The 70,412-nt window shown below is 38.7% G+C and overlaps 5 protein-coding genes across 22 annotated transcripts; 2 read left to right on the forward strand and 3 right to left on the reverse strand.

Annotated features, from left to right (window-relative positions):
• Positions 1–13,436: 13,436 nt before the first annotated feature.
• LOC107795208 (protein transport protein SEC23 A) lies at positions 13,437–27,860 on the forward strand. 14 transcript variants are annotated; one of them, XM_075243090.1, is made up of 7 exons: positions 13,437–13,601; positions 13,709–13,767; positions 13,952–14,536; positions 14,699–16,519; positions 17,578–17,694; positions 17,773–17,844; positions 27,299–27,860. In XM_075243090.1, exons 3-7 carry the CDS (start codon positions 14,066–14,068, stop codon positions 27,434–27,436), a joined length of 2,619 nt encoding a protein of 872 aa, XP_075099191.1. In that variant the 5' UTR covers positions 13,437–13,601; positions 13,709–13,767; positions 13,952–14,065; the 3' UTR covers positions 27,437–27,860. The 14 variants fall into 14 exon arrangements, with proteins under 14 accessions (XP_075099191.1, XP_075099193.1, XP_075099194.1 ...); XM_075243092.1 differs by having other exon boundaries at positions 13,440–13,601; positions 13,709–13,807; positions 13,913–14,536; XM_075243093.1 differs by having other exon boundaries at positions 13,440–13,601; positions 13,709–13,807.
• Positions 27,861–31,155: 3,295 nt separating this feature from the next.
• LOC107780874 (protein translocase subunit SECA1, chloroplastic) lies at positions 31,156–43,436 on the forward strand. The gene is made up of 20 exons (XM_075243105.1): positions 31,156–31,745; positions 32,120–32,192; positions 32,692–32,898; positions 34,816–34,918; positions 35,043–35,223; positions 35,442–35,660; positions 36,461–36,574; positions 36,697–36,810; positions 37,641–37,808; positions 38,158–38,333; positions 38,642–38,708; positions 38,798–38,944; positions 39,285–39,380; positions 39,930–39,998; positions 40,088–40,189; positions 40,255–40,506; positions 40,601–40,668; positions 40,885–41,002; positions 42,523–42,762; positions 42,876–43,436. The coding sequence occupies exons 1-20, from the start codon at positions 31,314–31,316 to the stop codon at positions 43,008–43,010; spliced, it is 3,081 nt and encodes a 1,026-aa protein (XP_075099206.1). The 5' UTR covers positions 31,156–31,313; the 3' UTR covers positions 43,011–43,436.
• Positions 43,091–44,997, reverse strand: LOC107780875 (uncharacterized). Of its 3 annotated transcripts, none has more exons than XM_075243106.1 (6): positions 44,831–44,997; positions 44,666–44,716; positions 44,532–44,589; positions 43,966–44,058; positions 43,544–43,711; positions 43,091–43,451 (listed from the first exon to the last, which is right to left on the reverse strand). In XM_075243106.1, the coding sequence occupies exons 1-6, from the start codon at positions 44,914–44,916 to the stop codon at positions 43,392–43,394; spliced, it is 516 nt and encodes a 171-aa protein (XP_075099207.1). In that variant the 5' UTR covers positions 44,917–44,997; the 3' UTR covers positions 43,091–43,391. The 3 variants fall into 3 exon arrangements, with proteins under 3 accessions (XP_075099207.1, XP_016456968.1, XP_016456967.1); XM_016601482.2 differs by having other exon boundaries at positions 43,945–44,058; positions 44,666–44,713; positions 44,831–44,994; XM_016601481.2 differs by having other exon boundaries at positions 43,945–44,058; positions 44,831–44,982.
• Positions 44,998–45,582: 585 nt separating this feature from the next.
• Positions 45,583–49,360, reverse strand: LOC107780877 (protein S-acyltransferase 18). Of its 2 annotated transcripts, none has more exons than XM_016601484.2 (9): positions 49,194–49,360; positions 48,992–49,105; positions 48,560–48,886; positions 48,036–48,104; positions 47,872–47,943; positions 47,649–47,777; positions 47,494–47,574; positions 46,541–46,714; positions 45,583–46,434 (listed from the first exon to the last, which is right to left on the reverse strand). In XM_016601484.2, the coding sequence occupies exons 1-9, from the start codon at positions 49,242–49,244 to the stop codon at positions 45,871–45,873; spliced, it is 1,581 nt and encodes a 526-aa protein (XP_016456970.1). In that variant the 5' UTR covers positions 49,245–49,360; the 3' UTR covers positions 45,583–45,870. The 2 variants fall into 2 exon arrangements, with proteins under 2 accessions (XP_016456970.1, XP_075101123.1); XM_075245022.1 differs by having other exon boundaries at positions 48,992–49,034; positions 49,194–49,347.
• Positions 49,361–51,171: 1,811 nt separating this feature from the next.
• Positions 51,172–56,041, reverse strand: LOC107780878 (protoporphyrinogen oxidase, chloroplastic-like). 2 transcript variants are annotated; one of them, XR_012705064.1, is made up of 8 exons: positions 55,179–56,040; positions 54,789–54,873; positions 54,480–54,627; positions 54,286–54,366; positions 53,354–53,525; positions 52,660–52,819; positions 52,283–52,531; positions 51,172–51,737 (listed from the first exon to the last, which is right to left on the reverse strand). XR_012705064.1 is itself a non-coding variant. In XM_075244206.1 (8 exons), the coding sequence occupies exons 1-8, from the start codon at positions 55,806–55,808 to the stop codon at positions 51,438–51,440; spliced, it is 1,680 nt and encodes a 559-aa protein (XP_075100307.1). In that variant the 5' UTR covers positions 55,809–56,041; the 3' UTR covers positions 51,172–51,437. The 2 variants fall into 2 exon arrangements, 1 of the variants encoding a protein (XP_075100307.1); XM_075244206.1 differs by having other exon boundaries at positions 52,283–52,386; positions 55,179–56,041.
• Positions 56,042–70,412: the final 14,371 nt, after the last annotated feature.

A 70,412-nucleotide genomic window follows, 5' to 3' on the forward strand; every position in this document is an offset into this window, starting at 1 on the left:
GATAAATATGCAAAACATCAAACACTGCCCGATCCCGAAATCACTAGTCATGAGCAACTAAAATACAAGTCTAATATTGTCTTCTCAATACAAGATAAGTCTGATAAAATAAACAAATGCTAATAGATAGGAAGGAGAAAGGTAGGGCTTCGGATGCCATGCATCTACCTTGCTAGCTCCAGAAATGCTCTAAAGGATAAGATCAGCTCTCACTCAGATGCCTTGGTGCTTGGATCTACACACAAGGGCATGGAGTAACGTGAGTACGCCAACTCAGTAAGTAACAATTATAAATAAAGGCTGAGTGCAGTGACGAGCATTTAAAATCATATACATCTCATAACATAAAAATCTCAGTGGAAATAACAAAGTCAAATCAGTAACTCAATTCCGAACATCTCGTAAAAACTCCAGTTTCAATGAAAGTTGCTTAAAACATTTGTTCAACATTTTCAATAGAGGCTCAGTATAAAAGAAGAGTGAAATAGTAATTTCATAAAACAAGCCCCTCGGGCAAAGTATCACTCATATATATAGCCCCCCGGGCAAGCCTCTCAGTCACTCGTGACTCAACTCTCGTCATTTATACTCACACTCAGCACTCACGCTCAATAGGTACCTTATAATAACCACTGCAGTGTGCAGCCCGATCTATAATTATATAGTCGACTGCGCTCATTGGGGTGTGCAGACTCCGGAGGGGCTCCTACAGCCCAAGCGCTATATCGTTGCGGCGTGCAGCCCGACCTAACATATCGTTGTGATGTGCAGCCCGATCCACACACATACACATACATACATACACACACACACACACACACACACACATATATATATATATATATATATATATATATATATATATATATATATATATATATATATTGTGGCGTGCAGCCCGATCCCTAACTATCCTCACAATCCGGCCCTCGGCCTCACTCACTCATCAACCTCACAAGCCACTTGGGCATTTTAGTACAAACTCAGGGAACTCAGCCCAAAACACTTTCATATTTTAAAAATAAAGTGATGAACAAGCTTAAACAATAAACAGGTATAAACCATGACTGAGGATAATGCTTTCTATCAAATCAATGTGAGGATAATAGTAAAAATACCCCTAGGGGTCTAAATAGTACGACAAGGCCCCAAACATGGCGTTCAACCCAAGTTAACAAAATCATTTCTAAAGCACATAGATATCATATAGAGTTTATCAAAATATGCAACTCTAGAGTTGTCACGGAACGGACCAAGTCACAATCCCTGCGGATGCACGCTCACATGCCCGTTTCCTAGTATGTGTGTCACCTAATTTATCAAAATAGTGCGAAATTCCTGGATTTCATACCCTCAGGTCTAGATTTACAATCGTTACTTACCTCACCGAACGAAAATCTACTCTGCGATGCCCTTGCCGCTCGACTTGGCCTCAAATCGCCTCGAATCTATCCAAAATCAGAATCATATAATCATACATGCTAACGGAAAAAAGCCCACACAAGAATTATCAAATTAAATCAAAATTCCCGAAATTGGCTAAACCCGGCCCTCCGACCCACGTCTTGGAATCCAATAAAAGTCACAACACTAGAATCTTTATCCCCTCACGAGTCCATACATACCAAATTTACCAAAATCCAACTTCGTTTAACCCCTCAATCACCAAATTTTAACTCTCAAGTTTCAAGCCCTAATTTCCCAATTTTCACCCTTAAATCCCACAAATTCCAAGCTTAATCTACTAAAAATTATCATATAATCGAGTATTACGTTCAAAAATCTTACCTCAACAAGTTTCCCCTTGATTACCTCTTCAAAACCCTCCAAAAGCTCCAGTCTCGACTTCAAAAATGGTGGAATGGGCCAAATTCGCGAAGGGGAAATTATATACTTTCTGCCCCGGGAATTCCGCACCTGCAAACAATACCTCGCACCTGTGGACTCGCACCTGTGGTCCCAGGTGCGCACCTGAAAAATCACTTAAAGGATTGGGACCACATCTGCGCCCAGTCACTACACCTACGGTGCCGCAGATGCGTCTAAATAACCGCATCTGCGATTCTTCTCCTGATGGCCGTAACACACACCTGTGATATCCTTACCACATCTACGTCCTCGCACCTGCGGTCCCCAATCCGCAGGTGCGAAAATGACAGAAGCAACAAAATCTGCAGCAATAACTCAAAGCCAAACTTCCCGTCAACCACTCAAATCCATCCCGAGGCCCTCGGGACCTCAACCAAACGTACCAACAAGTCACATATCATCATTAAAACCTATACCAACCTTTGGAACACTCAAAACAACATCGAAACACCCTCGGATTTAAGCCTAAGGATTTCCAAACTTCCGAATTTCGCAAACAATGCCAAAACCTATCAAACTTCGTCCGAATGACCCGAAATTTTGCACACACATCACAAATGATAAAATGGACCTACTACAATTTTCGTAATTCCATTCCGACCCCGATATCGAGTTTTCCACTATCGACCGGAAAATGCCAAATTTCCAATTTCGCCAATTCAAGCCTAAATCTACCACGGACCTCCAAATTACATTCCAAACACGCTCCTAAATCCAAAATCACCTAATGAAGCTATCCGAACCATCAGAATTCACACTACACATAAGTTAACATCCGGTTGACTTTTCCAACTTAAGCTTCCAAATAAGAGACTAAGCATCTCATTCCACTTTAATACCACTCCAAACACCACACAACCAACACGATATGATGAAATACGTATGAACAATACATAAAGAAGCAGAAATGGGGGAAACGGTACTGTAACTCATGAAACAACCGGCCAGGTCGTTACATATGATGCAAGATATTAAGATAAGTAAGGTAAAGGTGAACAACGTACGAGATACTCAAATGCAGAAGGTTGTGAATTGTCCATACTTCGGACAAGAGGCTAAAAGCACTGGAATTCAGTATATAGGAATGATAGCAGCGTCGTCAGTGGCATATCTTCTAGCCTATGGTTTCTAGGTACCGAGAGATCTAGCCAATAGAGTAAAGAAGAGTTAGAGATGATGTGACGTCTTGCTTGATGTTCCAGAATAACATAAGGAAATCTATGGTAAAAGAAAGTTGAAGGAAGGTTGCGAGTAGTATAAATAGATATGTATAGGTCGCAAGTTAAAGTATAGTAAAGCGACAAGGTGTTATGACAGGAGTAAGGATAAGAAAGGGCGAGCGACAAGGTGATGAGAATGGATAAGTCCGCAGGATTAAGCCCATGAAAACAAGAGAGCTGATGGTTTCTCTAAGTTATAGAAAGCTCAATATAGCCTGAACGAACTCAAAAGAGTCTAAGACTAGTAGCATTTAGAAGAGATAGAATGCTACCTTAGTAGTAGAATGAGGGTATAATTATGATAAATAAAGAATGACATTTGGGCCTTCGATTGAGTAATGATTTGATGAATTGTACATGACTAAAATACCATTGATGCTATGAAATTTGGTTATTGAAGTACATTATCTCCCCTAGGTGGATTAGGCAAGCCACTTCAAATATCCCCTGATGAGACATAAGCCCTACTAATAATGTATTATGTAAGAAGTTTCAAGTTATCAGTGGTAGATTTTAAATCAACAATGGATGGATAAAAGTTACAAAGTATGAGATGAGATTAGGCCATCTGTCTTAAGATGAACAGTAATGAAGAAGCATTAAAGGACTTAGCTTTATGCATATAGGATAAGCAACGAGAGTAACCTGGAGTTCGGCAGCAGAACCTCAGTAACGAAAATTCAAAGTAAGAGTTATAGTATAGTATGGCCTACTTAGATGTAGTAAAGCTAATGAGGCCTAGAGATTGGCTAAAAGCTGGAGGAAAGAGGAGAGAAGAGTCACATAGGCACACATACAAGGTTAGAGTCGTACAAGACACATGATAGAAGGTAGCAATTGTTATGAGATTGAAAGAACTTTGACCATAAGTCATGGTATGAAAAAGAGTCATAAAGGGGGGAATGCCCTGACCTTTGGATTTATTCACAGAACAAATGCCCTGATCTTTGGATTTATTCACAGAACAGTTGCCTAAATGGCAATGAGAGTACTAAAGTATTCGAAAGACATAGGTTACGAAAATAATAAGTGCATCAGTCAACATTCGAGGACGAATGTTCCAAAGGGGGGAATGATGTTACACCCCATATTTTTGTACGTTAAAGTATGCCATAAGTGAATTGATAAAAGCTCGGGGATGAGATGTTACATCCCGCATTTTCGGGCGTTAAAGTTTCGTCGTAAGTTAATCGATGCAAGCTCGGGATGAGATTATTTTGAGGTTACAAATATTATGATATTTCAAACAAGTGATGAGTAAATTCGTGAAGGTGAGAAGGTAAGCGAATCGATGAAAATGAGTTTCGTTGAAGGTTGTCATTTTGAGATAAAATATGGTCCGAGCTATAATACCCGATATTTATGGACTAGTGCCATACAAAGTGCCACATGATCATGATAGCAAGATATATAAAGTGTATTAAAAGTGAGTAGTATTTTAAGTTAATGAGATAATTCTTAATTATGTGAATAATTGGGTCATTATAAATTTTTAGTGGGAGATGAACTAAGTAATTAAGCTAATTAAATAATTAGGATTATGGATAAGTTTAAACAACCTAAACATGGCAGAAAATGCCTTAGGAAATAATGATTCTTAGTTCATTGGGTTAGGTGGCATAATTAGGAAGCCTTTAGGCAAAACTTAGCGACATAGTGGGGCCCACAAGCTTACAAATTTAAGAGATCTCCTTACCTTATCAAAGTTGGATTCTAAGATTGCTAAGTAATAGATTGAAGACCTTAAAAACTCCAACAGTTCCATACGGGTTGAAGACCTTAAAGACTCCAACAATTCTATACATATTGAAGGCAACAGATAAAGCTTCAATACGGATTTTTTCCAACTTTGATCCATCGTTATTCGATTTGTCGCAATTAATGCATGTTAGAGGGATTGTCAAGAGAATCGGCTCAGGTATGTTAAGGCTATCCCTTCTTTCCTTTTGGCATGATCTATACTATACAACAAAACGAGCAAATGCACAACTTCCATAAATGACTCTATTCATAGAAATACTAGAGATGCCTATGTTCTTGATTCCCTATATGTCTTACTATTCGATCGTCTGTTCATGGGTCTCAAAAAATACGTAAGTTGATAAAGTTTACTTCATGACATTAATCAAAGGTATAATGGTCTTATGACGTTCTGAGAGATTTTATTAACGTACTTCTCATGCATTACATTCATATACATTGACCCATGACTAGATGGAATTATATACGCATATATATGTATATGGGATATGGGAAAAGGTTACGGCGTTATATACGTACCACCACCTGATCAGCTGGTATACGTTGATGATTTTGCCCACAATGGCTGAGATGATGTGATGAGATGCCCTCAGAGGCTTGATGATGTTATGAATACATGTACCTATGCATGACATGACATTCATACGCATATGCATGACACTATAAGTATTTCATGATTTGCAGAGTTATCCACACTTACATATCTAGTCTTTTACTCCATGTTTCTCTCATGTCTATTATTTACTAATTTTTATTCCTTACATACACGATATATTATTTTTACTAACATCCTTTTTGCCTGGGGACACTGCGTTTCATACCCGCAAGTCCCGATAGAAAGGTCGAGAGTCCTCCAAGTAGGCTATCAGTTCAACGGAAGATGTTGGTGCGCTCCATTTGCTCCAGAGTTGCTTTTTTGGTCAGTATGATTTGGACGTGTATTGTTTAGTATGGCGGGGCCCTATCCTCATAGCCAACTCTCATCTTCAACTTCCCTTCCCTAACATCAATAAGCTCTTCACCAATAGCCAAGAATGGTCACCCCAAAACAATGGCAACTTCCTCATCTACCACGTAATCAAGGACAATAAAATCCGTAGGAAGAATAAACTTTCCTAATTGAACTAACACATCCTCAATAATTCCATCTGGCATAACTAGTGATCTATCAACCAACTACAAAGTGATTGTAGTAGGTCTAAGCACCCCCAATTCGAGTTGCTTGAACAACAAGGATGGCATTAAATTTATACTAGTCCTTAAATCACACAGGCCTCTACCAATTTCTTGTTTTCCAAGAGATAGAGGAATTATGAAACACACAGGGTCCTTCAACTTAGGAGGAAGTTTACTCTGAACACTAGTGTTGCACTCTTCGGTAAGTCTTTGCTTGTTTTCCATAATATCTCTGAGAAACTTTGCATACTGAGGCACTTCCTGCAAAATTTCCACCAAAGGCAAATTCACACGCACTTGGCTCAAAATATCTAAGAATTTCTTGTACACAACATCATCTTTTTGCTTTTGTAGTCTTTGTGGAAACGGAGATGGTGGCCTTGTCAAAATTTCTGGCTTTTCTTTCTTATTCTCCTCAAAGGGCTTAGGAACTAATTCTCCTTCAGGTCTAGCTATATACTTCTTTTTCTCTGGAACTTCTTCTAATTCTCTTCCATTTCTCAAGGTAACCACATTGACTTGAGACTTAGTATTAGGCTTAGTATCACTCGGGAGAGCTCCAGTGTCACGACCCAAACCGATAGGCCGCAACGGGCACCCGATACCTTACTCAACCGAGTACCAACATAATATATCTTTTCAAGTCATACTATCATAGATAACTGAGCCAGAAGGCTGTCGTGAGATAAGTAGAATACAACATGTGATACCAATTTATGCATAAGACATACGGGCCTATAAGGCCAAAATAACCACTCGTACACTGAATATAGGCCAACAAGGCCATACAATCTTTCACGTACATGACATCTGTCTACAAGCCTCTAAGACTACATAATTTTCATAAAGGTCGGGACCGAGTCCCGCCATACCAAACAATACACATCTAAATCATACTAACCAAACAAGCAACTTCGAAGAAAATGAAGCGCACCAACATCTTCCACTGAGCTGATAGCCTACTTGGAAGGTTCTCGACCTGTCTATCGGGACCTATAGGCATGAAACGCAACGTACCCAGGCAAAAGGGACGTCAGTACAAAAATTTACCGAGTATGTAAGGCACATAAATAAGTACATAAAAGACATGGAAGAAATATAGAGTAAATGACTCAACCTGTAAGTCTGAATAACTCTGTAAATCATGAAATACTTATAGTGTCATACATATGTGTATGAATATCATATCATGCATAGGTACATGTATTCATAACATCATCAAGCCTCTGAGGGCATCCCATCATATCATCTCGGCCACTGTGGGTAAAATCATAAACGTATACCAGTTGATCAGGTGGTGGTGCGTATATAACACCATAACTTTTCCCATATACATATATATACATATATATACGCGTATATAACGCCATCTGGTCATGGGTCAATGTGCATGTATAAATGCATGAAATGCATATGAAATACGTTAATAAAATCTCTCGGTACATCATAAGACCATTATGCATTTGATTAATATCATGAAATAAACTTTACCAACTTACGTATTTTTGAGACCCATGAACAGATGATAAAATAATATGACAAGTGGGAAATCAAGAACATAAGCATCTCTAATATTTCTATGAATAGAGACATGTATGGAAATTGTGCATTTGCTCGTTTCATTTGTGTCGTATAGATCATGCCAAAAGAAATAAGAGATAGCCTTAACATACCTGAGCCGATTCTATTGACAAATCGTCTAAAACACGTTAATTGCGACAAAACACGTAACGGTGTACCATTGTAGGAAAATAATCCATATGATATTCTTGAGAAAAATTATACCGGGCTCCCTTAAAAGTGCAAATGCCGTTACTATAATGTCGTATAACTTCGCATGAATTCCTTGTTGGAATAGTAACGTTTCCATTCTTATCTTCATGAATTGGTGAAGATGTTGAAGATGCTTAATGAATTGTTGAAGACGTTTCCTTCAAATTGTTGAATTGTTGATGTTGAAGATGTTTCCATTCCATTGTTATATTCTTTGCAGAATGTCTTTTAAGAGATTAGGAAAATGATTCTTGAACTAGGAAGGTGATATTTGATTTTTAGGTGGGCCCCACTTTTGGGGTTTAATTAATCCAAAATTGCTCTACATTGCCACCTAACTTTCAAGACCAAATAGTCAACATTTCTTCAAGGCATTGCTGCCATGTTGGTTGATTAAGTTCTTATCCAAATACTTTAATTAATCAATCATAATTATTAATTAACTAGGTAATGTTTCATTACCCAATAATTAACCACATAATTAAGAATTATCTTCACTCACTTAAAATACTACTTACTTTTAACATACCTTATACATCTTACTATTATGGTTATGTGGTACCTTGTATGGCACTAGTCCATAAATACCGAATATTTTAGCCCGGGCCGTATTTTATCCCAACATATCAAACTTGGACGAAAATTCATTTCCTTTGACTTGCTTCCCATCTCACCTTCACGAATTTACTTATCACTTGTTTGAAATAGCATAATCCTTATAATCTCCAAATAATCTTTTCCGTGGACTGATGTCAATTACCTTATGACAAATTCAACGTACAATACTACAGGGTGCAACATCGTCGTAATTTAATACTGCGAAGCGTAACATCATCGTAATGTAATACTGCAAGGCGTAACATCATCGTAATATAATACTATAGGACATAACATCATCGTAATATAATACTGCGAGACGTAATATTGCATGGCGTAACATCCATCAGGTCTAATATACTAATTGTTAGCTATTTGCCCAAACTGCGTCTCTAGATTTCTGAACTCTGTGCGCAATTGTTGATTCTCAGCCCTGACTTGTTGATTCTCAGCCATAACTTTCTGATTGTTTATCAAGAGCTTTTTCATCATGTCAGTCAAACTCTCTTCTACTTGCTGTGGGGGGTTGAGGTGGATGATTGTAATTCGCTTGAGGCTTGATATTCTGATTTCCACCTCAAGAGAAGTTAGGATGATTCCTCCAGTTCCGATTGTACGTGTTACCATATTGAGCATGTTGATTCATCGGCTCCCTATATTGTTGCCCTATATAGTAGATGGATTCAAGATTCACGAGACATATGTCAGTTGTGTGACCTTCACCACATAACTCGCAGTAAGTAGATATTTGTTGCATCTGTTGTGCGTGTGCATTGTCATTTTATTCATCTGATTCTCTAATCTCTTTATATTTGCCCTCATTGCTGAGAAATCATCAAGCTCGATCACACATGCTGCCTTTTGTTTAAGTGCTCTTCGTAGTTCCCCATCTCCTTGCCAATTATTATCATTAGCAGTGAAATTGTTTAGCAGGATTTGGATCTCACTATACGGTCTTGCCATGCAACTACCCCCACATGCTGAGTCAAGATTCATCTTTGATGCCTCGTCCAACCCATCAATGAAAGTGTGACCCAACACCTCATCAGTTTGACAATGGTGTGGGCAGTCTCTGAGTAGCTTTTGTATCTTTCCCAAGCTTGTCTAAGAGTCTCGCCACCTCGTTGTTGAAACCCAAGAATCTGGCTCCTCAGTATTTGTCTTCTTTGTGGGGAAAAACTTGATTAAGAATTTCCTTGCTAGATCATCCCAATTGTGGATTGAGTACGCGGACTCCATTTGTAACCATTTCTTAGCTTCCCCCATCAGTGAAAAGGGAAACAGTGTCAGCCTGACATAGTCCTTGGAAACGTTTGGATAATTGTAAGCGCCTGTAATTTCCAAGAAGTTTTGAATGTGCTTCTGCGGGTCTTCATGAGATAGACCCACATATTGCCCAGTGGATTGAATTGGTTGTACCATGTACTGTTTGAGTTCAAAGTGACCCATGATATCAGGCTTCACGATCGCATGAGTCATATTTGCTAGATTGGGCCTTGCAGCTTCTATCACCGGACGTTCTTCATTACCTACCATCTCTATTGGTTATGGTTGAACTACGATGTCCAACTCTCTTTCAATTCTAGTTCTAGCTTCGCCTTCCCTCCTCACTCTACTAAGTGTTCATTCGATTTCAGGATCAAGAGGAAGGAGATTGTTTGCACTTCTACTCCTCTGCATTCAAGAGAAGAGCATGTGTTATCACAATAAAGCAAACTAAAAATTAAAACTTGAACAAATAGCGAATTAAAGCTTAACTTAACTAAACAATCAATAACTAAGCCCCCTACAACGGCACCAAACACTTGTTGGGACTAAACACACATGCGAGTATACGTGGCCGTCAAGTAATAAAGTGACTCGAAAGTCAGATGTCGAACCCATAGAGACTTGGATTGATCGTTAACTAAGCAAACTAAAATCAATTAATTGTCCAAGAAAATCAAGAGTGATATTTTTCTATTAACCTATTATTTCAAAAATTAAACAAGTAACAACTAATTTATCAATAATGCAAATGTGTATGATGAGATTTTACTTCAGAGGAGATGAAAATTCCAGGGTTGTGGTTGCTATTAAGTTCAATAGTCACACTTGTTAATCCAGATTATCTATGGTTGCTAATTAACCAGATCGTTTATATGAATAGCATGTTGCCACAATACTACTCGCATGCGCACAATATATCAATCCTATATTCCTATGGTATTGAGTCTATCATGAACGAATATAATACATATTTAACTAAGCAAGACTGTTAGGCATATTTCTATCCTAACCGCAAAATTGTTCCCCGAGTCACGGGTTCAGAAACACAAGCTCTCTCTAATTCTACTCTAATCTAAACACGGCTTTCCCAAGCATAGCATAGATAGTAGGGTGAATTGGTAGCTACAACAATTCACAAATTAAAACTAGAATTAAAGAAACAACCACAAGATGATAATCTGAATTAACGAAGATGTAATTAATAATCGTTAATAATTATGTCAACTACAACCCTAGAACGTAGAGTGCTTAACCACTCATGTTCATAGTAACAATATTCCAAGTATTTTACATAAACAAATTACAAAGAAAAGATAAAGGAATGAAGAACTCTATGATTTTCTCCTCCAAAAGTTGTTCCACGTGATGTTCTTGCCTCCGGTCGCAAAACTCCTCTAAAAATGGTGTTTAATGACTATTTATATGTGTAACGAAGAGACCCAAACGAAATAACCAAGTCTTAAACCAAATAGAAGACGAAATAAGCTTTTAAAATCTGGAATCCCCTCGCTATAGACCGTGTCTCGCGACCTCTATAGCGCGCTCCACCTCGCTACAAACCGTGCCTGGCGAGCTCCTCCTCGCTTTAGGCTTCGCGTCGCCAGCTCCATAGCAAGCAAGATTGCTCGCGTCGCATGCACTATGGCGAGCAAATATTCTTGCGTCGCCCAACTGCTTAGCTTCAATTCAATTTTTGCTGCCTACTTTTCCTTTTCCTTTCGCGTTTCTTGCTTTTAGTTCCAACTCCTGATTTCTTTCCAAATTCACGTTTCAATTGTCTTGCCAAATTCTGATTTTTCTTGTTAGTGCTAGCTGCCTAACTCCTCCATTTCTTTTCTCTTCTTTGTTTTGCTTTCCTTTATAACTCCTTTGCTTTGTTTCTTTTCCACATTTGAATAATTTTGATCCTCCATCATAAAGACATGCACTATTTAAGATTTATTCACCATGTACTCTGTATACAACTAAAATTGAGGAGTTCGATTTTGGGGCTACTATGTCGCTCCACGCCCAACCTCGAAAAGCCCGAAGCAGAGCGTGAGATACGACCCCGAGGTGTGTCCCTCGAGGGAGCACATCGAAGGCTCACTATGGTCGATCTCGGACCAATACAATCAATGATCGTCATGGAAAGACGAAAAAACTCTCAAATATACGTGCTTAGAGCTGACCAAGTCTGCAAGAATAGTACAAATCCGTACTAAGCCATTATACAGCTGTACCAATAGCATTTCCTCGTTATCATTAGACATGTACTATGTTGGTATTCCTCCCTCCTATATAAAGGGACCCTTGTCATTTTGTAACACACATAATATTGAATACAATAGAACATTCTCTACTTTTTTACTTGAACATACTCAACAATTACTCTACGATTTTATTGCTTCTCATTTATTGTTCTTCATTTATTGCTCATCATCAACCTTTAAAGGCTGCCCTCGAGGTCCCATATCGTTGAGCTCGAGGCCCTCAGTCTTGTGATCATACTGGTTTGCTTATCATTTCTTGCTCATTTACACTTAGTATTATTCACATAACAACTAGTATTAAGATAAATCACGTACTTTTAGAACCACAAATCAAATATAATTGTTAATACCATTTTCAAGGTAACAGTTTGGCGTCCACCGTGGGCCCAAAAATAATAGTGATTGTTTTGGTGCTAGTCTTGTGATAACACACGTTATTCTTCACTCTTTTTCTTGTCAAAGATTTTTTTTATTTCAGGCCAAAATATGTCTAGCACACAAAATGCACCTGCTCATGACAGTGAAGGACTTGGAGAAAACAGCGACATAGGGCTTGGTGTACCACCTGTAAACCCTGAGGGAGTGCCAAACGTGGAGCCAGTTGATATCAGCTTCCACAACGTTCTAAACACGGAAGCAGACGCATACCCCATAAGGAATGGACGCAGGGAAGCCCAGGCTGAAGGACAAGAAGCACGAGGAATGGAAGAAGGAGGAGTCAGCCTACAAGTAATATTCGAGATGTTGCAAGCTCAGTAAGTCGCCATCGCTCAACTTCAAAGTCAGAACAGAACCCCTAACACCGCCGAACCAGTAAACATGCAGCACGAACCAGTGCTAGAATGACCCGATGAAACCGGCTCGGGGACTGACCCCTTAATCACCCAGTAAATTTTCCTTTTATAATTCTATTCAGGGAGACAATATCCCCAAATCAAACCCTTCTTGAATGAGAATAAAACTCCTATTGATAGCAGCACAATAATTGGTCATTAATAGAGAGATTCCTTGTAACGACTACTCATTGAATGTTGTCTTTCCTAACGGATGTCTTTTTTTCAAATCTTCGTTGTCGGTTCTCATGCCTTCGAAATTTATACTATACATGTTTGTATCCGATATCAACTATTTTCTGACTCATATATTATGTGTCTTCGGTTTCACGTGTCACTTCATCATTCATCTACTTGTCGCTAACCAAATTTATCCCATACAATATCGATATACGGTACATGCGTATCACCCTTATCCTAGAACTAGTATATACTATAAATAGATAACAGCTTTTAATGGGCAATCTAACTTGATATGAGGAATGTTACATTGAGACTTTCCAAAAGAAAGAAAAAGAAAAGATTACTCTTTCTGCGGTGCGCCATGGCGGAGAAGCAGCGAGCCACGTGTGAAAAGGCCAATTTAAGAATACACGCTCGATGCCTTCGTATCACCAGCCAATCGTAACAAGCCTTACTGCCACCGTGGACATATACATTAAATTGCTTAAATCCCTACTCAATATCCCACGCGCACCCTTGACGCGCCATGTTTAATTCTCCCTAGGGGAACTAGTGCTCACAGAGAAGAGAGAGAACAGCTGCCGGTTACTTTCCCCGTCTCTGGGGAACTCTCCAAAAATCAATCTTCAGTTTGTTGATACCAAATCCCAGCATCAATTGGAAATCAGGTATGTCAATTTCTCTACTAAAAATGTAATTACCCACGAAATTTTCAAGACTGTCCCCTTTTACCAATCTGGTCCGACTCCATAATTCTGTTCTTTTTCTTGATTAGATAGATTTATCATCCCGGAGAAAAGACCTCATCTGGGTAAATTCCAACTTGGGTGTGCGGTAAATTCTGATAAAATTGACATCTTTACTGTTTCTTTAGGTGCATGTTATGATCAACTGAATTCTTGGATATATTGCATTATACATATTCCTTCTCTGGTTTTAAGGTGTCATCCTCATTTTTTAAACTGTGGTGCTCTTGTAGATTTTGCTGACATTTGTTTCCAATTTTTCTTGGACCTAGAGTCTCCGAAGAGATCTTGGATGTGATTGAGGAGGGTTTTGGTTTTTTTAAATCCTCTAGATTCTTACCTTGTTTAAAATCCGTGCAAAAAGATTTTCTTTTGATGCCATTTTGATGGCGAAACGACCCGAATCATCGGTTGGATACTCTGTCACTATACCACCTCCTCAGCAAGGCACTGCCCAGTCACCAATTTTTAGTCCTCCCCCATTCCCAGCAACAACAGGTCCTATATTTCCTCCACCACCAATTGTACAACCAAACCAGATTCCTTCTCCATCTATGAAGACTCCTAATTTACCATCACCTGCTAATGGAGTTAGAACTGGAAGCCCTGCTCCTCATTTGAGTACCCCACCTGGACCTCCTGTGTTTTCGTCACCGCTCCAACCTGCTGCTGTTCCGTTCAGAACTTCTCCGGCCACCCCGCAGCCTGTTGCCTATTCCTCTGCTTCGTCTCTCCCCACATCATCACCTCCGCAGTTCTCGAATGGCTCTGTTGATCTGCATCACCAGAGTTCTGATGCTACTGAAGATTGGACACCTGCTACGGAATCTCCAAACGTTCTCTTCTCGGCTCACAAGGTATTGAAACTTATTTCTGTCGTAGTGTTTTATCCTTATAAATCTGATAGTAATTCATTTCACTATGAGCCGTGCGGTTACTGGTCATTTTTTGAAGTCACTGTCTGTTGCTGTTTACATTTAGCCATTTATTCTTACTGATGATTGGCTTGTCTTCTGAAGGTGTTGAAGCAGAAAAAACTTGCAAATATTCCAAGTCTAGGCTTTGGGGCATTAGTTTCTTCCGGAAGGGAGATGTCACCTGGTCCTCAAATGATACAACGTGATCCCCATCGTTGCCATAATTGTGGAGCATATGCAAATCATTATAGCAACATTTTACCTGGCTCAGGGCAGTGGCAGTGTGTAATATGTCGTGATCTCAACGGAAGTGAAGGGGACTATGTAGCTTCCAGCAAGGAAGAACTTCGCAATGTGCCGGAACTATCATTACCTTCAGTTGATTATGTCCAGACAGGGAATAAGAGGCCTGGTTTTTTCCCAGTGTCTGATTCCAGAGTTTCAGCACCAGTTGTTCTTGTAATAGATGAGTGTTTAGATGAACCTCATCTCCAACATCTTCAGAGCTCTTTGCACGCATTTGTGGATTCATTGCCTCCAACTACAAGACTCGGGATTGTCACGTATGGAAGCACCGTTTCAGTTTATGATTTTTCAGAAGAATCTGTGGCATCAGCTGATGTATTTCCTGGTAACAAATCACCAGATCAGGAGTCCTTGAAAGCATTGATTTATGGGACCGGGATATACTTGTCTCCTATGCACGCATCTCTTCCTGTGGCACACTCAATATTCTCATCATTTAGGCCATACAAACTTGATATTGCAGAAGCTTCTAGAGACCGTTGCCTGGGTACAGCAGTTGAAGTTGCTTCGGCAATTATTCAAGGTCCATCAGCAGAAATGTCACAGGGTGTTGTTAAAAGGTCCGGCGGAAACAGCAGAATTATTGTCTGTGCTGGTGGACCAAATACATGTGGCCCTGGTTCGGTTCCGTATTCTTTTTCTCATCCTAACTATGCTCATATGGAGAAAATTTCATTGAAGTGGATGGAAACCCTAGGTCGTGAGGTGTTTAGGAAGAACACAGTTGTCGATATTTTATGTGCAGGCACATGTCCAGTAAGAGTGCCTGTCCTGCAGCCTCTTGCAAAAGCCTCTGGGGGTGTACTTATTCTCCACGATGACTTTGGAGAGGCTTTTGGTGTGAACTTGCAGAGAGCATCTGGGAGGGCTGCAGGTTCACATGGTTTACTGGAGGTCCGCTGTTCTGAGGATATTTTTGTTAGTCAAGTTGTAGGCCCCGGTGAAGAGGCGCATGTGGACAGCAATGAAACTTTTAAAAACGATGATGCTCTTGTCATACAAATGCTAAGCGTCGAAGAAACACAGAGTTTTGCGTTATCCATGGAAACCAAGAGAGACATTAAGCGCGATTTTGTGTATTTCCAGTTTGCCTTTAAGTTTTCTGATGTCTACCAGTCAGATATCACCAGAGTCATCACTGTTCGATTGCCTACTGTGGACAGTGTTTCATCATATCTTGAGAGTGTTCAAGATGAAGTGGCTGCTGTTCTTATTGCCAAGAGGACACTTTTGAGAGCCAAGTATGCCAATGATGCACTTGATATGCGAGTCACGGTTGATGAAAGAATCAAAGAAATCACAAGCAAGTTTGGTTCTCAAATGCCCAAATCAAAACTCTATCGGTTTCCTAGGGAGCTCTCTGTGTTACCAGAACTCTTATTCCATCTTAGAAGGGGGCCACTTCTGGGAAGCATTCTTGGTCATGAAGATGAGAGATCTGTGTTGCGAAACTTGTTTCTGAATGCAGGATTTGATTTGTCCCTCCGAATGGTGGCTCCTCGCTGTCTGATGCATAGACAAGGTGGCACTTTTGAGGAACTACCTGCTTATGACCTTGCTATGCAATCTGATGCAGCAGTTGTTCTTGATCATGGCACTGATGTCTTCATTTGGTTGGTATGCAACTTACCTCTTTCTTTTAAGTGCCATTTAAGTACTTGCATTTAGCATTTCTAGTAGATCCTTTAGTTTTTCTTTAACAAAAATTAGATCCTTTAGTTTTTCTCCTTTGCTTGTTTTCTTTCCTTCTTCAGCTCATGAACCTTCATGCTTGATTACGTCCTAATATTATTTTATATTTTATTGTTATCTGGCCCCTTTTTTGTTTAAGTAACGGATAGCTTTTATTGATATCTTAGAACTCATTAGAAACACTAAGTAGGTGCTGGAGTAAATATTACAGAGGGTTCGCACCAGTGATTTGATCTAGAATATGACGGGCTCACATTTTGGGAAGTAAAAATGAAAATAAGGATAAGCTATGGACTGGAATGTGCCGCACTATATGCAATAATCTGAAGAACCGTCAAGATTGCTGGCCTGAGAGTTGTAATACATAATTTAGAAAAACGAAAAAGGGTGGATGATATAATAATTCTCATAGGTGATGGTATAATAAGTTATTCTCTGTTTTTCCCTGAATTAACCATTACAAATGCTTGGTAGAATCTAGACATCTCTTAGTGCATCCAAATAATATTCATGCCCCCCTCTCGATCTCAAATTTACAAACCTGATCTGTGAAATTTTTGGTTGGGATCAGCTTTCAAGTAGAAGTCGAATGCACCTGGTATTGACTTTCAGATATATCTTCATGTCTGTGCTTCCTTTTCATTTTTTTTACGTATTTGCTGTCATTGTGCGAGGATGATGGCTTGCAAGCTACTCTGTTTGTTTTTCTTTAGCTGCTTTAGATTCATTGTGGATGATACTTAGAATGAAGTACAGTATAGAGATTTTCTTTTTTTTTTCCAGCTTTTTCCAATTACTAATTTTGGTGGTCATACGTCACTTGTCAGATTTCCTTAATTAAAAAGAGTCATTTGGAAGCTTTGAACATAGGAATTTTATGATTTTCTCTTTTCTCTGTTGAATTTTTTAAATTGAGTTTATCTTATTTATTTGTTTGTTTATTTTTGGATGTTATTCCATGTCATTTCATCGGATGTATTCAGGGTGCAGAACTTGACGCGCAGGAGGGTAAAGGTGCAGCAGCATTAGCAGCTTGCAGAACTTTAGCTGAAGAGCTCACAGAAGTGCGGTTTCCAGCTCCTCGGATTCTTGCATTCAAGGTATTCTTGTTCCTGATTTTAAAACTATGCATTCTCATATTTTGAAACAATGGATATTTAAATTTTGGTATGCCACAGGAAGGGAGTTCTCAGGCTCGATATTTTGTTTCCCGACTGATACCGGCACACAAGGACCCTCCTTATGAACAGGTAAATGGATTTCAATTATGCCTGTCATTAGCCACTTTCATATACTATCTGTTTTTATTATTTCTGTTTGAGTAAGATTGTTGAGCGGCAATGAGTTATTAACTATGTATTGAAAGGACTGATCTTTCCAAAGCAGTATAATCTGATATTCTCTCTCTCTCTCTTCCAGCGATATTTTTGTGTTTAAGCATTTGATTTACAGAGTAAATTAAACTCACAGCATAGTAGCATACTCAGTATAATCTAGGGATGACAATTGGGGTAGGGCAGGGCAGCACAAGCTTTGGCCTACTAAGTTTTTAACCCGCCCCGCCCTGCCCTATTTAGCATTTTCCCAGAATTTGCCCTGCCCTGCCCTGTCCCGCCCCGTTTAGACTCTTCTTCATTTTTTTTTTTTGTAATATTCTATTTAATTTTTTTTAAACATATGATTTTACAGAAAATGTGGGATTATTAGAGCAAAAGGAAATCAAAAGAAGATTTTCTCATATCTTTATTATGATATATTTGAAATAAGGTGAGAGCTGAAAAATTAAAACATTCGTGAGTAAAACGATGCACATTTTGATGAAATATATATTGGAGATTACAAATCAAATTAATGAAATAATTTGTATTCGAAGACAATCAAATAATGACAAATTTCCTTTCAGTTTGGAGGACATCAACGATTTTGGCATTTCAAGAGTTCATCCTAGTCATTTTATCTGGAACAAATTTTAATTATAAACATCAGTCATTTAACTTCTTTCTGGGAGATAATTAGAAAGGAAATATGTTAGCGGAAACGTAAAAGAAAGAACACAAGATTTAACGTGGTTCGGATCAAAATAATCCTACGTCCACCAGAGAACAGTTGTCTTTTTAATATTAACAAAGGAAGGGGAAGAGTTCCCAATTACACTTAAGAGAATTTCTCTCTTAACTCTCTACTCACTACAATGTGTTGTATTATTTTTGGGATGGTTTCTACAAATGAAGGAGTGCATCTATTTATAGAGGTAAAGACCTCCTCTTGATGTCATTGGTGACATCAAACTACCTCCTCTTGATGTCATGGGTGACATCAAAGGAGGAAGTTTCCTCCTAGCATCCACACCAACTCTTTCCACCAACTCTTCCAATTGGCAGTGCCATTGTTGACTAAACATAAACCAACACCTTCAATCTCCACCTTGGTTTGCATTTCGAGCGTGTGTGTGAACAACTCTGGCCAAAACTTCTAAGCTTACTGGGCAACCCCGTTGTAAGAAATAAGAAGAATCAAACCATTGTTGAACATACCACCTCCACCTAACAACTGTTCTCTTCGGAGTTGCATCAGTTGATGCACACCCCCGCCAAGTCCTTGCAGTGTGCAAACTTAGCGAGTGGGACTATCTTGGTCAACATATCTGCAACATTATCGTCTGTGATAACCTTCACGACCTTGATAGTTCCCTCTTCAACAACATCTCGAATAAAATGAAATCTGACATCAATGTGTTTAGTGCGCTCATGAAATCTCTGATTTTTCATTAGATGAATAGCACTCTGACTATCACATCTAAGAGTTGATTCCAGCTGAACCAAACTCAATTCTGCTACTAAACCTTTCAACCAGATAGCTTCCTTCACCGCCTCCGCTGCTGCCATGTATTCTGCTTCTGTCGTAGACAAAGCGGCAATCGACTGCAAAGTCGACTTCCAACTAACGGCACTGCCAACGAGGGTAAAAATGTATCCAGTTGTGGACCTTCTTCTGTCAAGATCTCCTGCATAGTCAGAATCTACATAACCGAGAATTGAAATACCTCCACCACTTTTTCGAAAGGTCAGACCAACACCAGAAGCTCCTTTGAGATATCCCAATATCCACTTGACAGCTTCCCAATGCCTCTTTCCTAGGCTGGACATGTATCTACTTACCACACTTACAGATTGAGCAATATCTGGACGTGTGCATACCATAGCATACATAATGCTATCAACTGCACTGGCATAAGGAATCTTTGACATATGCTCCACCTCATCCTCGGACTGAGGCATTTGTAACTCTGAAAGTTTAAAATGAGGAGCTAATGGTGTACTTACAGGCTTGCACGTATGCATATTGAATCTCTTGAGAACCCTTTCAATATACCTCTTCTTAGAAAGATGTACAACACCGTCTTCTCATGAAATCTCCATACCAAGGATTTTCTTTGCAGCTCCTAAATCCTTCATGTCAAATTCCTTACTCAACAGTTTCTTCAAAGCATTTATCTCTGTAATGTTGTTAGCAGCAATAAGCATATCATCAACATACAACAGTAAATAAATCATTGAGTTACCAGACATCTTCTTGTGATACACACAGCTATCAAATGCACTCCTTGAGAATTCATGTGTAGTCATGAATGCATCAAACCTCTTGTACCACTGTCTAGGGGATTGCTTCAAACCATACAAAGACTTCTTTAGTTGGCATACGTGATCTTCTTTTCCCTCAGCTAGGAAACCTTCAGGCTGATCCATATAGATTGTCTCTTCTAGATCACCGTGTAAGAAAGCAGTTTTGACATCAAGCTGTTGAAGTTCCAAGTCAAATTGGGCAACCAATGCTAGTAGCACGCGAATTGAGCTATGCTTCACGACTGGAGAGAAATCTCATTGTAGTCAATTCCCTCCGTCTGACTGAATCCTTTTGCAACCAATCTCGCCTTGAACCTAGCATCTTCCACTTCAGGAATTCCCTCTTTCTTTCGGTAGACCCTCTTGCATCCAACTGTCCTCTTCCCCTTTTGTCTTTTCACTAAGACCTATGTCTGATTCTTGTGAAGGGACTCCATCTCTTCAGTCATGGCTAACCGCCATTGTACAGCATCCTTACAAGAAGTTGCTTCAATATACGAGGAGGGCTCCAGATCCTTAATCTCTTCTTGTGCAGCTACGAACGCATATGCAATCAAGTTTGCTTGATCTATAAGGCGTTCCGGTTCTCGTGTCTGCCTCTTCTCCCTCCCCTTTGCAATTGTGTATGGTTCATTGACAGCAAGTTCTTCAAGGTCTACATCTTCTGACTCATCTTTAACCTGAGTCTCTTGATCATTTTCCTTGGGAAGCTCCACCCGAAGCTCCACCTGCTCGTCGTTCTTGTTGCCTGAAAACTCCACGGAAACTTTACGGGAATCAAGTATAGAGGATTCATCAAAGGTGACATCTCTACTAACTATAAATTTGAGTAAAGACAAACACCAAAGTTTGTACCCTTTTACTCCATCCACATACCCTACGAATATGGCCTTCTTAGCCCTTGGTTCAAGTTTTCCTTCATTAACGTGATAATAAGCTGGACACCCAAATACTCGTAAGTATGAATAGTTAGAGGGTTCACCTGACCATACCTCATTCGGAGTCTTAAAGTCAATTGCCGATGCTGGAGATCGATTGACAATATGAGCAGCAGTGTGAACTGCTTCAGCCCAAAATACTTTGGACATTTTGGCTTGTAGGAGCATACAACGAGCCTTTTCAAGAAGAGTTCTGTTCATTCTCTCGGCAACTCCATTCTGTTGTGGGGTATGCCTGACAGTCCTATATCTTGAGATCCCATGAACCTTGCAGAATTCATTAAACTCTTCATTGCAAAACTCCAAGTCATTGTCTGTGCGAAGATACTTGATTTTCCGCTCCATTTGATTTTCAACCAAAATCTTCCACTCTTTAAATGTTTCAAAAGCAACACTTTTTGCCTTCAAAAAATGCACCCAAACCTTTCGTGAGAAATCATCAATAAAAGTGAGAAGATACCTCTTTTTGCTCTTCGATGGAAGTTTAGAAGGACCCCATAAATCTGAATGGATGTGGTCTAGCACTCCTCTTGTCTTGTGTTTGCCAGTGCTGAAGCTGACCTTCTTTTGCTTTCCTAGAACGCAGTGCTCACAGAAGTCAAGTGTGTTGATCTTCTCACCTTCCAAAAGGTTACGATTGCTCAACATCTCCAGTCCACATGCGCTCATATGACCCAGTCTCATGTGCCATAGTCTTGCCTTGTCATCATTATGGCTGTCCAACTGGACGGGATGTCCCGTCCCGTCTCGCGTCCCGTCCCGGTTCAAGTTAAATGGGATGGGCCAATGTTAAACGGGATACGGGATGGGACGGGACGACCATTTCGTCCCGTTTGTCCCGTCCCGTTTCGTCCCGTCCCGCGTCCCGTCTCGTCTCGCCATTTTTTTTTTTAAATAACTAGCCGTTGGGCAACGGCTTAAATTGCAAAAATAGTCGTTGCCAACGGTCCAAACAGCCCCTACCCCCTCCACCCCCCCCCCGAAACACCCCCTAACCCCCCAAACTTTTAATATAACCCCTAAGTTTATTAAATTACACTTTGGCCCTATTTTCTACTATAAATACCCCCATTCTTCTTCATTTTTTCCCACAAAAAATCAATCTTCTCTCTCAAATCTCTTACATTCTAATATTCTATTTATATTCTATATTATTTTCTAAATTTTGTTACTATCAAGTATCAAGTGATAACTTTCAAGTTTCAATTTTCAAGTATTTGGGCAAATTTTTTGGAGCAACTTTCAAGCTTCAAATTAATTCGTCAAGTATTTGGAGCAACATTTTGGGCAATTTCTTCAAGTTTCAATATTTAATCACGGTGCACTCGTTCCATCTCCTAATTTTAATATATAATTTTTGCGTATCATTTTAGTGCTTAATTTTTGTGTTTACTTTACGTGTTAATTTTCGTATTTTATTTGTGTGTTTAATATTTGTGTTAGTTTTTTTAATTTAATTTCGTATTTAAATTATGGCACCTAAAAATGTATTTATTTTTAAAAAAAGCAGTAAAAAAAATAGTAAAAGTGAAAGTAGCAGTAATCCTAATCTTAACCCTTCTCCTAGACCTAAAATTAGAAAGCATATTGATGAAATGACTCATGTTGATGAAACTTCATTTTCCCAACCCATTTTATGATGTTCATGTCGGAGAACAATTAGATCATGAAACTTTACAAAGACAATTTGGCAATGATATTTTTTTTGAGGATGAAGAAAATGAGGATGAAGAAAATGAGGAAGAAGAATTAGATGAAACACCCACTAGTCCCGCAACACAAGCTCCAACTCAGAGTTAATCTCAGTCTGGAGATTTCCGTATTATTCAGAGATTGGATTAATGCAGAAAGAAGAAATCTTGGTTTTGAAAAATTAACCACTAGGAAAGAAGAAGAATACAATGAGATACTAACCACTGGGAGCGATGACGGCATGGAGCTCATGGAACATCAATCAACATTGCCAATTCCAGCAGAATCTCCGAGAGATATTATTGATAAGTTACAAAGAAGCTATATAGGAGCTTACAAATATTAGTATGATAATTTGTAATTGGCTACTAAGAGACCTAGTTCAAACAGAACCCTTCCTAGAAGGTGGCTGCGTAGATTAGGTGCTCTTCAAAAGAATTATATTTGTATTTGAGATTTGAAAGTTCTATTAATAAAATAAAAGGCTCTAAGCGTTGAATTTTATTTATGAATTGTCTTAGTTACTTAATAGTTAATACTTTGAAATTATATTAAATAAATTATAACTCTATTATAAATTTATAATTGCTAGAATATTTCATTACAAGTCTTTTGTTTTAATATTTTATAATTCTTTACTTAGTTTTCTAATTTTCATTTTAACATAGGAACATTTAAGTTTATTAAATAAGTCAAAAATCTAGCCGTTGCAAACTTTAAAAACATAGTAAATTTCAAAAACTAGACGTTTTTTTTTAAAAAAAAATACACTTAAGGCCCACGAACCTGTCCCGTCTGCTTCCCTAGAACGCAGTGCTCACAGAAGTCAAGCGTGTTGATCTTCTCACCTTCCAAAAGTTTACGATTGCTCAACATCTCCAGTCCACGTGCGCTCATATGACCCAGTCTCATGTGCCATAGTCTTGCCTTGTCATCATTAGATAACTGCACTGTAGATGCATTTGCAGAGCCAACAATGGTGCTTCCGGCCAATGTGTAAAGGCCGTTCTCCAGCTTGCCTTTCAGCATGACTAAAGAACCTTTAGTCACCTTTATAGTTCCTGCTTCGCTCATGTACCTGTAGCCTTGTTCATCCAGAGTACTCAGGGAGATCAAATTCTTCTTCAGATCAGGAACATGACGGACTTGTGTAATAGTCCTCACGACTCCATCATGGCAGCGAACCCGAACTGAGCCAATGCCAACTATTGCACAAGTTGCATTATTGTCCATTACTACGGTTCCTCCACTTTTCTTATAGCTGCTAAACCAGTCTTTTCGGAACGTCATATGCAGAGTGCAAGCAGAGTCTAACACCCATTTGTTTCCATAACTACTATTATTATTACACGATGTTGTTAGTACATAATCATTATCAAAATCATGTACCTGTTCAACTGTGGATGCACTCGCCTTTTCCTTGGACTTTGACATTGGGCAGTCTCGTTCAAAGTGCCCCTTCTTGCCACAACCCCAACACTCTGTATTCTTCTTGTTCACACGAGACTTTGATCTGTGCTTTGATTTGCTCTTTCCCTGTTGGCTAGTCCGGCCTCTCACAAAGAGCCCACTTGCCTGGTCATCTCTATCTCCTTCAATGTGCCTCCGCACATCACTATAGTTAAGTGTCTGCCGCACTTGCTCAAGCTTGATAGGCTCCTTGCTATACATAATTGAATTCTCAATATCACGATATCCTGAAGTCAATGAAAATAGCAAAGCACATGCAAGCGTCTCCTCCTCCTTTTTAATTCCTGCAATCTGTAAGTCCATGACAAGTTTATTGAACGCATCTAAATGATTTTGTAACGAAGTACCTGACCCCATATTAAATGTGTGAAGACGCCGTTGTAACATCCTTGTTGTCACTGATCGGTCTTGGTATAGCCCTTCTAGCTTTTCCCATAACTGTTTGGCCGTCTCTTCGGTACCCGTACTCACTTCACAAAGCACGTTAGGTGCAAGGGATAGTTGGATTGCACTCAATGCATCCCCTTCAATCTTCTCCTTGTCGGGAGTTGATATATCCTTAGGATACTTTCCGTCAATAGCATGGATTGAACCTTCCCTCCGCAGTAACGCCATCATCTGGATCTTCCAGATATTGAAGTTGTTGCGTCCACTGAATCTATCAATTTCAAACTTCATGGAACTCATCTTTGCTTGTTCTTCCTCCTTGGATCGTTAAAGAATCATGTTGCTCTGATACCAATTGTTAGCGGAAACGTAAAAGAAAGAACACAAGATTTAACGTGGTTCAGATCAAAATAATCCTACGTCCACCAGAGAACAGTTGTCTTTTTAATATTAACAAAGGAAGGGGAGAGTTCCCAATTACACTTAAGAGAATTTCTCTCTTAACTCTCTACTCACTACAATGTGTTGTATTATTTTTGGGATGATTTCTACAAATGAAGGAGTGCATCTATTTATAGAGGTAAAGACCTCCTCTTGATATCATTGGTGACATCAAACTACCTCCTCTTGATGTCATGGGTACATCAAAGGAGGAAGCTTCCTCCTGGCATCCACACTAACTCTTTCCACCAACTCGTCCAATTGACATGCCATTGTTGACTAAACATAAACCAACACCTTCAAAATATTTTTTAATAATTAGTGAAGACAATGGGAAAGGTGAACTCTACAGCAGCTGAACTTATACATGAAACGCATTATAATGCGTATATTCAAAGTAGGAATTGGGGAAAAAGAACAAAAATAACCTGACCCAGTTATTAACTTGGAATTTGCCCCTGCCCTGCCCTATTAAGATTTTCTAAAAATAAAATTTTGCCCTGCCCTGCCATATTAAGAGTTTTCCCTGCCCCACCCGCCCCAATTGCCATCCCTAACTACTATAATCCCACAAGTGGGGTCTGGAGAGGGTAGTGAGATCTTACTCCTACCCTGTGGAGGTAGAGGGGTTGTTTCTGAATACCCTCGGCTCGAGGAAGAGTAAATTAAACCTTGTGGTACGATAACAAAAAATGATATCTGGCCAACTAACAAGCACAAATAAGAGTTATTACTAGGATAATAATGTAGCCCATATTCATTATGATGGAGAGGTTTGCATACTTTTATAGGGAAAAATCTTTCAAGCTGAACTTATACATGAAACGCATTATAATGTGTATATTCAAAGTAGGAATTGGGGAAAAAGAACAAAAATAACCTGACCCAGTTATTAACAACTTGGAATTTGCCCCTGCCCTGCCCTATTAAGATTTTCTAAAAATAAAATTTTGTCCTGCCCCATTAAGAATTTTTCCTGCCCCGTTCGCTCCAATTGCCATCCCTAGTACTATAATCCCACAAGTGGGGTCTGTGGAGGGTGGTGAGACCTTACCCCTACTATGTGGAAGTAGAGGGGTTGTTTCCGAATACCGTCGGCTCAGGGAAGAGTAAATTAAACCTTGTGGTACGATACTAACAAGCACAAATAAGAGTTATTACTCGGATAATAATGTAGCCCATATTCATTACGATGGAGAGGTTTGCATACTTTTATAGAGAAAAATCTTTCAAGCTTAGAGTTATGGAGCAAATGTTCTGTCTGGTATTATCAGAGAAGTAGTTATGCCAACAGATCAAGATAGTTAACAAAATCTGGGCATTCAAGATATTAGAGTTACCATTAAAAGGAACCAGAAAGCTATGCAGAATATTGGGGAAATGCAATTGTATGAACATTGTTGTCCAAATTTCAACATATAAAGAAGATTCGCCTGAATAGAAACCATGCAAGGAAGAAGAAGAGTAATGCAATCTTTCCTGAAAGTAGTCATAACCAAGGATGTACTAATATTGCTATGAAACACAAAAAAATGTGGTGAAAGGATCTCATCAGTGAAAGGAACCAGCGCTGCAACAGATAACGAGTTAGCGCATATAGCAGCTTTGAGAATTGGCCAGGAGACTATAAAAAGCCCTTGCTTCCTATGTCAATAACTATCAAATTGTGTTTGAGAGAAAGTTCATTAAAACGAAAAATGAACTTCACATATAGATTTTTGGTGGGTGGGTTTGGTGATATTACAACGAAATTCCCTGCTCTTATAAATATAAAGGACTGGTTATTATTATTATTATTATTATTATTATTATTATTATTATTATTATTATTATTATTATTATTGACCAAACAGGTATTTTTGTTGCATCTTATCATTTATAATGATTGAAATGAAGAATCCTCTTTCCGTTGCCAAAATGGCAAGCGAACTTTTCTTGTCCTTTGTTATATCTAAGAAAATTTATATACAACAAGTTTATCTAGAGAACGATTAAAAAGTGTGAGGGATCAAAGGTGACGAAAGTAAAACTTGACTGCTGCTTCTTGCTTTATTAACACTGCGAGTTTTCCTTTGTTAGAATTTTCAGTTCTGATAGATTCCTTCTCATTAAAGGGCATTCAAAATTGTAACTTTGCTCAAATTACATTGCAGGAAGCAAGATTTCCACAGCTTCGGACGTTGACTGGAGAACAGAGAACGAAGTTGAAAAGCAGCTTCCTTTACTTCGATGATCCTAGCTTCTGCGAATGGATGCGTAGTTTGAAAGTTTTGCCACCTGAACCAAGCTAAGAGTCCTAATAAACATTCATCGGCAAATCTTCAAGGAGCAAGTCCCAGGGAGTTGCATCCGGATGTATCATCGGGTCTAATGGTATAGACACTTAGTTGGGTCGTGGATGACAGCCTCCATCTCTTAATTTTCTGCTGATTCCTGGCTACCATGCCAGAAAATGAACTCTTCCATTGTGATTGTTTTTTGTATGGTGGAGTTTAAGGGACTGAATTCTTTTGAAATAAAAATTTCCTATTCTATCTACTTGAGATTCTTTTTTCCGTATAGGGAAGCAAAAAGGATATGAATTTTGAGTGATTTGTAACGACATAGATCAAGTTTGCGACTTGCTTAGCAGTTATTACACAGTTGATGTTATGAATTGGTCAATTCTCTGTACTCTGTAGACATCAGTGAAGCATTTTTTTTAAGTCCACAAAAGTGTTTGCCATAAGTCTACTTCGCCACTTGAGCTTCTAAACTACTCTGAGCTTCAGTTCATGACTTGTTCTTTATGAAATGGGTTGGTAATGGCATATAGCAGAATGGCTACAATAACGACAAACCCAATGTAATCTCATGAGGTAGGGTCTAAGGAGCGTAATGTGTATGCACACTTTATCCCTACTTTGTGAAGATAGGGATAGAGAGTTTCCGATAGATCCCCGGGCAGAATGGCTAAAAGGACATATATACTTGTATAGTAGATCTCTCTTCTCTGACTGTGCGGCTTCTTATGACTAGCAAGATAAAAAAAGAGAGGAGAAATATGTAAAATTTTCTTACTGATATATTACATAGTTGATTGATTTGGTTGATATTAGGAATTGTTCTTTCACCAAAAGCTAATCAGGTTGCTCAACAAGTACCTTTCAGTTGGCAAAATAGAACAATAAGAAAATGTTTTGTTTTAAATGCTACCACTAGGACAATATGGAATATGGAAATGTTATAAGCTTGCTTTTTCAGCCCACATAATTTTCTAACAACTTAAAATAGAAACAGTACAAATAAATTTAGATTAAAAAGAAAAGCATATTTCGTGCCAAAAATGCCAAGGTAAATACATGGTGTTTGATTTCGTTTAGGTTTACTCTTGGACAAGTTTTTTGGGGAGGAAATGCGTGCTTGGTTTTGAATCCATTTTCTTAAAATCTACTGTGAATTGGTTTTTGATTTTCGAGAATAATTTAATCTTTTTTTTGGAAATTAAAATGCATTTTTTCCGTCGAAATTAAAATGTAGGGAAAAGGGTCTTATTTACCCCTTTACTTTAGAAAATAGTACTATATTAGCGGGGCATTTGCATCTATACCCGCTTTTTTTATCACGTTTTAACTTGTGCACGCTTTGCAAAAAAAATTGCAAGCGTACCCGCTTTTTCGCATAACTTCAGCATACGGGGCTGAAGTAGCAAAGGCAATCACGCAACACTTCAGCATTCTAGTAGACGGGAAGTTTTTATTTTGTAACTAGCGAAGTTTTTGTTTTGTAAGTTTTTGTTTTTGTAACTGGCGAATTCAGCTCTAGAGCTGAAGTTTTTGTTTTGTAACTGGAGCTGAAGTTTTTGTTTTGTAACTGGCGAAGTTTTTGTTTTTGTAACTGGCGAACATCAACTCTAGAGCTGAAGTTTTTAATTTGTAACTAGCGAAAGCTGAAGTTCATTGTTCTTGTGGCAGCAACATCATTTTCATTATCGATGTCATCGTTGAACACATGAGCAAGCGTTACGAAGCATTTCTGTGTCAATGTCGTCTTTGTCAATCTTACTTACAAGTAACACTGCAATTGATGCTCAAAAATTTAATTTTTGGAATTGAGGTTTCCAACTCATTATTGTGCAATAAGAAACAAAATGTGATAATGATGATGGGTGTATTTCTATGACAAATACATCTCTGTGATTCCATTCTAATTGAATGGGTACAAAAAAAAATAGAGAAGCAGATAGCGAAAAATTAAGCAATGAAGATGAAGGAAGTCAAGCCTTTCATTGGTTAGACGCTAGTATTCAATAATTGAGATAGTGACTTTTTTCTCTCTAGTGATGGTGATGGAGAATGAGGAGGAGAAAGGGGGCTGAAATTGTTTAAAAAGTGGGTACAAGTTAAAAAAAAATTTAAAAAATGGGTATAAGTTAAATGGGGGTGACCAAATAGGGTGCCCCGTGCAATTTTTACTATATTAGCACCTGTTATACTGTCAGTCCATTTAAACCCCTACTGTTAGTAAAGTAATCGCATTTGTCCCTATTTTTAACAGATTTTCACCGTGGCAAAGGCCCGATTATTAAGTCCAATGTGGCCTGACATTTTGGGTGGGGTGTATGTCATGTGGCATTCCACCTCACCAACTCTTATTTTTTCTTATTTTTTCTTTTGCTTTTTCTTATTCACGAACCCATATTTTAAATTGACATGGTGGACTGAGTATTAGTATACCTGGTGAGGATTAAATCCATATCCTATGAAATAACTCATTATCGAAATCTCATAACCCATTTAGCCCGTCAAATAAATAAGAGGCAATCCAAATAATTTCCATTTCAGAACAAATTCTTTTGGAGGCTTCGAAATTGACCAAAATAGAAACGGGGTTTTTGGGGAGAAATTCAAAAATAGCTAGATTTATAAGTGGTCATTCAAAAATAACCACAGTTTCAAAGGTAATTGAAATTTAGTCACTTTTTATGTAAAGATAAATTTGAACGAAAATATTGTTCAAAATCCGGAAAAATACTCCAGCATAAAATACTCCAACATATTATACTGGAACTTCAGTCTAATATACTGGAGTTCCAGTATAATACACCGGTCCAGCATAATATACTGGAGTTTGGAGCACCGGTGCTCCAGTCTACTAGAGCCAGCAAAGTATACCGGTCCAGCATAATATGCTGGAAGTTCATACACAGGTGCACCAAACTCCAGTATATTATGATGGACCGGTCTCTATTGCAGTAAAATAGTGGCTATTTTTCATTGACTTGGTAAACGCTGGCTATTTTTAAATGACCAGTCTGAAAACTGGCTAGACCGTGCTATTTTAACGGATTTTTGACCACTGCAATATATGTATGAGTCCAAGGCTAGAACTCTAAGGTCTAAACCAATTAATCCTTCATTAATCTCTGTGTCGTGGTGTCTTCCTTTGCTTGCAAATTTATTTGTTTCTATTCTTAATTTCAATTTTCAACTTCATAATTCTTTGATTTTAATTGGAACTCTTGAAATAATTGTGTATATGGGCCTTTCAAAGCTTGCTATTTTATGCCAAAAGGGCAAACAAATTTCGCAAGAGCATTGAGTCGCCTTGCCGGATTTTTTTCCTCTTCTCTCTATTCTCTTTTTTTTCTGTTGCAATTGAAGAGCTTCAAATTTCTGTTTTAGCTTGAAAAGAACTTTCCTTTCTGTGATGTATTTTGAAGGAAACTTAAGATCCCGCCCTGGAGTAAGTCAAATTTGTAGAAGAATATAATGGTATATTAATAAAACATAAAATATATGGCTAAAAGAGTAGCCATGTCAGCAAAAATATAACTTTTTAAAATTTTTTCCGTCCCAGTTGGAAATCGGTTAAAAATAGGGGCAAATGGGAATACTTTACTAGTGGTAGGGGTAACGGGGACTAATATGGTATTATTTTTTAAAGTAAAGGGATAAATCAGGCCCTTTATCCTTTTTTTTTTTTTTTTGTGGATTAAAGTGTATTCGTTAATCAAAAGCTTTTGGTTTGTTTGATAGCGGTTAACACTATAAGTACAGCATTGGTGCCTTATCGTTTATCTTCTCATCGATCCTCAACCCCTGCTGAAATTCCAAGTCAGCACACTCTCTTTCACACTCGACGAGAGAAGCTTTGCTGCTTCTGTGCGTTACATTTCCCACCGGACTAATGGAGCTGGTGGTTTCACCGCCGTCCATTGAGTGGTCAGCCACCGCCATTAACCGCCGGTCCCCCTCCTTATCCAACCGCCGTGGCACTGCGGATGACAAGGTCCTAGGTCTAGTTGACGCCCGTAGTTGGCTACGTGGAGGAGAGCAATCGCAATCTCTATGCTTGCTTAATTTTAGGCAGAAACAAAGTCGGAGGAGTAGTAGGAGGAGAGTAACAAGTCCAGTAGCATCTTTGGGAGGCTTATTGGGAGGCATTTTTAAGTCTTCCGATTCAGGCGAGTCAACAAGGCAGATGTATGCTGCCACAGTCGCACTTATTAATGGGATGGAATCACAATTGTCTTCTTTATCCGATTCTCAGTTGAGGGAGAAAACAGCTACTCTACAAGAACGCGCTCGCTGCGGAGATTCCTTGGACTCCCTTTTACCCGTGAGCTAATTGAACCAACACTCCAGTTATATTTTTTTTTGGAGATGATAACAGAACACTCCAGTTATATTTTGTACTTCCGTTTTGATAATCTTATCTAAAGCTGGTGCTATGTCACGTGTTCATTGTCCAGAAGTATGAACACATACATAATTAAGTAAATAAAATTGTACTCTCTAATAACTTAAAGCTTCTAGATGAGATGGTCATATGCCTCAACAATATTGCTTCATATAAATGTTATCTTTGATTATTGTTTCCGTAGTTTCTTTTACTGAAAATTGGAATTAGCTCTTTATTTTTTATTTTTTTTTGTATAAGTGAGCAAATTGGAATGAATTTTGTTCAGCGACTGAAGTACAATTTGTTTGCAGGAAGCATTTGCTGTAGTCAGGGAGGCTTCGAAAAGGGTTCTAGGCCTTCGTCCTTTTGATGTGCAACTTATAGGTAGAAATAACTTAATGATATATGACCATATTAATTTGGATAATAGAATTGTCCTACCATATAACTAAAAGTGAACATGTTCACCATACCATTAAACAGATTTTGCTAAGTGTTGCACTATTTGAAAGTAGCAGACTTTTGTTTCCACATGATTTATATTTTATATCTATGAAAAAACTAAGAATATGGTATGGTGGAAAATAAGAGTTACGGAGTGTAATTAAGCATATAAACTCCTATTTCTTGAAGTGACCTATTAAACTTCTCTTTGCAATCTGGGTCAGTTAGATGATTATTATGGAAAGAAAAATCTGACAAGGTTTCTTCAAGACTTCAACTAGCTTACTCTCCCTTATTTGGTGGTATAAATGGTGTTTTCTTGTTCACGGTTTTTTTAGTTCATCATCAGTTATATAAGAAACCCACTTATACAGAATGAAACAATTATTTCATAATCTTGCAAGTGATATCACCTTTTTGCATTTTATTTTTTGTATAGGTGGTATGGTTCTCCATAAGGGAGAAATAGCTGAAATGAGGACTGGTGAAGGAAAGACTCTTGTTGCCATATTACCTGCTTATTTGAATGCGTTGACTGGGAAAGGAGTTCATGCGGTAACAGTCAATGACTACTTGGCACGCCGAGATTGTGAATGGGTTGGTCAAGTTCCCCGTTTTCTTGGACTAAAAGTTGGCCTCATCCAACGTATGACTCATTTTTAACTCTACCTTAGCATTCTTATTTTTTAGCTTAAAGTTCTTTCCATCTCTTTTATTAGCTACATCCAAGCTTTAAAGTTTTCATTCAATTGTGTGTCAAAATCAAATTTGTCCGTTGATGAGTACATAAGTACTCTCTAGCAGGATCAGCCTAGGTCCCTAAAGCACGAGAAAAGTGTCTTTTTACATGTACAGAAGCATAGGAAGGCATCCTAATAGTAGAGAATTTGCTAAGAAGAAGAATCTACATTAGTTGAGTGCAAGAAAGCCGGGTAAGACGTAAACCATTTGTGGCTTTAATCCTCATCACATGCAAGTTATGGTGCATATCATGAAATATGTTTGGAGTTAAATGACTGATGTCAAAAACAATCTGAGAAATGCTCTGGTGGAAATTCAGAAGAAAAAACATAGAAAGAGACCATTGAGTGGTTCCTTTGACGCTCATATAGATAATACGAAAAGGGAGGAACGGAAGATTATCCTTAGGAGGATAAGAGAGGTTTTCCAGTAGCAAGAGCACTTCTCTTCCTACCAGAATGTTTGCATTTTGAATCAACAAAGGAGACTCTTCTGAGTAGGGTACAGTATGTGGTTTACCATATTGTGAAGAGAGAAATAGTCATAGAATTGACTCAAAAGTACCCTTTGAAGATTACGAGGAAGTTGTTGTTTTATTGCGTTTTGGAGCATATACAGTAGTCCAGCTGATAAAATTTGGTAAAATTCTCTGCCTTTTGTATACATCTTGTATACCAGATTTTTTCCATAGCATTATTAACTTAGTAATGTTGTTGAGATGGTAGTGTGGAGGGAGATTGATAACTGGGTTGGAGGTTGGGGGTAAGGAGATCAACGATGCAGGAGGTGCAAAATAGCATATTGCTAGGTATTGAGCAGGGCCAGATTGAAGGGTGTGGAAGTCTGCACCTGAAAGGCTGGGGGTGGGGGGGAGGTTACGTTTTTATTTGGTCAAAGAATAAGTTAACTTGTTAAATTTTTTAAAATCAAAATAGCAGATGATTCAATTTTTGCGATGGTGATTATTTTATTCTTTTAGCCTTTGTGCACCCAAGAGTGTGACCTAGTGGTCAATAAAATGGGAGGAGAACCTTGAGGTTTCAGGTTTAAATTCAAAGGGAGACAAAAAAAATGGAGGCAAAAAACACTAGGTGATATCTTCCTATATGCTTAAGCCTTGGTGGACAGAGTTCTCTAGTACTTGTGTTGATGGGAGGTAGTAGGTACCCGATGGAATTGTTGAGGTGCGTGCAAGTTAGTCCGAACACCACCATCATAAAAACAATTCCTTTAGCTTTTCTTGTTCTTCTTTTCTTCTTTCCCCCCTCCAACGTGTCATTTCCATAAAAGTTTCAATTTATGTGAAACTTTTTGTAATACGAGGGTCAAACTGACTAGCTTTCGGTGTGAAGCCAGAAATAGAATTTTCAAAATTTTTGAAATAAACATTTACATATTTAGAAACTACTTAAAAAGTACTATAAGTCACAATAGTTAATGATTCAAAATATTTTAAAAGTATTTGCAAAAAACATTGTCAAAGCAATCCTTGTTTGACCCCTAAATAGTAATAGATTCACATAAATTGAAACAGAGCGAGTGTTATTATTGTTACTATTATCATTATTATTGTCATTATATTTTCGGATAATCCATGTGGTTTAATTTTCCTTCAGGTTTTTAAGATCATCAAGTATTATAGCAAAGTTTTTCCCTTTCAAGGGTCATCTTTGTCCATTATAGTTTCTAGATATTTCTTGTTATCTTTGAATATTAATTTTTTGATGGGAAGCTTTGGATACTAATTTGAAGTATCTGCGAAGTTCTATGTTATTCCCGAGGAGGTTTTTCAATATTCTAACATTGATTTTAATTGGAACAGAGAACATGACAAGTGAGCAAAGGAGGGAGAATTACTTGTGTGACATCACTTATGTGACTAATAGCGAGCTGGGTTTCGATTACCTGAGAGATAATCTTGCCACGGAAAGTAAATCTTTTACTTTGTTATAGTTTGATATGTTTTGCTTATGCATTCTATATGCTCTGAAGTTACCAGGAGGATTCTCTACCTACTACTGACCAAGTGATTGTGTCTTTTACTCTGCAGAGTGTGGATGAGCTTGTCATGAGAAATTTCAATTATTGTGTGATTGACGAGGTTGACTCTATTCTGATTGATGAAGCCAGGACTCCTCTAATCATATCTGGACCTGCTGAAAAACCTAGTGATCAGTATTATAAAGCTGCTAAGGTAGCAGCTGCCTTTGAGCGGGATATTCATTATACGGTAAGGATTGACTTTTGCCAGAATCGATCCATTAACCAACAGGATTTCAGCTGTTGCTGGATTTTCTCATTTAGCAGGAATCTGACAAGGGATCTTTTGCTATGGCTTTATATTCTTGGTTGTCTCTCTAGAAACAAAAGTTTCTTTCAAGATCATAAAATTGTTGCTTTCTTCTTTTTGCAAATCAGTTTATTTACATACTCCCACCGCAATTGCAGGTTGACGAGAAACAAAAAAATGTATTACTGACAGAGCAGGGTTATGCAGATGCTGAGGAAATTCTGGATGTGAAAGACTTATATGATCCCCGGGAACAGTGGGCATCATATATTTTGAATGCAATAAAAGCCAAAGAACTTTTTCTTAAAGATGTCAACTATATCATTCGTGGAAAGGAGATTCTCATAGTAGATGAGTTCACCGGGCGAGTCATGCAGGTGACTTTGTTTGCTTCAAGTGTTTTAGCTTGACTGGGATAAGTAATTAAAGAAACTAAAAGAAGCTTTATATCTAATTTATAGCATAATGTTTTGGTGCAATTGTTTCATTTCTATTTCGGAAAGCATTGATTGAGCTGTTAGATGCAAGTTTTACTGAGATCCGTCTCCCGCTGTTCTGCTACATGAGTCATGGTATGTGTTAGGGTGAGTGGCAGTGTAACCCTCTTTTTTCGTGGGATGTGTGTGGGAGGGTGGGGGGGGGGGGATGTGCTAATGCAAAATGGAAGATGATAGGAGCTTGTCGGGTACACATGCTTAGAAATTCCTATCCTTTGTTTTCACTTGAGCTGTAATAATCAATTGCTCATACTGCATGTTTTGGACCTTGGTTGTTTCATGTCGTCTCAACAAAGAATGTTGTGAGATCTTTTCCCTAGACTGAAGTTTTTGCGGTGTACTATTTATTAGGTTATTGTTATTATTATTCTTTGATGTTGTGAACATATGACACGCCACACTATGATAGAAGGTAAAATCTGCATGTATTGAAGTCATATGATTCTGCTTTTTGTCTTAGCATTGCATGTGAAGTTGCCCGTCTTAGCACAAATAATTCCCATTAGTTAAGGTCAGTGGATTTTCCACATCTTTTTACTACTGTTATTAACTAAGTAGACTTATGATTTTCTTTGACATCCATACTGTGCCCTACATGGTCATCTAGCATTTGATTAACTGAAGGCTGGTTGTTACCCCCTTAAAGACATACGTATTTACAGTCAATTATCTGTTTTCAGGGGAGACGCTGGAGTGATGGACTTCACCAAGCAGTGGAAGCGAAGGAAGGCGTACCCATTCAAAATGAAACTATAACCTTAGCATCAATTAGCTACCAAAACTTCTTTCTCCAGGTTGGGTTCCCTTCTTCAGCAGATATACTACATTCATATTCTGTTAAGTTTGTCCAGAGTTTTAGTTGTATCTGTCATTTTCTGGAGCTAAAACTTTTGATATTTGGTTTAATGAGCTATAGTTCCCAAAGCTTTGCGGCATGACTGGCACTGCTGCAACAGAAAGTGCAGAATTTGAGAGCATTTACAAACTAAAAGTAACTATGGTGCCTACAAATAAGCCAATGATAAGAAAGGTAAGTCTTATTTTGGCTTCCACTTCGATGGGTTTTCTTCACTAGATGCTTTCTTTCTTATTATGCAAACATGAAACTCAGAGGTTAGCTGCGGCATGCATCAACTTTCCATGTAGAACATTTCTATGTATCCTAAGTAACAATGTGCCAGTAATAACATAATTGGCACATTAGAACTAGTGTCCCCAATATATACATGCTGTTGCGTGAAATGTAGCTGCTAAAATAGATTTAGCTGATGGGCTGCCCCACAAAGCAGTCCAGTTGGGCCTGTGAATAATTGGCTGGGCATTGAAAAGTGGTCAATCTATTTTGGCTCAAAGGCTGATACAAAGCATTCAATGCTAATGTGATATCATTTTACCTTTCTCTCAGCTCTTCGCAAACCACTAATTAACTCTAATCTAATAGTATAATCCACCACTGAAGGCCTTTAACTTCAAAAAAATTGGAATTTCTGTCTGCTGTTGACCTTCCACATATCATGGTGATGCTTCTATGCCGTGCAAGCTCAGTACTTCACCTTTGTTTTTGGAAGGAGGGGAGTTCTTCCAGAAGATTGATGGGGGGCAGTTGCCCAAACTGTGTTGATTGTGGACAATTGATAGTGGGTTTTTTAGTCTGATCTGTTACCAACCATCTGGATAGATTTTAAAATATGGCTTCTTCTCAATTTTGGTGTAAACATCTTTTAATGATCGGAAGAATAGACATTGATCCTTTAACATGAGAATGTATGTGCTCTTACTCATTTCCAAATTTTTCCCAAACGCAAAATTTCGTCTATGAATAATTTTGTCTTTCTCATCTTCTTATTCCCTCTTTTCCAGGATGAATCTGATGTAGTGTTTCGTGCAACTTCTGGCAAATGGAGAGCAGTTGTTGTAGAGATTTCTAGAATGCATAAAATAGGGCGACCTGTACTGGTTGGTACAACCAGCGTTGAGCAGAGTGATGCACTTTCAGAGCAGTTGCGTGAGGCTGGAATCCCTCATGAGGTGAGCTCTAAAGTTTGAATATGCACTTGAAAGCAAGGTTGTGGAAATTGCAGTCTCTTTTTCATGCTGATTTTTCTTATATTTTGATAATGGTAACATTTTATAAAAGAAAACAGCACAAAGTTTTTGCTGCTAAAAGTGACAAAATACATCTCAAAAACATTAAAGAATCCCCTACTACAAAAACTTACAAGGATTCTATGATATCAAGTACTAAACAGTTCATTTTGATTCTCTGAATGGTGTTGCTGATTTTTCTTATATTATTTTAGACTTCTATTAGGTACTGTCAAAATGCCCCAAGTTAGTTATTCTCTAAAGGTTTTTGAATGGACATTGTTTATACAAGGTTCTGAATGCTAAACCAGAAAATGTGGAAAGAGAAGCTGAAATTGTGGCACAGAGCGGGCGTCTTGGTGCAGTTACAATTGCAACTAACATGGCAGGTCGCGGGACAGATATAATTCTTGGCGGTAATGCAGAATTCATGGCAAGATTGAAGTTGCGAGAAATATTAATGCCAAGGTTGTTGCTCAATGGATAATTTTATATTCTCATGAATTGTGAATAGATGCCCAATTGACTGCTATTGCAAAAGAATTAGACTTTTTTCTTCCTAAGAAGAGCAAGTTGGTATTCCTTATAGCAGTTGGTGGCGTTTGGAATTGGTGTTGTCTGCTAATTAATTTGTCATTTAGGAAAAGAACTAGTGTATACTGATGATAAAAATTATAACTAGACGGAGAAATCACTGGCTAATGTGAACTATCTTCTTATAATAAGCCATTGCGTCAAAGTATTACAACATTTTGTGAATAATATGAATGCCACAGAGTTGTCAGACCAGCTGAAGGAGTTTTTGTCTCTGTAAAGAAACCTCCTCCAAAGCGGTCATGGAAGGTTAGTCTTGAGTCTGATTTTGTAAAGCAACTTCAAAAGTATTCTTTAATTGTGATTACTATGAGATTGATGTCCGCATAATCCTTCAGGTTACTGAAAGCCTATTTCCATGCGCGCTGTCCAAAGAAAAAACCAAGCTGGCCGAGGAAGCGGTAGAATTTGCTGTAAAAATATGGGGTCCGAGATCATTAACTGAACTAGAAGCGGAGGAACGATTATCTTACTCTTGTGAAAAGGTGAAGTTAAAATAAGAATTAATTATCTTGTGAGTATCTTTGTCTTGACAAGAGTGATTTTAATATCCAATGAGGATAGCTAACCCATAAGAAGTTACGCCTTACAGAGGAAAATCCAAAATAGAAATGGAAATCGTTATGCAGCCGATGCCAGCAGTGTATATTACTTATTCCTAGCTTTCATAATCCAACTTGATAAAACGCCTCCTAATATTTGAAATTTCAACGCTTATGTTGATACCTTTTCCTTCTATTGTTTGGAGAGAGACAATGACTCAAGCACAATAGTAAAGACAATTGTTTTTGATTACTCTTAATGGATGTGTAATTTATGTCGCAGGGTCCTGTTCAAGATGAAGTAATTGCGAAATTACGCAGTGCTTTTCTAGAAATTGTCAGGGAATATAAAGTCTACACTGAGGGAGAGAAAAAGGAGGTAATTTCTGCTCCTTTAAATTATCTTGAGAATTCCTCTTTCAATTTGAACTAGTCGTAAATTTCTGAAAACCAGCATTCACTTCATCATGAACCTCTCTTTGTTTCTGCTGCTTGAATATATTGCACATATGTATGATTCTGTGGCATACACTATCTGAGTGGGACTGAAAATATGAGGTAGTAATACAGATTTTTTCTTTTTTTCTTTTTTTTTGTAAGAGATTGATCAATATTGTAACTTCATCCTCTAATATTAATATACTTTTTGATCTTCTAACGAGTAAAAAGAGGATAAAACTAATAATATGATGATGCTTAAAAGAAGTTGAAAATACTGGAATTTGTAAATATTTCTACAGGATAAGTTTTCTTCAACTTCTCTTTGCTTTTTGTCCTCCCAAATAAATACCTCGCACTCCAATATAAAAGAAAAATCCCTTCCTCTGCAAAGTAGCTCTAACCTCCAGCTTGACTCAATTTATGAAATTTCTTCTCCTTTTTCCCTTCGGTTGTATATTCTTGTGACTTTTTATTTTGACGTGCAAAGGCTGTTTCGGCTGGTGGGCTGCATGTGATCGGGACGGAACGGCATGAGTCGCGGCGAATTGACAATCAGGTACTTTTTTTGCAGTATGTAAGTGCAAAACCAATTAGTTTCATAGTTATTCCATTGGAAGTTTGATTGTAATATTTATATGTGCAAAGCTGCGTGGTCGAAGTGGTAGGCAAGGAGATCCTGGAAGTTCCCGCTTCTTCCTCAGTCTTGAAGATAACATATTCCGTGTATTTGGGGGGGATCGGATTCAGGTAGGTAATTTGTGTACTCTAGATATAATGTTCTTGTAAGACACTATTAATTTTATGACATTCAGGGGCTGATGAGAGCTTTTAGAGTAGAGGACCTGCCAATTGAATCGAAGATGTTGACAAAAGCGCTAGATGAAGCTCAACGGAAAGTAGAAAATTACTTTTTTGACATCAGAAAGCAATTATTTGAATATGATGAGGTATTGAATAGCCAAAGAGACAGGATATACACCGAGAGAAGAAGGGCCCTAGAAGCAGACGACCTCCAATCTCTCCTTATTGAATATGCTGAATTAACAATGAATGACATTCTGGAGGTATATGGATTTATTAATTTCCGAACTTTGAAAGTCAGTTCTTTCGCAAATGGATTTGTGACGTCATTTTTCTTTTTCTGTTGGAATGTAACAGGCAAATATTGGTCCTGACGCTCCAAGAGAGAGTTGGGAGCTCGAGAAGCTTATTTCAAAGCTCCAACAGTAAGAATCTCGTGAAGAAGCTTTACTATGTTATTTTGTTTATGACTTTATGCATCTTTATATTTTTGTACTAAAGGAAAGGCTTTGGCATCTAAAGAGTGTTGTAACCAGCTTTGGTTGTTGTCACCTAAAGCTCCATTTCACCCAAATGTCCTTCCAAGTTCTGAATAGTATATTCGTATTACAATTCTACTCTGAGTTGCTTGACCTTTACAGGTATTGCTATCTGCTGAATGATTTGACACCTGATTTGTTGACGAGTAATGGTTCAACTTATGAAGCATTACAGCAGTATCTTCAGCTACGTGGACGCGAAGCATATCTCCAGAAGAGGGTCAGTTTTCTCTGGTTGTACTTGACAAAGCATTTCCTACATTTCTTTCCAGCTCTTACTTCGATCATTAGGTTTAGTGTAGGTGATCCTTGAAAGATGAAAGTAATTATTGAATACTGTCCTCAAGTATTTAAAACACCCAAGCTTTTTAAAAGAAAAGGTTGGTTGGAAGAGATGGAGGGAGTAATGCCTACTGGCAGAGTAGAGGGAGGGTATCGGACATGGAGGTTGGTTTTGCTTTTGCACTTTCTCTATGTTTCTCAATTCAGGTGAGGTTGCAGTTCTCATTGAGAAAAGAAGTCATTTCTCATAATCTGTTAGATCTGCTTGTGATGGTAGGATCTTGTTATTTTATAATCAGAGGGCATGTCCTCTTAAAATCATTAACTTTGAAGGGATGTGCAAGTGATTCTCCCACAAACAAACATTCTGTTGTAGTCTTAGACAAATTAAAAAGGTCTCCTTTCTAACAATTTGCATTTCTAGATGGCGTGGCAGAGATCATAAGTTTGTGTCTTACTGCACTCTTCAAATGGGTCAAGTGTTTGATCCAAGAAAGAGAATTAAACCTAAAATAAATGCATAAAAATTTAAGCCTTTAGATGAGACTGTTTACACAATTCTGAAATTCATTTATGGGCAAGGAATGATATCCATACTCCACATCAAGTTGAAATGTTGAATAGCTCTTAATATTTTCAAGTTATTTATAAAAAAACTCTTCCTGTGCCTATACTTTTGCAATCAGTAGCGGTAGGATGCATGTTGTAAAGGTGTAAATGGAACAAAAGAGGTGGAGCAAGAAAACTACCTCAAAGTCCAAATGCTATCTCAAAATTTCTTCCCTTTTTTTCTTGCACATCCACTGTGTATCTGATCAAAGCATAGCTAGTCTTAAGCTCGGATAAGCCAGAGTGGTTGCAATAGGTCATTGTTCAACGTGAAATAGTCTAATTATAACAAATTTTTTGAATGATACGGACGATTCACATGGTCAACCTAGAATATTTTGGGAAGAGGTCTAGAGGTCTAGTTGATTGAATTTCTTGGGATCAAACAAAAATTGCTCGGGGGAACTGGCCAAGATTTTGTACCTTATTGATTCAGATTATTTCACCTGTCTTGATCAACATTTCTTATAATCGGATTATTATATCACAAGTCTATAGTGAACTAATATACAGAATATGTGCAACAAAACTAGCATGTTTTGTTCAATTTAAATAGTAATCCTTCTACATATTAAGAATCAGATTTTGATAATCAGACCAAACATGCACCAAAAATAGTTTTGAAATAAGAAAAGAGAAATTATTGACAGAAAAGGCATGTGGGTTGAATTACTGCGACAAACTTTTGTAAGTTATTTGCTCTTCAATTTTTGAAAACTTTGAAAGGGAATTTTGTTCGAATGGAAAGTGCTCTATATGTCAGCTTCTCTTAAAAAATTTTGGCACTGAATTGTTTCTTCATTTCCTTCTTTTTCCTTTTACTATTGAATATTCATTGTGACTATATAGGATATTGTGGAGAAACAAGCTCCAGGTTTGATGAAAGAGGCAGAGAAGTTTCTTATACTGAACAACATTGATCGTCTGTGGAAAGAACACTTGCAAGCACTCAAGTTTGTTCAGCAGGCTGTGGGGTTACGAGGCTATGCACAAAGGGATCCACTAATTGAATACAAACTTGAAGGGTACAACCTTTTTATTGAGATGATGGCACAGATCAGGAGGAATGTCATATACGCTGTTTATCAGGTTAGTATTCCGACTTTGAGATCTACTAATCCTTAAGAAAGAAAGTTTGTACAGGATGCAATGTTTTGGTTCACTCCTCCCAATTAACCAAATCCGCACTTTTCTTTTGTCAGTTTCAACCAGTCATGGTAAAGCAGCAAGACCAGAAACAGAGCAACAAGGTGGACAAACTCGAGACTAATGGGAGGGGTAGTAATGGTGCTACTAATCCGTCCCCATCAGCTGTTAGTTCACAGTCTAGAACATAAGACATTAATGTGGAACTGACAATTTTGGGGAAAGTAGGAGCCATGAGAGGTAGCTTCATTTACGAACACATAATTCTGAATTGCAAAGCAGCTTAGATGTTACTTGCAAATTGAAGGAAGGTGGCCACAGGGCCGCAATACATTGTGAATCTTCGCAGCCATTACTCAGCTAAGATAAGAATACAAAATTCAGTAGGTCTTTGTATCAATACCATGTAAGTTATCTTCCCTGATGTACATGTGATTGTATAGATGATAAATGCTTCATAGAACTACATATTACTTCACTTTCACAAGGCTTGTAACCAAAAATGACCAGATGCTCCTCCACAATATACAATTGATCAATGTCTGTGTATGAAGCTCCAGTTGCAATGTAGTTCATTCAAAGTTATGGATGATTTCGTTGCTGATGAATTTATTAAACTGGTTGCCTTTATCCTGCATTGAGCATACCATATTACACATTTGAAGTTAAAAGTCCAGTTCAAAATCCACACGCCCAAAAAAAGGAAAGAGTATAATTCCCCAACCTTAACGCCAATGGCAATTGCAGTTTTAAGTTTTACCAATTCACCTAATCTCAAAGAACCTCTTTTGTTATCTTTGACAAAGACAATTGGTACTTTTTTTGAAATAGCCAAGCTTTCCAGATGTTTGGTCAGCAACCGCGGATGACAATCAGATGCTACTAGTACAGCCTAAATACCCACAATAAGCAAAGTTAAAGAGTGTAACAAAACAATGCAGCATATGAAAGAACTTGAAATCCTGTATGATACTGATGTAAGCATTGAATTGGAAGAATACACAAGTACAAGGAGGAATTGACTCTTTGAAGATTAATCATATAAACCCCTTGTGAAATTTGTTAGCCAGGTTAAACCAAATGAAAGTTAAGACGTTAAAAAACTCATGAGTAGGCGAGCTAAACCTGAATTCTAGCAGAATGCACCTTAGCCGATAGTGATGATCGTTCATTAGCAGGAATCGGCGGCATTCTCTCAAGTACCCGCGTAATTTCATTCACCCCTACTGAAAACTGTAGCTGCACGCATATCAAATCGGCAATGTGAGGATGAGATGAACAGAACAAATAGTTTTAGTGTCCTATATAATGGAAAACTGGAATAAAGGCTTTTTTCTTTTAAAAAAGTTAATTGATAGTAATATTTCTTTTCTAGATCTCTTCGAGAGAAACGCTGGATGGTCTAATCTTTACCAGTGGTTAGGAAAAAATCTCATCACGAGATTAAGTTTAAATCATTATCATAAGTTGAGAGGTAAATTTGGACACGTGGAGTCCACCAATTTTATAATAGAGCTTTGTTAATGGCATTACAGGATAGAGCTCCGTTAATGGCAGTGCAGGGGGCAAATAGCTTATAGGGGTATGAAGGAACCAAACATGTAACGGAGGCACAATTGAACAATTTCGAATACTACAGGACAAATTTTGCTATTTTCCATTTAAAATATTCCAAAAAAAAAAAGAACCGAAAGAGGAGAGGAGGAACCAACCTTAAGCCAAAGTTTCTCAGGTAAAGATACGTTAGAGTTTCTGGCTGTCGCTATCTCCCTGCGGCTGGCGTCGTTAATATCTTTCGGCAAAAAAAACAGACACTTGAGAAACAGGGAGAGAAGGATATGTTTACCTCTTAATCGATGTGAGAAGACGGTCCAGAACTTTACCTTCATAGCACCTGCTGCATTACATTTATGGTGTACATCAGAAACGGCAGCCATTAATTAACAATGCTTACTACAACTAGATTGACTATATTAAAAATCAATCGAAAAAAAAAAAAAAAGAGGTTTACATTTTCTGTTGAGGGAAAGAGTTGCCGCAAACGAAGACAACTTCTCCGGTAGATTTGGTTCTAGAAGCAGTAATTGGCATACTCATCTTTCACCTCTCCTGCCTTTGAAAATTTCAGAAACTACGAACTGAGTTTGGACATATATAATGAATGAGCTACGTTGAACATGGGCTTGGTGTTTAGGTCAGATGGCCACTTTTGTTGCCTTATATTTAGAAGTTGGCCACTTTTTCAAATTTAGATCCTTGGTTTGAATATTAGAATTTTAAACTTGATTCTACTCATTTAATATCATCCATACTCTTTGAGACTAGCTCATTGAAATATAACTAGTCTATTTTATTTTATTGCTTAAAGATTGGTTGGTTTGAATATTATTATTTTTTTCTTTTTTGCTTAAATAGGAAGTCGTTAATAGGATTTAGACACGAGGCATTAGGCAAGTCCACTCGTAGGGATCAATTCCTCGAGACTAGCGGGGAAAGCGAATTGAGAAGTGAAACGCAATTGTTGAATCCAAGGTCAATTTAAGCACCATCACCCTTCGGATTGGTTGCTTTCGTTTTAATTTGCACAAGATTAAACTAATAAGTGAAAATTTTAAAATGATAGAACTTTAAAAGTAGGAAAATAAGAAAAATTGTGGAGAACAATAAAAGGAGTTCTTGACCAAAACCCATCGACATATTCAAGTGGAGAATAACCAAGTCAAGATACGAAAGGGAATATTCAAGTAGAGAATAACCAAGTCAAGTGGAGTTCTACGCTACATTAATAGAATTTTCAGCTAATAAGAAAGGCAACAAATACAAAAAATAACTATGCCTAAGTTCCAAGTTGGTGTCGGCTATACGAATCCTTACTAACCACATAACTCTCTTGAAGGGCAACAAATATTCCTAGAAAAGAGAGCAGGTAACATTATCATACAAATGTTGTTCTTCGTTATGATGATGGAGTCAACCTGTGCAACAATTCCAGTAACATAAATACTATTACAAGTGAATTAGAAGAAGAAAAACGTACCCACCCCATAAACATTATCTTGGCGATGCTGCAATCTCATTTTCTTTCTTCAAGGCAGAAAATAATACCTGCCTCGAAATGTAAGTCTCAAGTTCCCTGGAGACTTGCGTTAATTTCAAATCGAAATTGCCTTTATATCTATGTTTTGGTGATGGAGATGCTACAGTAGCATTACCACTACGAGGTGTAGGGATACCAACTGTTGGAGAATAGGAACATCGTCGCCTTGGACTAGAGAGCTGCAATGGCGATCCCCCACTACGGGTTAGCCTCCCTTTTGTGATGATATCTTTTGTCAAACCAAGTTCCCTACTGTTCGCCACAGCTAAGGGAACTCTATTAGTATCCAAATTCATCAGTGGTCCACTTCTTGTTTCTAGTGGTAGTGGCTTCATTGGGTCTACTATTTCCTTCTGCTTGATGAGCCGTTCCTTTGCCTTTTCAGCTGCTTGTAGAGCTTTCTCTCTACTCATACTTATAAGTTTCCACGGGTCAATGTTAGCTCGAAAACCTCGCTTTTCTTTCAATGTGGACGATTCAGTTTCTCCATCAATTTTTATTGATACTGTCTGCGGGATCTGATCAAAAAGTGCAAGATTCAGCTTACAAGATCAAAAGAGAAATATCCAGTTTTGATTGGTCTAGGAATGCAAAAAACTGAGGCAAAAGATATGCATACCGTACCTGATTCATTCTTTTTTCTCTGCATGTAAGTTGTGAAATAAGTGATGGCTTCTCAGGTGAATCAAAGTCGATACTCTCATCCGAGGAGGAATCTGAATCTTCTGATGACTCTAAAAGCTCCATAGACTGGTTCTCCTCTCTCATTGCTAAAATGTAATCATAAGTTCTCATTCCCTGCCAACAGAACCATGGTTTATCATGAGCAGTGAAACCAAGAAACTTAACTGAGAATGTTGGGCAACTTGTACGCTGAGTTTCTTATGTTCTCAGTAGTCTACAACCCTACGATGTGTTGTCTATCAGCACAAACTTGTTAAGGAGAAGGAGGCTGCAGCAGCACTAACTACGAAGAGCTAAGCATAATGAACCTTACTTTAAAATTCCTACAGTATAGCAATAGGAGCTCTAAGAAGAGCTACTTTATTCTTACACCAACATATATAGTACTCTAAGATGTTCTTGTACCAGCCCACAAACTAAGTTCTCTTTTCTAAGTAGATTTTCTTATGTTGTCTTACTTTAAGATTAACATGGCACCCACTTTTTTGTGGTATTAGAAGCATACGCTATAGCAATAGTAGCCTTGGTTCTATCCTAAAGTTTCCTACACTAAAGCAATCAAGTAGCTCATGTTTTTAATTTTTCCAATTTCCCATGTATAAATAAGCTTGCTCTTACTATCACATAGGAGTACATAATAAGCCTACTTATTATCTTACATTAGTTGAAAGGAAAAGAAAGAAATGGGTGTCGATAAGGTCTCCTTTCCGCTTATTTTTAAGCGAAAATCGGAACTCTTTGTTCATGACGCTATTCTGCTTTCTCTCAATTAAAACCAATACAAAAGCAAACTCAGCCCTCTCTCTCCTTCCGCTTGCTTCCTCTCAATCCAAAAGATATGTTATGCTTTTATTGTTGCAACAAATCTTTGGGAAAGGGGAACACAGTCATACCTTTCGGATGAGAACTATATGAAAGAAGAAAAGCTGCCCCAGTGCTGCCGAACAATATGATGTCATTAGAAACAAAATCACCTGTAAAAGATACATTGAAAATAAACAACTGATGGAATTCAGGGAGGAATAGAGAAACAAGCAAAGAATCGTACACAAAATGTTGCAAGAACTCCTCTAGGGAACTTGGCATTGAATCTTATATGAATCTCTTGCTCTATGCTCCTTTTGTTGGCAAAGCACCTTACAAATATGGCAACAGCAGTCCCTCCTTCAATAAGCAGCTGTTTCACCAAGAAATTTGTTAGCAGCTTAAGATGTAAACTCAATAGGAATATCCGAAAAAGAAGAGAGTGTGAGAGAGAAAAAGAGAGCAACCATTATCAAGAGGGATATCATTAGAAAAATGAAGGTGGTATAGTTCTTCTTCCCGACACAATTGTTTAACCACTGCAACAACTCAAAGACAAAGATCCTGTCAGTTTGAGTACGGATGTACCTTAATGTACGGAGCAACAGAGAAAGAGATCCTATTTCCTTACTCTGCAGTGGTGATCAAATCCCTCCACACATCGGTTGCAGGTCCGACAGTGTTTGCTATGCTTTTTAACCTGCAAACACGATCAAGATAAATACTTTCATATATTTGTCAACTATTAGAAACTGCATAATGTTGTTTCACCACATTAACAATGTACGTGCCAGGGGCGAAGCTAGTAAGAGGGAGGGGGTTCAACTGAATTTTCTTTGTCGAAAAAAATATACCACGTAATTAGGGCAAAATTTTAATTTTTTTTATTATTTAAAACTGTTTAATCCCCTTTACATGAAGGAAAATTCTAATGTAGTGGTAAAATGGGCCCAAAAGTTGTTTTAGGTCACAAGTTCAAATCTCAACAACGAGATTGTAGTACTTTTTTGAATCCCCTTATATAAATTCCTGGCTCAGCCATTTGGCGTGTGCAAGTAGACAGTGAAACAAAAAACATATGCCCTATCTAAAACATAAATTCTAGTGGGGTCTATTCAATTTAGCAAAACTTAAATGACAGATGCAGCGGCGAACCTCAAAATCACAAAGCGAACAAAACGAAATGTCATCCTCCCTTGTCTGTGGCGTGACCAAATCATCTTTGACGAGAAGGGGATATGTGAGCAAAGGCTCCAAATGAGGATTACTCTTCAAAGGATCCAAGTACTTTCTCCTTATGAAGGTCTTAAGGACTCTCCTCTCTATTCTCCTTATAAATCTCATAATAACTTGACCCAACACAAATCCATAATTAACGTTCGAAAACCCTGTGCGATTGCTTTTTTTCTTCACTCTGAACCTCGTCCTGTCAGTTGGATCAATGGCCGCACACCTTATAAACAAAAATGCAGCAGAAAGTGCCTGCATAAAACGAACGGCAGATACGCAAAAATTTGATTTGTGCCTCAAAATACAGTTGTTTGAATACACTGAGCTAAAAAAAATTACTGGAGAAAATTAAATTACCACGAAGGTGAAAACAGAGGTGACAGTGATTTCAGCAATCCTACTACCGAGGAGAAGACCCAGGAAGCAGTAAAAAGTCAGTAAGAGGAAACAGAAGACTGAAATTCCCACTATCTGCATTTGAACACTAAAGTTTAATTCCAAAAATTAAATTCAGAATAGAAGTGAAAGAGAAAGGAGAAAAAAAGTGTAGATGGCTAACCTGCAACGTGTGAAGAGGACGTTGCCAGCCATGGCGTCTCATATTGTTCATTGTGACTCTTATCTCTTTTCAGCTGAGCTCTATAGAGGAATGGATCAGCCTGAGTCTGTCTTTCCAACGGTACACAGGCATCGCTGCTGTATTTCAAATTTTGAACTGGATGCCCTTTTCTTCTTTTGGGCCGCTTTTAATTCCCATTTTAACCCAAATCAGTCCACAATCCACCTTTCCATTTTATTTATTTTATGCCCACCCCAACATAATTTTCAATTTTATCTATGACATACATTTATCGACTATAAATGTTTATTCTTTTACAAGTAGAGAAAAAATGAGAACTTACTACTATTCATTTAAAAGAATAAATTCGGTTATGTTATATATATTTGGCTTACACCTCACAAATATTTTTTATATTTCTTAACTTTGTGCCTGATAAAAAACTAATTCGTAATTATTAAATTTCTTACCAAATCGAAAAAAAAAATGCATTTTCTTCTGCCTTGATCTTTTCAGGTTCTAACAAAACTTAAAAAAGAACTTTCTTTCCATGCGTATCTGTTTAAAATCAAATCAAGGCAGCTCTTCCTTTAATCTAAGGGAAACTTACACAAATATCCTAAATAAATCTCAAATTTACCAATCTCTAGCCATTAGTTATAGACTTACTAAAACTAGCCAACAAAAATTAAAAAACCAAATAATAGGGTTCTTTCTCTCAAAGAATCACATGCAAAAATCATCTTCCATATTTTTAAGCGTGATTAACAACACTAGATACAAGACGGAAAGAAAATTTCATGGATGAGGTAGCAAATAAGGTGATGAAATACAAAAATATACACAATATTCCAAAAATCTAAACAAAAAAGGAACTTTTTCAATGGGTATAGTTGAAATTCATTGAAAATATATAATAAGTCAATATACAAAACTTGAGGAAGATTGGAGGTGATTTGGACTGGTTTTGTATCAAATTTCGTAATTAAATCGAGTTCAAAAAAGTCTTATGCGACACATGTATCACGCATGTATCTCACACACAGGTATACATGGATATAATGTGATACATAATTGATACAAATATGATACATATGTGATACACAAATGATACACAGTGTGATACACATATCATTTTTTCATGTTCAGTTTTTACTTCGAATTTTCAATTCCAACCACCTCAAAACTTAACCAAATCATCCCAAAACTAAGGTTCAAGCTCCTTAAGTTGTGCCCAATCTATTATAATAGCACCCACTCAAAACAAAGCAAAAATTTGATATTTTTTTGCTACAAATAGCTAATTGGCTAATTTGGCTAATATTAGTATATTTTATCAATTGGCCAATTTTTGTAATGAGCTACTTATAAATGGACATAACTAATAATTTCCCTTAATCTAAATACTGGAATGCCCATTAACTATAAATTGTTGATAACATTTAGCGAGGGAGGAGACGTTTGGGGACGAAAAAGGAGGAGAGTTTTGGGTGCCTATATGATTAGTGTGGGCAAACACTTATGCAGTTATTTATTTTAACTAGACTAGATCTATACAAGAGCAGTCCTGATCTATTTTTGATTTCATGTTAAAAAACTTTATTTTTTAAAAGTACTATTGAATTACACCTAATAAATGTTGTATGACAGAACATATTACCTATATCAAATTTAAATACAAAGAAGTATAATTTTAATAGCATCTCTTTATTAACTCAAGGGAAAAGGCCTAATTTGCTCCTAAATCATCGAATTCCCTTAACTTTGCTCTTTATTAGAAGTGAGTAATAAATATACTCTCACTGTTACCCTTGCACAGTTAGTCTTTGTTGCCACAAGTATCAGCCCTTGAATCAATGTGGTATACTCCCTTACTTCTGGTCGTGGAATAAATAATCTCCCAAAGAAAACAAAGAATGACAAGGCAAACCATATTTAACCATAGGAAGTTGGAGAAAATATATCGGCAGTCTCACCATGCAGAAGCAAAGGACCTTTCACATTTATGGGTAAGCTGAGGGGAAAAAATGATCTTCAACATTCAAGTGTTTAAAATTGATATACATTATATTTTCCTGAACAGGAACATTTTATCTCAAAGAAAACGACTGATATCAAGTACAAATCATTTACCAAGGCTAAAATAACTCTAACGAGCAAAACTTTTAGGCACATGCCAATATTCCCAAGGCATGATCGTATTACTAACAAGGTTTGGACCTAGCAGTACCCCCAGGACAGGTTTCATTTGTAAGCATACCGAGACAGAAATCCTGTTACCTCAGATGCAACTTCATAAGCTCCTTCAACACACCTCCCCAATGCTACACCTGACACATAATTACCCCCAAGAAACAGCCCTTCAAGCCCATTATCACTCATAGCAGCTTTTGCAGTACTTAGCGTACCCAGATGACCAACCAAAAACTGTGGGATAGCTTGTGGCCATACTCGCACACCCACAACAAGGGGATCTTGTGCTTTGGGTTCTATAAGCATTTTTCTGAGGTCACGATCAACTACTTCCACAAGTTGGCTCTCCGTCTGCAAGAAGAATGAGGGATCAAATCTCAAAGCAATTTATTCTAGGCCCTGAAGCATAAAGAATAACAGCGAAATGCTTTCGTACAAGTACCATAAAAGAAAGTCATGCTATGGAAAACCCACAAAATGCAGTCGAACATAGAGGAAAGAGAAACCACAATCTTCTTAGCTCTTTAGTTCTTTATGGTGAAACTATTCTGAGTATTTGTAATCACTTGACTGTTTTTTTAAAACATCACACATTTTGCTCTTACTGCTAGATCAAAAACCTGGAGACTCTAATCACATATAAGCCTAAACGGTTTTGTAATCCAAACCAACTACGCCATTAATCTAGAGAAAATAACACTGAAAACATTCTCCTCATCACTGCAAGGTTAACGTATTTGCAACCAAAAGAGATCAGGGGATAAGGTCATTCTCAGTTTTCTGTTTGTTACCATAGGAACCTTCAAGCGATGCCCCAACTGGCCAGCCCATGAATATTCATTATGATAAATCAATACCGGCAGGACTTGAAGTTGCGCTCAATTTAAATGCCTTACCTTAGACAAAATTTCCGGATTTTTTGCTCCTCCAATGTAGTTCAAGAGTAGCACCCGACCTTTTGGGGCACGGTTAGGGAAGAGTGATGAACTATATATCGTTCCTGCATATGAAACGCAAGTATTATATTTAAGATGAATCAAATCCTGATGTTATTGTTCTGAACTCATTCATCTTCGATTTGCATGGTACTGTCAAAATTTCTAGGTAATGATGGTCAGGGAAGACTGATACGCTATATATTATTCCTGCAGATGCAATAGAGGAATGCTACTTCAGTGAGTTGCATCTTGCAATTGTCGTAATAAAAGTTTTCCATCTTCAATATGGATTCTTGAAGTTAAAATTAGAGTGAATCCTTCAAACAGAAAGCTACCTAGTGTTTCCACTCCCTGTGTACGTGGATGCAACTGCCCAAATCCCTTTAGTTCACCATCAACCAGACGTTCATCACGAATAGCTTCTTGAGGATATGAAATTGTGACTGCTCCAACTGGGGGATAGTAGAAATTTGAAAGTGCATCTGCTGCGGCAACCTGAGTTTAATATAAGTTTAGGAGACATCTTGCTTTAGCAAGAAACAGAAGAAGCTGAACCACAACCTATAGATAAACGTTTCCCATTTTAAGTGAGCCGCATTTCTTGCAAAGCAATTATCAGAAGTAGTAACCTTCGAAAAATCCAAGGTCAAAGCATTTAAAGAAAATTGCTCATAAATTTATATATGAAAAAAGCTCACAATAACATGAGATACAGGTTCAATCTTTCATGAGGGGTGGGATACGGTTGCGCTCTTGACCTCATTAAGCATGTACATGTTAATTCTCCGTGTGACACAAATGTTCTTTTTTTTAATTCTCTTCTCTCCGATAAGTCTTTCTCTGCACATTATATTGCATACACATATTATACACAGTATATGACTGTTATACATGTGTTTGAGCCGCTTTTCCTAGTCCAAATGAAAAAGAAAAATTAAAGGATCCCCTTTTTTATCCAAGTTTCTATATTAGAGTGCCAAATGAACAATAGCAATAACGACTTTGGAGCAAACAGTAATGGAAACACACCGAAAGAGGACGTAATATGTTGCTTGCTACATAGGATGGCACAGTCATGACAATGCTTCGACTTTGAAGAGAAACTACTCCTTCTGGTGTCTCGTATGTCAAGCGATATCCTCCTTTTTCTGACTTTGTAATGCTAGAAAGCTTCCATGATAGTTTTAATTTGCTTCCCAATCTAAGGAAACACGGCGACAACTTATTAGCATTTCCAAGGTAAAAATACTAGAGAACTGCTTGAACAAGAGCACCAAAGAACACACCTAGCAGAAAAAAGCCAAAACTTAGCTTTCTTAACTTTTGATAATTTTTCTTCTCTTTCTTTTCCCCCCCTAAACGTTTATACAGGGGGTGGGAGTGGGGTGGAGCCAAGGTAAAAATACTAGAGAACTGCTTGAACAAGGGCACCAAAGAACACACTTTGATAACGCTTAAGCCCTGAAGCGAGGCTCAAAACATGTTGAGCGCTTTGCCTCGCTTAGCGGGCGCTTCAGCGTTGTCATCAAGGCTCTAAAAGCATACTTTTCCTTGCCAATAAGCGTAATCCTGAAGAGGCGATGCTAAACAATTGATATTTCACTTTATAATAAAGTTTCTTCAATGTCTTTGTCCATATATTTGGTATTCATGCTTATAGATATTAGTCTTGGACTATACATACATATTTGTAGTTTTCTTTTTCTTTTCATTTTCATTTGAGCCTTTCTGCATTAAAGCCCATGCTTTATTTGCGCTTTGCGCTTAAAGCCCCAATAGACTTTAGAGCTTTTTTGCGCTTTTCACCTTTGATAATATTGCACTTAGGCAGAAAAAATGCCAAAACTGAACTTTAACTAGTCCTTAAATTTTGATATTTTTCTTCTCTTTTTCCCCCCTGAATTTTTATACTGGGGGTGGGAGTGGGGTGGAGACATTGAACTGGGAAAGGAGAAGGGCACCTTGCACTGATTGCATCCGGCAGCATTCTCAGACCCTTCCTGAATGATCCAACTGTCTGTCCTTTTGGTTTTGGTAAACGCCTGTAGAATGATTACTCAATTCAGCCTACTCTCTCTCAATACATATATTCTTAAGAGAAAAAGCACAAGGCCAGGAAAGAAAAAGCACAAAGGCTTTAAATCAAGTCCATTACGGATCACGAGGCGCTTTAGGTGTACTGGATCTCTCCTTTATTGCTTTAAAGGTTCCTCCAATAATGCTACCACCAGTTTCTTCCAACTTCCAAACTTTCCCAAATGCTGCTTTCATACTCAGTTTTGAGGGATCACCAGCATAAACACCTATACAAAACGAGGACTATCAAATAAAATCGATTGAAAATAGGCAGGTAACAAACTATATATATGTAGTTCTGATTCGCACGATATGAATCTCTATAGCAAACGGTATTTAAGAAAGTGAACAAATTCCATAAAGGCAGTAGTTCCGAATAGGCAGGTACCAGAACAAAATGGTTCTATCAAGCGTTCAAAGACTTCACCACCAAGATTACGACGCACGAACTGCTCAACTGATTCCTCATGACCCTGTCATCTTTGCCAAAACATGCTAAGTGAGGGAAAAGGCACAGATTATCAAAAAAGTGCAAAAATTATTTACACAATCAGATTATTTAAAAGGTAATTGCATATACCTCTATCAGCATAGCATTAATTAGTAACGTAAATAAATGTATAACAGGTTAAATTACACTGATGGTTTAACACTATCGTTATACTGTGAGGTTAAACTGTTGAATTTTACAATCTCTCTTTAATTTGCAATTTTTATATTTTTATTTTTTGTGTCAACAGAATCAAAATAAATGCATTAAAGTTAGAAGAGTACAAACTGGAGGTGAAGGGCGGAGGCCAATGGCACCAAAACCAGCTCTCAGCTTGCCAGGAATACTCATCAAATCAAAAAAGGGAAGATCAGTGAGTTTGGAAGGTACGGGCCTTAATTTACCCTTCCACAAGACGAAACGAGGCGCATTAGGATCTCCCAACACCAAATCATCCTTCAATCCACAATCTACTGCCATAGTCAACATAGGATCGGACGGCTGGAAACTGTTCGGACCTTCTTCCCACAAATAGCCGTCTCTTTCCACTGTCGTTATGTTGCCACCGGCACGATCTCTCGCTTCGGTTACCATCAAATTGGGGTAATTAGCGGACATCACCTGCGCAATGCAGAGGCCACTAATTCCTGCCCCGACTATAACACAGTCCAGCTCCGCGGCGGGTCCGCCGTCGACCGCTGAGGAAGGAACTGTGTAATCTTTGGCAACGGAGCATCGTGTTCTCCAGCCATTGCAATTGACACTATTGCGCTTGCAGATGGAAGAGAAAGGGAGGAAACTCGTACGAGTTAAGAATGCCGATGGAGACGAGGAGGAGGAGGAGGAGGAGGAGGAGGAGGACGGCGGCGACCGGTGAGTGAAAATATTAGGATGATTGGCGACGGGAGTTGTTGTCATGACTGCCTGACTTGTAGACCGCGCTTCAATTTCAGCTGGACTATCCGGAAAAATATCACCTTTCGCCTAGCGTTATCTTTCCGGTTGGTAGAATTTTTGGATGTGTGCGCTCACACAATCTCAGCCCTCACTTTTTTCCCATGACTTCACATCATTTGGTTAGGAATTAATGCTGGTGAGATAAGGGGTGATTCTACAGGATAAGTCCACTGTTTGGTTTGTTTTTTCCATGGGGATTTAAATTTTGACTTTAATAGTGTTTGTTTCCGAAAACAAAGTGATACCCCTGTTTGGCCAATTTTTATTTTTTTTGCAAAATTAATTTATTTTTTGTTTACTTTTTACTTTTCATTATAAGCATATTTTCGAGAAGCATTAAAATTAATATTTTAGACAACCAGTTCGGGTTCATGCCCGGGCGATCTACCACAGAAGCTACCTTATTAGGAGGATAGTGGAACAATACAGGGATAAGAAGAAGGATCTCCACATGGTGTTTATCGATCTAGAGAAAGCGTACGACAGGGTCTTATGGAGGTCTTATGGAGCTGCTTAGAGGTTAAAGGGGTCCTGGTTGCCTACATTAGGGTGATTAAAGACATGTATGATGGAGCTAAGACTCGGGTTAGGACAGTAGGAGGCGACTCCGAGCATTTTCCGGTTGTTACGGGGTTGCACCAAGGGTCTGCGTTCAGCCCTTTCCTATTTGCCCTGGTGATGGATGCCATAATGCATAATATTCAAGGGGATGTGCCATGGTGCATGCTATTTGTTGATGACATAGTCCTAATTGACGAGACACGACGCGGCGTCAACGAGAGGCTAGAGGTTTGGAGACAGGCCCTTGAGTCTAAAGGTTTCAGGTTGAGCAGGACGAAGACGGAATACCTCGAGTGCAAATTTGGGGCCGAGCCGACGGACGCGGGAGTGGAAGTGAGGCTTGACTCTCAAGTCATCCCTAAGAGGGTAGTTTCAAGTACCTTGGGTCAGTTATTCAGGGGATCGGGGAGATCGACAAGGATGTCACACACCGTATAGGGGTGGGGTGGATGAAGTGGAGGTTAGCGACGGGAGTCCTGTGTGACAAGAAAGTGTCATCGTTACTAAAAGGTAAGTTTTATAGAGCAGTGGTTAGACCTGCCATGTTGTATGGGACCGAGTGTTGGCCGGTTAAGAACTCACACATCCAGAAGATGCAAGTAGCTGAGATGAGGATGTTGAGGTGGATGTGCGGGCATACAAGGATGGATAAAATTATGAATGAAGATATTCAAGAGAGGGTGGGCGTGGCCCCCATGGAGGACAAGATCCGAGAAGCAAGACTCAGATGGTTCGGACACATTCAGAGGAGGAGCACTGATGCACCGGTGAGAAGGTGTGAGCGACTGGCGGTGGTGGGCATGAAGAGAGGTAGAGGGAGACCTAAGAAGTATTGGGGAGAGGTGATCAGGCATGACATGGCGAGACTTATGATTACTGAGGACATGGCCCTTGACAGGAAATTGTGGATGTCGAGCATTAAGGTTGTAGGTTAGGGGAAGTTGTGAATATTTCTACAACGCACTAGACTGAGACTAGTCAGTTAGGAGTTAGGCTTAGAATGGTACTGATGCAGGGCTTTATATGCTGGATATTAGTATACCTTCCATCTTTCTCGTATTTCCTATATTTCTTATATTGCTGTTATTTTGTTATTTTAGATTATGTTATGTTATGTTATGTATTTTATGTTATTTTATTATGAGTCTATTGATAGTGTCACACCTCCTTTTTCCGCGCCCGCGGGGGGGCGCAGGGGAGTTTTTTCCAATTAAAGGATAATTGAAACGGGATTGGTTTAATTATTTCAGAGTCGCCACTTGGGAGATTTAGGGTGTCCCAAGTCACCAATTTTAATCCCGAATCGAGGAAAATAATGACTCTATATTACAGTCTGCGTGCCAGAAATCTAGATAAGGAATTCTGTTAACCTGGGAGAAGGTGTTAGGCATTCCCGAGTTCCGTGGTTCTAGCACGGTCGCTCAACTGTTATATTTGGCTTATTTATCTGATTTTTAATACAATTATGAACCATGTGCAAATTTTAACTTTTAACCGCTTTATTAATTATTATTATTAAGAAATGTGAACATCGCTTTAAAACACGTCTTTGGACTGCGTCACATGAAATGCACCCACAATCCGAAACATATTTTATTTGATGTTTTAGGATTTGGATTTGGGTCGCATGAAATGCACACCCGAGTTTAAGAAAATTAAATTATTAAAGGTGCGCCTAAAGCAACTAGCGCATTATTATTTTTGCGGAGGCCGTGAAATTCGCTAAACGACCCTCCTGAATTCTAAGTAATTTTAAACAAGTATTTACTGAGGGCCCCACGATTTGTGTTGTTATTCGGCGAGGCTCATCTCATGCTTATTTTTTAAAAGGAATTTGCAACGTCATGGAAATGCGTCTCGGGTCACGTCACAATCAAGGTGCCCGTGATTAGAGACATATTTCGACTCCTTTGAGATTTGGATTTGGGTCACATAAATGTGCACCCGAGTTTAGGGAGATAACATTATTAAGGGCGCGCCTAAAGCAACTAGCGCATTATTATTTTTGGGGAGGGCCGGGAAATTTGCTAAATAGCCCGTCCCGGAATCTAAATATTTAATATGTACATTTAGAGGGCCCCGCAGCTTGTGCGTTTTTTCGAGGCTCGTCTCATTTTTATTAAAGGCAAGCCTAAAAATAATTAAGATTTTCTACCCATGACGTCATCTGAGATTAAATGAAAACAACGATTCTAATAAATAATAATATCCATGGTAAAAATGAAAAAAAAAAACGATTCAACCAAGATGACTCGCAAACCGTTCATACATTCTCACATTCACTTTAAACACACAGTAACTATCCATAAAAATAAACATTTTTTTTAAACAAAACAACAAGATTTCATTGTCGACATTCATCAATATCAAATAACCTCATTTGCCTTAACATGCGAAACGAACAAAATGAAACAAGGGACGAAGAACACCAACCTTCGAACCTCGACAATCCTAGAATGAAACAAGACCCCGACGGGACTCAAGCTGGACTTCACTGAACGAGGAACAACAACGAAAACTCGGAACGACCTCGACGTTCCGGACATCGACGAACAACGACGACCTCAATGGAGACTGAAACCTCGGCCAAGACTGCCAACGCACGAAATGTTGATTGCTGCTGTATTTCCGTTTTCGACGCACCAGACTGATACGCGAATATGAAGCAAAAGGGGTCGTTTGGATGCTGGACTGGGGACTGCGAGCTGGGCGGCAACAGTGGGGCGTCGGGGCGATGGGGAAGGTGAGGGAGTTGGTGTTTTTGTTGGACGTGAGGAGGAGGGGGTTCGACGAGCAGGTGGGTTGGTTGAAGGTGGTGTTTGGGAGCTGAAGGTTTGACGACGAAGGCGAAGCAGCAGTACTCGCCGGATTTAATGGAGGATGGAAGCGATGGTCGTTCGGACGTGAGGGAGTGGCGTCGCGACTGGTTTTGGGTTGCGACGGGTGTGATGGAGCTGGGTGGCGTTGATGGTGACTTTGGACGTGGGGGGGTGCTGGTTATGGAGTTCATTTGGTGTTGGGTTTGGACGCGGGGAGGTAGGGTTTTTGGTCGTCCGTTTTTCTGGTTTTTCCGGGGTAGGGAAGAAGAAGCCGGGGAAGGTGATGGACTGGTTGCGGACGTGAGGGAGGAGGTGGTTTCCGGTGGGTTTTCGACGCTGGGTGGGGGGCAGTAGGGTTTTCTTCCTTTCTTCGTTTTGAAGAAGAAAGAGGTACAGTAGCTTCTGCCTTTTAAAAATTTTCCAAATCCTTTTTTGTTTTTCCTTTGCCTTTTGGCCCTTGTCCGTGTTTTGTACTGGGTTTTGCCCAGAAAAATGAGCCCACGCGTGGTGGGATTCAAGGCATATGTCCCACACGCGTGGTGGGGTTCCCCATGTGTCCTGGACACGGTTTATTATGGGTTAGGTCCGAAATTAGGCCTAAAACCGGGTAGTTTGAACCCGAATATTATTCTTTTGCCCGGACCCAAGAAATAGGAACACGTTGCTTAAATAGTCCTATGTAAGTAAAATAGCTACTAAAATAAGACTAATTATTTAAAACAAAACTATATTATTTTCTTAATATTTTTCAAGATTTAAAATAACTACAAAATATTAATAAAACTATTTTTTGTAATTTTCGTTTTTTATATAAAGATAAAATATAAAGTAATATTTTTGTATTTTTCCAAAATTAAAACGACTATAGAATATTAATAAAACTATTTTTTTTTTGTAATTTTCGTTTTTTAATAAAGACAAAAATATGAAGTAATATTTTTTGTACTTTTCAAAATTATAATGACTGCAAACATTAATAGAACTATATATTTTTTGTAATTTTCGAATTTATATAAAGTACCAAAATAAAGTACAATTTTTTTTTGTATTTTTCAAGTTTATGAGAGATACATAAACTAAAATTATATATATATTTTGTGATTTTTTTTTTTTGCAACGAAATAAAGTAAAAATAGTTAAAATAGCTATACTAGTCCTAAATTAGATATTTAAACTTAAGAACGTAAAAATTCCCGGGGAAGGTCAAAAATCACGTGCTTACAGCTGCCCCTCTTTGACTGGAAACACGAAGAGTTTTCCGACAAAGAACGACTAGACGTGTTTTTGACCCGACCATTACTTGGACGGACTACACTTTAAGGAAAGGGAGGGAATGTGACCGAGCCCTGGTATCTGAGCTGCCTACATATCCTTGGTTATACAGGAATCAGGCCACGTGTAGTTCGGAAATGAGAGAGATAGTGAAGTGTACCGAGGTGAAGAGCCGATCGAGGTGACGTTCCGTTGAGGTTCCGGTCCGCGGTCCTGTCGTTACAACAAAAATGAAAACTGAGAAAGACTAACTAAGCCTATCAGCTACTAGTTACAAGGATTCCTATCTCTTAAGTCTTCTGAAACTTGGTCTTGAGTCTTGAATGGTGCTTCATACAGACTTTGGATTTGAACCTTGATACTTGCTAGTTGTAGGCGCGAGTTCTTGAGCGGACCACATCTGTTCTCTACTTCCGTACCTTGGGTTCTTTTCCCCTCTTGTTTTCTTGTTGTCTTTTCTTGACCAGCCTTTTGGTGAATGCTGGGGATTTTATTGCTTCCTGCTGGAGATTCCTGTTGTATTCCTTTGCTTCATTGATTCCAAGTGTGCTCCTTTCTCATATGAGCGGGCTTTTGACTTCAATGCTTCAATTGTATTCCCTTATTCTCCAGGTGGGTGCCTGATTTCTTCCTTCCTTTGTCCTTATTCTCCCGGTGGACGCCTGATTTCTATTTTCTTTGTCCTTGTTCTCCAGGTGGACGCCTGATTTCTTCCTTCCTTTGTCCTACAACAAACTCCGTTCTACAGGCGGGTTTCCTATTGGTAAGACTAAGCCTAGAAAGTATTCCCGCATTATACTGGTGGGCGACCTAGAACTTAAATGTATTCCCGCATTATACTGGTGGGCGACCTAGAACTTAAAATGTATTCCCGCATTATACTGGTGGGCGACCTAGAACTTAAAAGTATTCCCGCATTATACTGGTGGGCGACCTAGAACTTAAATGTATTCCCGCATTATACTGGTGGGCGACCTAGAACTTAAAAGTATTCCCGCATTTTACTGGTGGGCGACCTAGAACTTAAATGTATTCCCGCATTATACTGGTGGGCGACCTAGAACTTAAAAGTATTCCCGCATTTTACTGGTGGGCGACCTAGAACTTAAAAGTATTCCCGCATTTTACTGGTGGGCGACCTAGAACTTAAATGTATTCCCGCATTATACTGGTGGGCGACCTAGAACTTAAATGTATTCCCGCATTATACTGGTGGGCGACCTAGAACTTAAATGTATTCCCGCATTATACTGGTGGGCGACCTAGAACTTAAATGTATTCCCGCATTATACTGGTGGGCGACCTAGAACTTAAAGTATTCCCGCATTATACTGGTGGGCGACCTAGAACTTAAATGTATTCCCGCATTATACTGGTGGGCGACCTAGAACTTAAAAGTATTCCCGCATTTTACTGGTGGGCGACCTAGAACTTAAATGTATTCCCGCATTATACTGGTGGGCGACCTAGAACTTAAAAGTATTCCCGCATTTTACTGGTGGGCGACCTAGAACTTAAATGTATTCCCGCATTATACTGGTGGGCGACCTAGAACTTAAATGTATTCCCGCATTATACTGGTGGGCGACCTAGAACTTAAATGTATTCCCGCATTATACTGGTGGGCGACCTAGAACTGAAAGTATTCCCGCATTATACTGGTGGGCGACCTAGAACTTAAATGTATTCCCGCATTATACTGGTGGGCGACCTAGAACTTAAAAGTATTCCCGCATTTTACTGGTGGGCGACCTAGAACTTAAATGTATTCCCGCATTATACTGGTGGGCGACCTAGAACTTAAATGTATTCCCGCATTATACTGGTGGGCGACCTAGAACTTAAATGTATTCCCGCATTATACTGGTGGGCGACCTAGAACTTAAAAGTATTCCCGCATTTTACTGGTGGGCGACCTAGAACTTAAATGTATTCCCGCATTATACTGGTGGGCGACCTAGAACTTAAATGTATTCCCGTATTATACTGGTGGGCGACCTAGAACTTAAATGTATTCCCGCATTATACTGGTGGGCGACCTAGAACTTAAAAGTATTCCCGCATTTATACCGGTGGGCGACCTAGAACTTAAATGTATTCCCGCATTATACTGGTGGGCGACCTAGAACTTAAATGTATTCCCGCATTATACTGGTGGGCGACCTAGAACTTAAATGTATTCCCGCATTATACTGGTGGGCGACCTAGAACTTAAATGTATTCCCGCATTATACTGGTGGGCGACCTAGAACTTAAAAGTATTCCCGCATTTTACTGGTGGGCGACCTAGAACTTAAATGTATTTGAAATTGCTTCCCCGTTCTTCCGAGAAAATTTTTGACAATCGGCAGAAAATTTTCTGCCCCGGTTTTGGTGTTTTCCCTGGCGTCGTATCTTGCCGCCATCATCAATCCTTTGTTTTCCTGCAGCAGACAAGAGGATTTAATTAGTTTTCATCGTGGTGGCAGAGGGTGCCCTTCGGGCGAACGATTTTTCTCTCTTCCCCTTTTCTTGCTTCTATGTCCCCATAATTGGTTAGTGGACAAAATTGCCTGCTGGGGGTCTCTAGCCTGCTGGGGATTGGCTTTCAATTAATCCCCTTTTCTGCTTTCTCTTTAAGCACATGCTGTGGGAGTCTGTTTTTAATTCCCGAAACCACTCCCTTTATGAGCTTACTTCCTCCAAAATTGCCGGGCACGATCACTGCATTGCCTGGGATCGACCTTTAAGATTGTTTGTATTATCCTGCATTGGATGAATTCCCCTCCGGTTTCTGGTAGTAAGCTTTGAAAAATCCTTTCAAGACACATTTTAGGAACAGAAATAAAAGATAGAAAAAGGAGAAAATCTTTCTGAACCAATATTTTGGTGGGAGAAGAAACTCAAAAGCACTTATCTGGAGGACATGACTGGTCCCCGTGATCATGACGTGCACCACCGATTCCTGACCCAGTCTATTTGTACCAATCGATTTGCCCGATGGTTTGATTTGCTGGGGTTGATAAAGGAGTGTCCATTTCGAATGTTGTAGCTTTTGTTGATCTGTCTTGTCGCCTCATAGTGCCCTTCGAGGGGTTTTCACTAATGAGACTCTCTCTTTTCTCTCATCTCCCGGCGCCTTATGGTGCCTGTGAAGGTTTTCACCAATAAGACTCTCTCATTTCATGTCCCTCATCTTACATCGCCTCTCGGTGCCTGGCGAAGGTTTTCACCGATAAGACTCTCTCATTTTATTTCTTTCGGGGAATCGGGGTGTTGTAGATACGACCCTCTTTTCTGGAGATTCCCTTGACCATCAATTCATTCCCAGTCTTACGATCCTCTCCTTTGCTGGGGATCGGTGTATTATTCTCGGCCTTATTTGCCGGACTTGGCATCTCTTGAACATTGATCGGGAGGTCTTTTGGACGTTGATGTTGGTTTTGGTGTGGAGTTAAAGAAGGGCTATAAAAATGAAAATAATTTGATGGGTGATGTGCTACAACCTTTGGAATCAAGCCTTTGTTGGAACTTAAAACATAACCTCTGCCCCAGTTTTCTTGCTTGGGGAATTTATCTTTTACACTTATGTTGCGCTATGTGCGTTACGCACATGGTCCTATTATGCACACTATGTACATTATGCATCCTATATTCGCTATGATGCACACTATGACCGAGCCGTGAGGCGCCTACGTATCCTCTTCGAGGAATCAGGTCAAACGTAGTTCCCACGGTTTTGTATTTCTTATGATTTTATCTTCTTCTCTTTTTTTCTTTTCCTTCTTTTCATTTTCTTTCTCTTTTCTTTTTCTCTTTTTTTTCATGTCTTTTCCATTAGTGATTCCAAAAGAGGGGTATGAAAGAATTACTTAGGCTCAAAGGGGGAAGCAAGGGTTAAAAGTGTTTGGATAGAAGAAAGAATTGCCTCCGTCATCTCATTATTCAACAAATGCCAAATACAAACAAATAAACCAAAAATTGCCGTAATTAAAGAAATTACGCATAATATCTCTTGACTGCATCTGAATTGATAGCCATGTCGACACATCTACCCTCGACATCTGTCAAACACAAAGCACCGTTGGACAATACTCTGGTCACGATATAAGGCCCTTGCCAATTTGGGGCGAATTTGCCTTTTGCCTCGACCTGATGTGGGAGGATCTTCTTCAATACCTGCTGCCCTACCTCAAACTTCCTGGGGCGCACCTTCTTATTATATGTTCTCGCCATTCTCTTCTGGTACAGCTGACCATGGCACACTGCTGCCAATCTTTTCTCATCTATCAGGCTCAACTGTTCCAATCGAGCTTTGACCCATTCATCATCATCAATCCCGGCTTCAGCGACAATTCGGAGGGACGGAATTTCGACTTCCGCTGGTATTACGGCCTCAGTTCCGTACACCAACAAATAAGGAGTTGTGCCTATGGAAGTTCGGACCGTAGTGCGGTAACCCAACAAAGCAAAGGGTAATCTCTCGTGCCATTGTCTGGACCCTTCCACCATTTTTCGCAGTATCTTCTTGATATTCTTATTGGCTGCTTCGACTGCTCCATTCGCCTTGGGACGATATGGGGTGGAATTGCGGTGTGTAATCTTGAATTGTTGGCATACCTCTCTCATCAAGCTGCTATTAAGATTCGCACCGTTATCCGTGATGATCATTTTTGGGATCCCAAATCTGCAGATGATATGGGAGTGAACAAAGTCCACCACTGCCTTCTTGGTTACTGATTTGAAGGTTTTAGCCTCAACCCATTTGGTGAAGTAATCAATGGTCACGAGAATGAACCTATGACCGTTGGATGCTGCCGGCTCGATGGGCCCAATGACATCCATGCCCCATGCCACAAACGGCCAGGTTGCTGACATCGTATGTAACTCTGTTGGCGGAGAATGAATCAAATCTCCATGTATCTGGCACTGATGGCATTTCCTCACAAAAGTGATACAGTCGTGTTCCATGGTGAGCCAATAACACCCTGTTCGAAGGATCTTTCTTGCCAATACATATCCGCTCATGTGTGGCCCACAAACTCCAGCATGTACCTCTGCCATAACCGTCGTTGCTTGACTGGCATCTATGCATCTCAACAATCCCAAATCCGGGGTTCTTTTGTACAATACTCCTCCACTGAGGAAGAAACCATTCGACAAACGCCGAAGGGCTCTTTTTTGGTCTCTAGAGGCATGTTCTGGATATATCCCCATTCTGAGGTATTCCTTGATATCATGAAACCAGGGTTCGCCATCTGTTTCTTCTTCTATGGTATTGCAGTAGGCGTGCTGATCACGGACCTGGATGTGCAGAGGATCAACATACATTTTGTCAGGGTGGTGCAGCATTGATGCCAAGGTGGCCAAGGCATCCGCAACCTCATTGTGAACTCTCGGGATGTGTTTGAACTTCACCGATCGAAATTGCTTGCTCAGATCATGCAAGCATTGTCGGTATGGTATGAGCTTTAGATCTCGTGTTTCCCATTCACCCTGAATTTGATGTACCAAGAGGTCCGAGTCTCCCAAGACCAAGACGTCTTGGACATCCATGTCAGCAGCCAAGCGCAGACCCAGAATGCAAGCCTCATACTCGGCCATATTGTTGGTGCAATAGAAGCGTAGTTGAGCCGTAACAGGATAATGCCGTCCTGTTTCAGAAATGAGTACTGCTCCTATTCCGACCCCTTTTGCGTTTGCAGCTCCATCGAAGAAAAGCTTCCAACCCGGTTCCTCAGCTAATTCCAACTCATTCGTATGCATGACCTCTTCGTCAGGAAAATACGTTCTTAAGGGCTCGTATTTTTCATCAACGGGATTCTTTGCCAAATGGTCTGCCAGCACCTGGGCTTTCATGGCCGTCCTCGTCACATAGATGATATCAAACTCTGTGAGCAGAATTTGCCATTTTGCCAACCTTCTCGTGGGCATAGGTTTCTGAAAGATATACTTCAATGGGTCCAAACGGGATATGAGATAAGTAGTATACGAAGATAGGTAGTGCTTCAACTTCTGAGCTACCCAAGTTAAGGCACAACATGTTCTCTCGAGTTGAGTGTACTTGACCTCATGTACTGTGAATTTCTTGCTAAGATAGTAGATGGCTTGCTCCTTCCTTCCTGTGTCATCATGCTGCCCCAATACACAACCAAATGAATTTTCCAAGACCGTCAGGTAAAGAATTAGGGGCTTCCCGGGCTTAGGCGGGACCAATACGGGTGGATTAGACAGATACCCTTTGATTTGGTCGAAAGCCTCTTGACACTCTGCCGTCCAACCTACTGCAGCATCCTTTCTCAGCAGCCGAAATATGGGCTCACAAGTTGCTGTGAGTTGAGCGATGAACCTGCTGATGTAATTGAGTCTACCCAGCAAACTCATTACCTCTGTTTTGTTCCTTGGCGGTGGCAAATCTCGGATGGATTCAATTTTGGATGGGTCTAACTCAATCCCCCGTCGACTGACGATGAATCCTAGCAACTTTCCTGATGGGACCCCGAATGCGCATTTGGCCGGGTTAAGCTTGATATCATACCTCCGGAGTCTTTGGAAAAATCTCCTTAAGTCTGCTACATGGTCCTCCTGACGCCAAGATTTGATGATCACATCATCGACGTACACTTCGATTTCCTTGTGTATCATGTCATGAAACACAACGTGAAATTTGCTAAATAGCCCGTCCCGGAATCTAAATATTTAATATGTACATTTAGAGGGCCCCGCAGCTTGTGCGTTTTTCGAGGCTCGTCTCATTTTTATTAAAGGCAAGCCTAAAAATAATTAAGATTTTCTACCCATGACATCATCTGAGATTGAATGAAAACAACGATTCTAATAAATAATAATATCCATGGTAAAATAGAAAAACGATTCAACCAAGATGACTCGCAAACCGTTCATACATTCTCACATTCACTTTAAACACGCAGTAACTATCCATAAAAATAAACATTTTTTTTTAAACAAAACAACAAGATTTCATTGTCGACATTCATCAATATCAAATAACCTCATTTGCCTTAACATGCGAAACGAACAAAATGAAACAAGGGACGAAGAACACCAACCTTCGAACCTCGACAATCCTAGAATGAAACAAGACCCCGACGGGACTCAAGCTGGACTTCACTGAACGAGGAACAACAACGAAAACTCGGAACGACCTCGACGTTCCGGACATCGACGAACAACGACGACCTCAATGGAGACTGAAACCTCGGCCAAGACTGCCAACGCACGAAATGTTGATTGCTGCTGTATTTCCGTTTTCGACGCACCAGACTGATACGCGAATATGAAGCAAAAGGGGTCGTTTGGATGCTGGACTGGGGACTGCGAGCTGGGCGGCAACAGTGGGGCATCGGGGCGATGGGGAAGGTGAGGGAGTTGGTGTTTTTGCTGGACGTGAGGAGGAGGGGGTTCGACGAGCAGGTGGGTTGGTTGAAGGTGGTGTTTGGGAGCTGAAGGTTTGACGACGAAGGCGAAGCAGCAGTACTCGCCGGATTTAATGGAGGATGGAAGCGATGGTCGTTCGGACGTGAGGGAGTGGCGTCGCGACTGGTTTTGGGTTGCGACGGGTGTGATGGAGCTGGGTGGCGTTGATGGTGACTTTGGACGTGGGGGGGGCTGCTGGTTATGGAGTTCATTTGGTGTTGGGTTTGGACGCGGGGAGGTAGGGTTTTTGGTCGTCCGTTTTTCTGGTTTTTCCGGGGTAGGGAAGAAGAAGCCGGGGAAGGTGATGGACTGGTTGCGGACGTGAGGGAGGAGGTGGTTTCCGGTGGGTTTTCGACGCTGGGTGGGGGGCAGTAGGGTTTTCTTCCTTTCTTCGTTTTGAAGAAGAAAGAGGTACAGTAGCTTCTGCCTTTTAAAAAATTTCCAAATCCTTTTTTGTTTTTCCTTTGCCTTTTGGCCCTTGTCCGTGTTTTGTACTGGGTTTTGCCCAGAAAAATGAGTCCACGCGTGGTGGGGTTCAAGGCATATGTCCCCCACGCGTGGTGGGGTTCCCCATGTGTCCAGGACACGGTTTATTATGGGTTAGGTCCGAAATTAGGCCTAAAACCGGGTAGTTTGAACCCGAATATTATTCTTTTGCCCGGACCCGAGAAATAGGAACACGTTGCTTAAATAGTCCTATGTAAGTAAAATAGCTACTAAAATAAGACTAATTATTTAAAACAAAACTATATTATTTTCTTAATATTTTTCAAGATTTAAAATAACTACAAAATATTAATAAAACTATTTTTTGTAATTTTCGTTTTTTATATAAAGATAAAATATAAAGTAATATTTTTGTATTTTTTCAAAATTAAAACGACTATAGAATATTAATAAAACTATTTTTTTTTTGTAATTTTCGTTTTTTAATAAAGACAAAAATATGAAGTAATATTTTTTGTACTTTTCAAAATTATAATGACTGCAAACATTAATAGAACTATATATTTTTTGTAATTTTCGAATTTATATAAAGTACCAAAATAAAGTACAAATTTTTTTTGTATTTTTCAAGTTTATGAGAGATACATAAACTAAAATTATATATATATTTTGTGATTTTCTTTTTTTGCAACGAAATAAAGTAAAAATAGTTAAAATAGCTATACTAGTCCTAAATTAGATATTTAAACTTAAGAACGTAAAAATTCCCGGGGAAGGTCAAAAATCACGTGCTTACAGATAGTACTAATATATCGTCACTTGGTGCTTTCTTGAGCCGAGGGTCTCCTGGAAACAGCCTCTCTGCCCCTCGGGGTAGGGGTAAGGTCTTGTACATATTACCCTCCCCAGACCCCACTTGTGGGATTATACTGGGTTGATGTTGTTGTATTAAAATTAATATCTTTTCTAAAGTATTTTTTAAAAAGCACTTTTGAGAAAAATACATTTAAAACTCGTTTGTCTAACCTGCTAAAAATTACTTATTTTGATAGTATTTTTGCTTAACAGTACTTTCCAAAAAAGTACTTTTGAGAGTTACAGTTTGTGTTTGGCCAATTTATTTAAAAAGTATTTGTTATAATATTTGATAAGTAAATTGTGTTTGGATAATCTTTTTAAAAAGTTACTTTTGAATGTCAAATTACAAAAAAAAAAAAAGAATAGTAAATGTTGAGTTCACAATTAGTATATTATTTAAAAGAGAGAAATCAATTTACATATTTATTATTAAAAGTTAATTTTTCTTCTTATTTAATTAGAATATAAAACATAAAGTAAAAATATATATTAAAATTTTTAACTAATTTAAAACATAGTTATCCAAAGCAAAAACATTAGGTATCCAGTATTACCTAGTTTAGATAACGATTTAAATATATCAAAATATAATCATTCAGTTTGCATTAATACGCTATATAGCGAGATTGGTGTTTCCTTTAAGCTCTACACCGTGCTGGAATCTACTTCATTGATCCTATATAAAAGAAGAAATCTATTCATAGTATAGAGATTATTTCAAAGAAGAATAGGAAAAGGAGAATAAAAATACGATAGAAATATAATAAAAAGGCAAAATAAATGAAGGATAACTTGAAAAATATGAATCTATAGTAAGAATACTTTTATCATAAAAAAATATTTTTTTGCTTCTACTTCTCCATCTTGGAAGAACCTAGAATTTGTAACTTCTTCCCAAAAGCAGAAAAATTGCTTATACAACTGCTTAAAAATACTTCTCCATCTTGACCAACACACATCAAATTTTCAAAAAAGTACTTTTTCTCTAACAAAAAGTACTTTAAACCTTTGAAAGCTTGGCCAAACAGGCTATTAGAATCACTTTTAAAAGCTGGTTCAAAAACAAATTGTTGTTCAAAAATACATTTTAAATTAATTAAGCAAACATAAATTATTTTAATATTTTTTTTAAAAAAGTATTTTTCAAAATAACGTGATTTTAGAAGTTTAGCTGAACAAGCTACTATTAGTT

This window comes from Nicotiana tabacum, chromosome 22 (genome assembly GCF_000715075.1).
Source record: "Nicotiana tabacum cultivar K326 chromosome 22, ASM71507v2, whole genome shotgun sequence".
Classification (NCBI taxonomy): Eukaryota; Viridiplantae; Streptophyta; class Magnoliopsida; order Solanales; family Solanaceae; genus Nicotiana; species Nicotiana tabacum.

Coding starts and splice junctions, on each gene's coding strand:
- LOC107795208 (XM_075243090.1), top strand. CDS start 14,066: ATGGCGAAACGACCCGAATCATCGGTTGGATACTCTGTCACTATACCA. Junction 16,520..17,577: donor CTGATGTCTTCATTTGGTTG/GTATGCAACTTA, acceptor GGATGTATTCAG/GGTGCAGAACTTGACGCGCA. Junction 17,695..17,772: donor CTCGGATTCTTGCATTCAAG/GTATTCTTGTTC, acceptor GGTATGCCACAG/GAAGGGAGTTCTCAGGCTCG.
- LOC107780874 (XM_075243105.1), top strand. CDS start 31,314: ATGGAGCTGGTGGTTTCACCGCCGTCCATTGAGTGGTCAGCCACCGCC. Junction 34,919..35,042: donor CTGAGAGATAATCTTGCCAC/GGAAAGTAAATC, acceptor TTTTACTCTGCA/GAGTGTGGATGAGCTTGTCA. Junction 39,381..39,929: donor CTGAGGGAGAGAAAAAGGAG/GTAATTTCTGCT, acceptor TGACGTGCAAAG/GCTGTTTCGGCTGGTGGGCT.
- LOC107780875 (XM_016601481.2), bottom strand. CDS start 44,916: ATGAGTATGCCAATTACTGCTTCTAGAACCAAATCTACCGGAGAAGTT. Junction 44,717..44,830: donor TCTTTCCCTCAACAGAAAAT/GTAAACCTCTTT, acceptor AATGTAATGCAG/CAGGTGCTATGAAGGTAAAG. Junction 44,590..44,665: donor CTTCTCACATCGATTAAGAG/GTAAACATATCC, acceptor CGCCAGCCGCAG/GGAGATAGCGACAGCCAGAA.
- LOC107780877 (XM_016601484.2), bottom strand. CDS start 49,244: ATGAACAATATGAGACGCCATGGCTGGCAACGTCCTCTTCACACGTTG. Junction 48,105..48,559: donor GTTCGCTTTGTGATTTTGAG/GTTCGCCGCTGC, acceptor TCGTGTTTGCAG/GTTAAAAAGCATAGCAAACA. Junction 47,778..47,871: donor TGATATCCCTCTTGATAATG/GTTGCTCTCTTT, acceptor TTGGTGAAACAG/CTGCTTATTGAAGGAGGGAC.
- LOC107780878 (XM_075244206.1), bottom strand. CDS start 55,808: ATGACAACAACTCCCGTCGCCAATCATCCTAATATTTTCACTCACCGG. Junction 54,874..55,178: donor GCCTCCGCCCTTCACCTCCA/GTTTGTACTCTT, acceptor CAAAGATGACAG/GGTCATGAGGAATCAGTTGA. Junction 52,820..53,353: donor ACATATTACGTCCTCTTTCG/GTGTGTTTCCAT, acceptor TATTAAACTCAG/GTTGCCGCAGCAGATGCACT.